Below are 72089 nucleotides of genomic sequence, written 5' to 3' on the forward strand. Positions count from 1 at the left end.
CTGCTCCATTTTTTTTGTCCCTATCCCCGGAGCAGTGGGGAACGATCCAACCAATTGCTTAGTAGAATACGAAGCCCCAACCACTAAGCTCTCGGGCGAGGGTTGTGCAGTAAGGAAAGCCAGATCACCCGACGCAGGCTTATATCATCTCATCACTGTCTTTGATACAGCAGGGGCAGGCAAAGGCTTCTGACACATTTTCAAAATTGGCTCTGTCAAAGCCTCATTGAAAAGCAATAAAGGCTCAACAACAGAAGAAGGGGAACAGTCAGGATATTTGACTTGACCTCAGCCGTGGAAAATTAAAGAGCCAATAGGTCAGCAGCCTTCCTGATGATGGAATGATATGAAGCAGCGTCCTGTGAAGGCACGGCTTTTGGAGAAGAAAGCTCCCACTCTGAGGAAGTGTCCAAGTCCCTGGCCTCCTGAAGGCCCTCAAAGTTATCCACGGAGTCAAAGATTTCACTCTCTTCAGCCTGATCTGGCTGGTACTCTTCCAGCAGACCCTGGGACTCCCTCCTGGAGCGCAACATTGAGATTGGCGTTGGCAGCGCCAGGCAAGGCGCCCGTGGGGCCGGAGTCTTAGGACCCTCAGAAGCGGGCAGCAGCGCTGCTCGAAGCCAGGAAGGCGTCGGCCAAACCCCAGATGGTGCCGGAGCCTGCGGTATCGGTATCGAGAAGCTCAGCACCTGGAGCTGCCATTACAGAGCCATCGGCATGAAGGACACAAAAGGTGCCTGGGCATGTTGCTGGGGGATGCCCAAATTATAAGCATATTTACAACAAGGGGTGGTGAGGGACAGAGTCTCTGAATTGAGCAGAAAACTCTCACCCATTCTTACACTGGGAAGGAAACAAGCTCCCGGGGACCGGTTTCTGGCATTACAGCCGTCTTCGGCCCGGTTTGCTTGAATCCTGATGGTGCAATGAGCAAGGGACTCATGTCTGAGTATACCCTTCCACGCTTAGGGTGGACAAAAATATTTACAACAAGGGGTGGTGAGGGACAGAGTCTCTGAATTAAGCAGAAAACTCTCACCCAGTCAAGAGATCAGGGCTAGATCCAACACCGTTTTTTAGATCACTGCACCATCCCAGTTTCAGAACCTGGCTGTATGCAAATTAGTCTGTTCCTGTCCCAGTGCATGATGGGAACAGGGCAAACCAAACTACAAAAGCCAATTCTTACACTGGGAAGGAAACAAGCTCCCGGGGACCGGTTTCTGGCATTACAGCCGTCTTCGGCCCGGTTTGCTTGAATCCTGATGGTGCAATGAGCAAGGGACTCATGTCTGAGTATACCCTTCCACGCTTAGGGTGGACATAAATATTTACAACAAGGGGTGGTGAGGGACAGAGTCTCTGAATTAAGCAGAAAACTCTCACCCAGTCAAGAGATCAGGGCTAGATCCAACACCGTTTTTTAGCTCACTGCACCATCCCAGTTTCAGAACCTGGCTGTATGCAAATTAGTCTGTTCCTGTCCCAGTGCATGATGGGAACAGGGCAAACCAAACTACAAAAGCCAATTCTTACACTGGGAAGGAAACAAGCTCCCGGGGACCGGTTTCTGGCATTACAGCCGTCTTCGGCCCGGTTTGCTTGAATCCTGATGGTGCAATGAGCAAGGGACTCATGTCTGAGTATACCCTTCCACGCTTAGGGTGGACAAAAATATTTACAACAAGGGGTGGTGAGGGACAGAGTCTCTGAATTAAGCAGAAAACTCTCACCCAGTCAAGAGATCAGGGCTAGATCCAACACCGTTTTTTAGCTCACTGCACCATCCCAGTTTCAGAACCTGGCTGTATGCAAATTAGTCTGTTCCTGTCCCAGTGCGTGATGGGAACAGGGCAAACCAAACTACAAAAGCCAATTCTTACACTGGGAAGGAAACAAGCTCCCGGGGACCGTTTTCTGGCATTACAGCCGTCTTCGGCCCGGTTTGCTTGAATCCTGATGGTGCAATGAGCAAGGGACTCATGTCTGAGTATACCCTTCCACGCTTAGGGTGGACAAAAATATTTACAACAAGGGGTGGTGAGGGACAGAGTCTCTGAATTAAGCAGAAAACTCTCACCCAGTCAAGAGATCAGGGCTAGATCTAACACCGTTTTTTAGCTCACTGCACCATCCCAGTTTCAGAACCTGGCTGTATGCAAATTAGTCTGTTCCTGTCCCAGTGCATGATGGGAACAGGGCAAACCAAACTACAAAAGCCAATTCTTACACTGGGAAGGAAACAAGCTCCCGGGGACCGGTTTCTGGCATTACAGCCGTCTTCGGCCCGGTTTGCTTGAATCCTGATGGTGCAATGAGCAAGGGACTCATGTCTGAGTATACCCTTCCACGCTTAGGGTGGACAAAAATATTTACAACAAGGGGTGGTGAGGGACAGAGTCTCTGAATTAAGCAGAAAACTCTCACCCAGTCAAGAGATCAGGGCTAGATCCAACACCGTTTTTTAGCTCACTGCACCATCCCAGTTTCAGAACCTGGCTGTATGCAAATTAGTCTGTTCCTGTCCCAGTGCATGATGGGAACAGGGCAAACCAAACTACAAAAGCCAATTCTTACACTGGGAAGGAAACAAGCTCCCGGGGACCGGTTTCTGGCATTACAGCCGTCTTCGGCCCGGTTTGCTTGAATCCTGATGGTGCAATGAGCAAGGGACTCATGTCTGAGTATACCCTTCCACGCTTAGGGTGGACAAAAATATTTACAACAAGGGGTGGTGAGGGACAGAGTCTCTGAATTAAGCAGAAAACTCTCACCCAGTCAAGAGATCAGGGCTAGATCCAACACCGTTTTTTAGCTCACTGCACCATCCCAGTTTCAGAACCTGGCTGTATGCAAATTAGTCTGTTCCTGTCCCAGTGCATGATGCGAACAGGGCAAACCAAACTACAAAAGCCAATTCTTACACTGGGAAGGAAACAAGCTCCCGGGGACCGGTTTCTGGCATTACAGCCGTCTTCGGCCCGGTTTACTTGAATCCTGATGGTGCAATGGGCAAGGGACTCATGTCTGAGTATACCCTTCCACGCTTAGGGTGGACAAAAATATTTACAACAAGGGGTGGTGAGGGACAGAGTCTCTGAATTAAGCAGAAAACTCTCACCCAGTCAAGAGATCAGGGCTAGATCCAACACCGTTTTTTAGCTCACTGCACCATCCCAGTTTCAGAACCTGGCTGTATGCAAATTAGTCTGTTCCTGTCCCAGTGCATGATGGGAACAGGGCAAACCAAACTACAAAAGCCAATTCTTACACTGGGAAGGAAACAAGCTCCCGGGGACCGGTTTCTGGCATTACAGCCGTCTTCGGCCCGGTTTGCTTGAATCCTGATGGTGCAATGAGCAAGGGACTCATGTCTGAGTATACCCTTCCACGCTTAGGGTGGACATAAATATTTACAACAAGGGGTGGTGAGGGACAGAGTCTCTGAATTAAGCAGAAAACTCTCACCCAGTCAAGAGATCAGGGCTAGATCCAACACCGTTTTTTAGCTCACTGCACCATCCCAGTTTCAGAACCTGGCTGTATGCAAATTAGTCTGTTCCTGTCCCAGTGCATGATGGGAACAGGGCAAACCAAACTACAAAAGCCAATTCTTACACTGGGAAGGAAACAAGCTCCCGGGGACCGGTTTCTGGCATTACAGCCGTCTTCGGCCCGGTTTGCTTGAATCCTGATGGTGCAATGAGCAAGGGACTCATGTCTGAGTATACCCTTCCACGCTTAGGGTGGACAAAAATATTTACAACAAGGGGTGGTGAGGGACAGAGTCTCTGAATTAAGCAGAAAACTCTCACCCAGTCAAGAGATCAGGGCTAGATCCAACACCGTTTTTTAGCTCACTGCACCATCCCAGTTTCAGAACCTGGCTGTATGCAAATTAGTCTGTTCCTGTCCCAGTGCGTGATGGGAACAGGGCAAACCAAACTACAAAAGCCAATTCTTACACTGGGAAGGAAACAAGCTCCCGGGGACCGTTTTCTGGCATTACAGCCGTCTTCGGCCCGGTTTGCTTGAATCCTGATGGTGCAATGAGCAAGGGACTCATGTCTGAGTATACCCTTCCACGCTTAGGGTGGACAAAAATATTTACAACAAGGGGTGGTGAGGGACAGAGTCTCTGAATTAAGCAGAAAACTCTCACCCAGTCAAGAGATCAGGGCTAGATCTAACACCGTTTTTTAGCTCACTGCACCATCCCAGTTTCAGAACCTGGCTGTATGCAAATTAGTCTGTTCCTGTCCCAGTGCATGATGGGAACAGGGCAAACCAAACTACAAAAGCCAATTCTTACACTGGGAAGGAAACAAGCTCCCGGGGACCGGTTTCTGGCATTACAGCCGTCTTCGGCCCGGTTTGCTTGAATCCTGATGGTGCAATGAGCAAGGGACTCATGTCTGAGTATACCCTTCCACGCTTAGGGTGGACAAAAATATTTACAACAAGGGGTGGTGAGGGACAGAGTCTCTGAATTAAGCAGAAAACTCTCACCCAGTCAAGAGATCAGGGCTAGATCCAACACCGTTTTTTAGCTCACTGCACCATCCCAGTTTCAGAACCTGGCTGTATGCAAATTAGTCTGTTCCTGTCCCAGTGCATGATGGGAACAGGGCAAACCAAACTACAAAAGCCAATTCTTACACTGGGAAGGAAACAAGCTCCCGGGGACCGGTTTCTGGCATTACAGCCGTCTTCGGCCCGGTTTGCTTGAATCCTGATGGTGCAATGAGCAAGGGACTCATGTCTGAGTATACCCTTCCACGCTTAGGGTGGACAAAAATATTTACAACAAGGGGTGGTGAGGGACAGAGTCTCTGAATTAAGCAGAAAACTCTCACCCAGTCAAGAGATCAGGGCTAGATCCAACACCGTTTTTTAGCTCACTGCACCATCCCAGTTTCAGAACCTGGCTGTATGCAAATTAGTCTGTTCCTGTCCCAGTGCATGATGCGAACAGGGCAAACCAAACTACAAAAGCCAATTCTTACACTGGGAAGGAAACAAGCTCCCGGGGACCGGTTTCTGGCATTACAGCCGTCTTCGGCCCGGTTTGCTTGAATCCTGATGGTGCAATGGGCAAGGGACTCATGTCTGAGTATACCCTTCCACGCTTAGGGTGGACAAAAATATTTACAACAAGGGGTGGTGAGGGACAGAGTCTCTGAATTAAGCAGAAAACTCTCACCCAGTCAAGAGATCAGGGCTAGATCCAACACCGTTTTTTAGCTCACTGCACCATCCCAGTTTCAGAACCTGGCTGTATGCAAATTAGTCTGTTCCTGTCCCAGTGCATGATGCGAACAGGGCAAACCAAACTACAAAAGCCAATTCTTACACTGGGAAGGAAACAAGCTCCCGGGGACCGGTTTCTGGCATTGCAGCCGTCTTCGGCCCGGTTTACTTGAATCCTGATGGTGCAATGAGCAAGGGACTCATGTCTGAGTATACCCTTCCACGCTTAGGGTGGACAAAAATATTTACAACAAGGGGTGGTGAGGGACAGAGTCTCTGAATTAAGCAGAAAACTCTCACCCAGTCAAGAGATCAGGGCTAGATCCAACACTGTTTTTTAGCTCACTGCACCATCCCAGTTTCAGAACCTGGCTGTATGCAAATTAGTCTGTTCCTGTCCCAGTGCATGATGCGAACAGGGCAAACCAAACTACAAAAGCCAATTCTTACACTGGGAAGGAAACAAGCTCCCGGGGACCGGTTTCTGGCATTACAGCCGTCTTCGGCCCGGTTTGCTTGAATCCTGATGGTGCAATGAGCAAGGGACTCATGTCTGAGTATACCCTTCCACGCTTAGGGTGGACAAAAATATTTACAACAAGGGGTGGTGAGGGACAGAGTCTCTGATTTAAGCAGAAAACTCTCACCCAGTCAAGAGATCAGGGCTAGATCCAACACCGTTTTTTAGCTCACTGCACCATCCCAGTTTCAGAACCTGGCTGTATGCAAATTAGTCTGTTCCTGTCCCAGTGCATGATGGGAACAGGGCAAATCAAACTACAAAAGCCAATTCTTGCCTGCGGAGAAAGCGAGGGCGACAGCCAGATGTAATCTTTAGCATGACGCCGGTGAACAGAAGCCAACCTCGAAGCCCTGCCCTTCGAAGATTGACACCGAGACCCATGTTGGCGCTTCTCCTGATGCTTTCTCGACCTCAAAGTGTGTGAGGTCAACAACTTTGATCTCTTGCGGCCCCTCTTCTCCTTTTTCACACGGGCTATGAAAAGCTTCACCTCACTCTTCTTCAGCGCCTTCGGATACACCCTCCGACAGGGTGAATATCCTTCGATGTTGTGATCCGACGACAGGTACCAAAGACAATCGTTATGTAGGGCCGTGATGGACATATGGACACCACACTCTTTGCAAGGCTTAAACCCTAATTTCTTCAGTGTAGCCCTCGCTCTTATACACCAAGCAAGAAAGTAGAAACAAAGTAATACAAAGAAAATGGAGAGTCCCACAAAAAACAACTATGCATCGACAGCGCTGAAAAAAGGTAACTAACAACAGCATGCCAAGAAGGTCTTTTGATGGCTCCGATTACATCATACTGAGTTGCGAGAGGAGCCATGCCATTGTGACGTCCTCGTCGACGTGAGAGAGAGGAAAACCTTTCTATGGAATGCTGCCACATTGGTAATTCACAAGGCGGGGAATCCACAGACAGATATATCCATAACAAAAATACAGTATATGAAATGTTTGCATAACTTGGGGTCTTTTCAATCATGGCACTACCTCATCCAGGGAGTATAGAGGGTGGAAATAAATCTGAAGAAAGATAAAATATTTACCAGAAACTTTGTTACAGAAGGTAAATTACTTTTTTTTCTAATGGATACATCTTTTCACAGGATCCTACCCTTTGAAGAAATCCAACAGCAATACCCACCAGGAGGTGAGACTAGGCAGTGCAGATGATGCAAGGAAGTCATGTAACACAGCTCTGGCAAAGTGGGGAGAAGAGTTGGCCTACCGGCTAGGACCGTCGACCTTGAATCCGGGGAACTGGGTTTGAATCTCAGCAATATTGCTGAACATCCTGTGATTCTGGGAAAATCACTTAATCTCCCTGTGCCTAACAAAAATTAATCTGTCCTCATGTAATGCAACTAGTGCTATGTAAAGCGCTCTGATACCCAATTCGGGTCAAGTTTGGCTCTATAAAACTCTGTTTTTAAAAAAGTATCGGTCACTGCACGCTTGTACCCTAATGCAATAACATTTAGCAAAAGTATGTAAAGATGACCATGTGATTGCATGGCAGAAGATAACCATCGGAATACCTTTTCTGAGAGATGTCAAAGTCACTAAGGTTCTGATGGAGTGGGCAAAATTCCAGATTGGTAAGGTCATAGCAGATTTTTATCAAGGGGTAATTCAACATAAAATGTTCTGCTTGTTTACAGATTTTACCTTCTTGGCTTTTGAGAGGATTACAAAGAACTGATTGTCCACTCAGTTCTGCCAGGTGCAGCTGATATAGTAAAGAACAAGTTACTTACCTTCGGGAGCGCATTATCTGGTAGAGACTCTATCTAGCTGTAGATTCCTTACCTTTGAATTTCCCAGGAGTCAGGCTGGATCCGGAAACTTTTTCTGAGGAATACCCCTTGCGCGCAACCTCAGGTTGCTCTATTCGGCTCCGCGTGACATTGATGACATTAGTAGCGTCAGTTATGATGTCGCAGTGCCTACATAGGCGCCAGCCAGGCACGCGGACATCAGTACATTTAGTTTTTCCATGCCAGAAACGCCGAGCCACGAAGTGACTGATGTAAACGTGTGCAAAACTAGGGCCCTGAAAGGGGAGAAACCCTAGTCCTACAACATCAGTCAGCAAAGCGGTGAGGCATGGGTAGGGCTATAAGGAATCTGCAGCTAGATAGTCTCTACCAGATAATGCGTTACCAAAGGTAAGTAACTTGTTTATCTGATAGAGACTTCTAGCTGCGGATTCCTTACCTTTGAATCAGATACCCAAGCCATACAATCCCGGCGGTGGGTTGCGGACTCATGACCTAGACTAAAAAGTCTTGCAGGACTGAGGGGGCAAAGAGCCTGTCCCTGCACACTTGACCATCAAGCAGTAATATTTTGTGAACGTGTGCAATGATGCCCACTTCACTGCCTGACAAATGTCTTGGACTGGGACACCCCGAGCCAAGTCGGTAGTCACAGCTTTTCCCCTGGTGGAATGGGCCCTTAATCCCGAAGAGGGCTGCTTCTACACCAAGGCATAACAGATTTTAATGCAGAGAACAACCCAGTGAGAAATTGTTATTTTCTGTACTGGCTTTCCCTTTTTTGCCCCCACATACCCCACAAAGAGTTGGTCATCCACCCGGAGCTCTCTTGTGCGGTCAAGGTAGAACGACAATGCTCTTTTTGGTTCCAGTCGGTGGAGACGCTCCTCTTCCTTAGAGGGATGTGGGGGAGCAAAGAAGGTGGGCAAAGTAATGGACTGACCCAGACGGAATGGAGCCAAAATATTGGGAAAAACTATGACCTGGTGCGAAGCACCACCTTGTCTGGAAAGGACATGCAATAAGGAGGTGAGCTGTATAATGCCTGCAACTCACTCACCCTCCAGGCCGATGTAATCGCCACTAAGTAGGCTGTTTTGACGGTAAACAGCTGGAGGAGACATTTGTGCAATGGTCGAATGGAGCACACATGAGATAAGTGAGGACCAAATTAAGATCCCATTGTGGCATCATGAAGGGCGTGGGTGGAAACAAGTGAACCAGCCCTTTAAGAAATCTATTTACAATAGGACATTTAAAGAGAGAAGGCTGGTCTGGCAGCCGCAAAAAAGTAGACAGAGCAGAAAGGTAACCCTTGAGAATTCCCAAAGCAGAGGCCTGCTGGGCCAGGGTCAGAATGAACAAAAGGACAGTAGAAAGAGGAACAGAAAGAGGGTTAATAGACCTTTCAGTAAAGGATAATACAAATTTCAGCGAAGGGCAGGCGTATACCGACTTAGTAGAGGGCCGCCTGGCCACCAGAATAACATTACAGACTACGGGAGGAAGGTCAAAAGCAATCAACTGCCTGCGCTCAATCTCCGAACAATGAGACGCAGAGTTGACAGGTTCGGGTGAAGAACCCTCCCCTGCTGCTGCGACAGAAGATCCTCCCGAAGGGGCAGCCTGATCGGAGGATCGACACTCATGCTCAGAAGCTCTGGATACAGAATCTCCTTGCCCAGTCCGGCGCCACAAGGATGACATGGGCCCGCTCGTTCCTGATCTTCTTCAGAACCCTGGGCAGGAGTGGTATGGGTGGAAAGGCGTACATCAGGCATGAGCTCCACTCGCCATGAAACGTGTTGCCGAGCGATAGCCACCTTGAAAACTCCAGCGAGTAGTACTGCTCACATCGCGCGTTCTCTTCGGAGGCAAACAAATCTAACCAAGTTTCTCCCCACTGCTGAAAGAGACCTTGAGCTACCTCCGACTGGAAACACTATTTGTGATACACTAGGCATCGACGGCTGAGATTGTCTGGCCTGGCGTTCAGAGAATCTGCCAGATGCTGAACCACCAGGGTTATGCCCTGCTGTTCCAGCCATGCCCAGAGACACAGGGCCTCTCAACAAAGGGTTCATGACCCCACCCCGCCTTGCCTGTTCCAGTACAACATGGCGGTGATGTTGTCCGTGAACACCTGCACCAACTTCCCCTTGACAGAGGGAAGAAATGCTTTTAATGCCAAGCGAATTGCTTGGCGCTCCAACAAGTTTATGTGGAGCCCTGTCTTCGCTGGAGACCAGTGACCCTGATCTACATCTCTCCCAAGTGGCTGCCCCATCCCAGAAGTGATGTATCCATCACAATTGTGAAATCCAGTTGGGGAAGGGAGAGAGGTCTGCCTTTGACCCAATCTCGGTTTGTTAACGACCACTGCAGATCCCTCACAGTTCCTTCTGAGATCTGAACCACGTCAGTGAGATTTCCCCGATACTGTGCCCATTGGAACTTCAAGTTCCAGTACAGAGCGCGCATACGCCATCTTCGGTGTCTTACCAACAGGTTGCAGGCGGCCATGAGGCCCAACATTCTCAGAGTCAACCTCCCCGAAATCCAGGATAGAGGCTGAAATATTGGAATCACAACCTGAATATCCTGGACTCGCTGCTCAGGAGGATAAGCCTGAAACTGCACTGTGTCCAGAACAGCTCCGATGAAAGGGAGCGTCTGAGAAGTAGTCAGGTGTAACTTCGGCACGTTGATAGAAAAACCCAGCGAATGCAGGAGATCTGCTATAGTCTGAAGGTGGGAGACGACTGCCTGGGGCGAGGACGCCTTAAACAACCAGTCATCGAGGTAGGGGAAGACTGAAACCCCTAACCTGCGCAGTTGAGCTGCAACCACTGCCATCACTTTGGTGAATACCCGAAGGGCACTGGAAAGGCCGAAGGGAAGCTCTGTAAACTGAATGTGCTTGTGGCCTACCTTGAACCACAGGTAACGCCTGTGGCTCGACAGGATGGGAATGTGAAAATACGCATCCTGCACGTCCATTGCCACCATCCAGTCTCCTTGGTCTAAGGCAGACAAGACCTGGGCCAAAGTGAGCATTTTGAATTTCTCCTTTTTGAGGAAAAGATTGACGGTCCGAAGATCTAAAATGGGCCTAAGCCCCTTGTTCTTCTTCGGTATCAGAAAGTAGCAGGAATAACAGCCACTGATTCCTTCCGAAACTGGAACCCTTTCTATAGCTAATTTGGCCAAAAGAGCTGTAACTTCCTCTTGGAGCAGTTTTAAGTGTTCCTCAACATGCCGTTCCTGACTCGGCAGAATAGGAGAAAAAGAAAGGAAAGGAAAAGAATAGCCCTCCTGGACTAAATGTAAGACCCATTTGTCTGGTGTTATAGATCGTCAGCAGGGGAGATAGTGATGAATTCTCCCACCCACTGGAGTACTGTGGCCCTGCAGAACCAGCCTAGGAGTGCTTGGAGGCTGCTGCTGCCGGGGGCAGTGTGGTAGACGACTTCTGGCTTCGATTCTGAGGACGGAATGTACCGCGTCCACGCACGGCCTGGGCAGTCTGTGCGGGACAGGGGATAGGATAGGGCTCACTCACTGTAGATCCCTTCCATTGCGATAAAAGGAGCTAAAGGAAGACTGACCACGAAGAGTGGAGGAGAGGCCCAAGGATCTGGCCGTATCTCCTGAGTCCTTGAACCTGGCCAGGGCCGAGTCTGCCTTTTCCCCAAAAAGGCGGGTTCCATCAAAGGGCATGTTCATCAAATTGGCCTGGACAGCCCCAGAGAAGCCAGTTGCGGGAAGCCAGGGGTGGCGCCTCACGGCACTGTTGTTGAAAAAGATCTGCCCAGAGAATCGGTCGTATCCACACCACACTGTATGGTGAATTTTGCTGCATCTCTCCGGTCCTTGACTACTTGGGAGAACACAGTCCGGGCCTCCTCTGGACTTGTGGCAGCACCTGCGCAACCGTTTCCCAAAGATAGTGGGAGAAATGGCCCAATAAGCATGCGGTATTCACCAACAGCAATGCCAAACTGTAGGAAGAAAACATCTTCTTCCCAAATGAGTCCATCTCTTGGATTCCCTATCCAGAGGGGCCGAAGGGAATGCACCCTGGGGTGTAAAGGCCTGCACCACCAAATATTCTGGTGTAGGCAGTTGGCTGAGGAACTTTGGGTCACCTGGTTGTGGGCATTGGCGTCGTGCAATTGTCTTATTCACAGGAGCTCCTGTGCTAGGCTTGGACCAAGCTCCTAGCAGGACGTCCGTAAGTGCCTCCTTAAAGGTCAAACGGGATTCAGAGGTGGAAGCCCCTGGTTAAAGCACTTCGGTCAGGAGATTAGTCCTGACCTGCACTGAGGGCAGTTCCAGTCCAAGGACCTCAGCTGCCCTCTAAACCTCCATAGCATAAGACGCCCCCTCCTCTGCAGCCACTGTAGGTGGAGAGAGCATGCCAGAGTCTGGGAAGTATCCAGACCACTGGCTTCCCCAAGTTCTCCTCAGAGACATCCTTGTTCTCTAAAGGTTCTCCAGACTCCTCCCATTCCTCTCCGGAGCCTAACACGTCCACAAAGTGCTCAGGCGACAACACAGAACCCCTGGGTTTTGTCAATGTCAGAATCGGCATCGTCTAACGCCGTTCTGGCTCTGTGTCGTCAGGGATGAGGATGAGGCTTGTGCCACCGACAGCGGCCAGTGAAGTCGCTGGCACGACTTTGGGTTTGACACCGGGGAAGATCACGTTAGCATGACGGGTGTCGAACTGACTCCGAGATCCGGTCCCCGAGGCCCCACCAGCTGTCAGAGAGTCTTACTTGAAGTATACAGAATACTCCACAGGAAAAGAATGAAGAACTTTCCCCAATACCCACTCGAGTCTCCCTCCACGCACCAATGTAAACTCTAGTTGCGTGAAAGAACCCCCGCGGGGGAAAGGGGATGAGACAGAGAAGAGACTGCTAGTCTTCAATCTGGTGTCTTCACAGCTACCATCAACTAGTCTTCTTGGGCGCTGTTCACACTAAAATACACAAATAGAATTAACAACTTCTACCCTATAACTACTTCTCTAGCACCATTCTCTCTCTCTCTAGAAAACTATTACCTACCTTTGTTAGACCAGACCTTAGCCTCTCCTCTATAGGATGCAGTTGCCTGGTGTAGAATTTCTTTTGTTGAATTGTTATTCAGTTCTACACCCTGTAATTCAATGCCACAATTACTATGGGGAGTAAATTGTTCTACTTTCTCTAATAACTTTCTCTTTTTTATATGCTGGTTTAAAGTTACAATACTGACCTTTTGTTTCTTTCTTTACTTTTCTCAATAGGAACAGAAATGCGTTGACTTATACAAAGAGGTAAGTATAGGTCTTGAGTTTTAAATATCTCTTCAACAAATAAATGTTTTCCCAGAATCGGAATTAACTAATCATGTCTTTTTTTTTTTTTTAAAGGAACAAACTAATACAGGCTTTTACGAGAAGGTAATTATTGTTCTTTATCATTACATTTGTTTGCATATAAAATTTCTGAGAGCTATAAAAAAATAAAAGTTTAACTAAACATTTTAATGGCTTCTATTTTGCCATCTAGGTACTTGCGTGACAGGAAATTGCGGAGAGACTGAAGCAGAGGAAACTGTGGAGTTCGGGAAGTCGACTTCGGAATGAGCTTTCACTGGAGTTTTCCTTCTGAGAACCGACGCTTAGGAGACCAAACTACCACCGGTAAGAATTCCACGAATATCGCCTGACTACTCTCAAAACTACACAAACGCCGGTAGAAACCTTGCGATTCCCACACCGGTCTTGGTGAAGTACGTGGTACTCAGAGCCAGCGCGAGCCTCAGCTGTGCTCTTGAGTCTTGCGCAAATCACCAGAAAGGCTGCAGTGCTAACTTAGCGCTGCACCACCATCTTGAGTATGTATTTCCTGACCAAGGCAGTCCAGCCCCCGTGCCTAGGAGACAGGGGGAAAACTGTGGCCCCAACAGATTGTCCTCTGGGGGAATTGGTTGTCCTGACAGTACCCCTCCGCAAGGGGGGTTCCCCAAGCCTTGCTTTGTGAGAATATTGAGCATGAAAGGTTTTAACCAGTCTGGGAGCATGGATATTAGAAAAGGGTTCCCACGATCTCTCTTCAGGACCATAACCCTTCGACTAAATAGTATAGTGTCTTGTTGTACAAGTTACTTACCTTCGGTAACGATATATCTGTAGGAAACAGTACTTAGTATTAGATTCCTTACCTTAGAATATCCCCAGGCGTCAGACTGGATCCGGAAACTTTTGCGTAGGAGTACCCTTGCGCGTTGGTAGGTGTCGTCTGCGGCTCCGCGTCCGTCATCGGCGTCGTTGGCGCCGGGATGACCTCGCCGGAGTACTTAGACGGCACCCTCGCGCGCTGACGTCAGTTGTTATACATAGCTTTTCCGCGCCAGAAACGCAGAGCCATGATAAAAACCAACACTGGTGCCATAAAACTAGGGCCCTGAAAGGGGGTGACCTTAACCCTAGATATCGGTTCACAGAACGGGGAGGATGAGTGGGGCGGTAAGGAATCTAATACTAACTACTGTTTCTTACAGATATATTGTTACCAAAGGTAAGTAACTTGTGCATCTGAAAGAAACAGGTTAGTATTAGATTCCTTACCTTAAAATAGATACCCCAGCAATACCAACCACGGTGGTGGGTCTGCGGACCAATGATCCCACCAGAAAGTCCTGGAGAACTGAAAGACGGGAAAAGCCATCTCTCAGGACTTTGCTGGCCAGGCAGTAGTGTCTAGCAAACTTGTGCAGAGAGGCCCACGTAGCTGCCTGACAGATGTCCTGCAAGGCGACTTCACGACCCAGGGCAGTAGTAGCAACCATGGCCCGAGTGGAATGGGCCCTTAGCCCAACAGGAGGCTTCTTTTTAGCAAGAGAGCAGCATACCTTGATACACAACACGACCCACCAAGAGATGTTCCGCTTGTGCACTACCAGACCTTTCTTAGCGCCCACGTAACCAACAAAGAGTTGGTCATCCACCCAGAACTGGCGTGTGCGATCCAAATAGAATGAGAGTGCACGTTTTGGGTCCAGACGGTGGAGCCTCTCTTCCTCTTTCGAGGGATGCGGAAGTGGAAAGAAGGTGGGCAAGGTGATGGACTGCCCGATGTGGAAGGCTGTGACTACCTGGGGCAGGAAAAAGGGTCTCGTCCGCAACACAACTTTGTCTGGATGGACAGAAAGGAAGGGAGGTTTAGAGGAAAGAGCCTGGAGCTCACTCACCCTCCTGGCAGAGGTGATGGCAACCAGGAATGCAGTCTTCAGAGTAAGGAGACGAAGAGGACAGTTATGAAGTGGCTTGAAAGGAGCGCATATCAGATAGGTCAGAACAAGGTTCAAGTCCCACTGAGGCAACACGAAAGGAACAGGAGGAAACATATGAGTGATGCCCTTCAAAAACCTATTTACAACTGGGGACTTGAACAAAGAGGGCTGATCAGGGAGCCTTAAGAAGGCGGAAATAGCAGAGAGATAGCCCTTGATAGAGCCCAGAGCAGAGCCCTGCTGGGCAAGAGAGAGAAGAAAGAGGAGAACCTCTGAAAGAGGGGCAGAAAGGGAATCCACAGCCTTTGCTGTGTACTGTTGGATTTGGCCCTTCTGGCAGGTTCACCCCTAAACTTTTTGCTTTGTGAATGTGAATTGGAGGTAGTGATTTTTGGTTTCTGCGCACTTTCACTGTGTCGCAGTGGAAAGTGCGTGCGCACTCTGAGTGCGTGGAAGTAAGGTTGGCCTGCTCTCCCATAGGAATGCATGGGGAATGTCTGTGTCCCTGGTAGTTCCTGATGCGTGGGGAGTACAGGCTTGAGTTTGGTATGTGCAGACTCGTGAGAGTGAATGCTTCGCAATGATGTATGTGGCATGATTATGTCTTGTGTAGAAGTGCCACTTCTAGGAGCTGGCATATTAGTGTAAAATATGCCTGGCGTGTGATTGGCTGGAGCTGGCTGGTGAGCCTGGCTCCAGGAAGTCTGGATGGGTCTGCCCGGTGGTGAGTGTGAGATTAGCATGCTGATGGCTGGGGAGGGCTGCACCTGGGTCCTGAATAGGGCTGACCTTTCACCACACAATGCTGGCTCTGCCCCCTGTGGTGAGACTGATGACCCAAGCACTGCCAGTGAATAGAGAGGGTGGTTGAGCACATCAACAGTGCTCACAGACCAGCTGCGACTGGTTCTGCCCCCACCCCGCCCAAAGACAAAGGATTGACCTGTATAAAAATGGTGTAAACAACCAAGGGGGGAGAAAGAGAGAGAAATAAATCAAAGTGAATTCGTTCTCCCTAAGCAAATGTAAATAAACCAACAGAATCAACAGAATCCACTCCTTGTGTTAGGGTTATATCCTCCACAGTTTGGGGAACACCCTTCTTGTTTTTAGGTCCCCTCACACACCAACAGGCCCCTTGGTGTCATGCTTCATCATCGGGGTCATCGTACCCCTCTACGGGGTACGGCGTGCTGTGACCTACGAATACGCGGGAGCACTTGGTAGACTTTGTGTGGTGCGGGTGAGGAGTTGTTTTTATGTAAGTGGATTCTGTCTGTATAAAAATGGGGTTGTTCTCTTCCAGGATCCTGCCTGAGGGGGCTACTGCTGTTGCTGGGCCAGAGGACCGCCACTTGGACTGCCTCCCTGCCTGGAGGCCCAGTGAGCTGGCTCTGGGCCCAGGCTTGCCCCCTGCCTACCTAAGAACTTTGCTGGACTCTGTGGCTCCTAGCGCCTGGGGAGCGCTTTTCCTGTTGTCCCTAGCGCTGGGAGCGCTTTATTGGTGCCTTTAGCGCTGTAAGCTCTTTCCTCTGCCCGCCTAGCGCTGAGAGTGCTTTACTTTTTCCCCTAGCGCTTCTTAGTGCTGTATTTCACTCCTAACCCCTGGGAGCGCGTTCTGTTGCTCTAGCGCTTGAGAGCACCTTTATTTTCCCCGAGCGGCTGCCACGTCGCATCCTTGCCTTGATTTATTTAATTAATTATAGCGGGTGCCTACCCCGCGTTTCGTCTGTGAAATCACTGCTGCGGCACCAGGGCCGACGAGAAGCCGCTGACGTCACCCGGGAGCAGCGCTGCCATTGGTTGAGGCTGCAGGAGGCTCGCCGGGTGACCTACGGGGTGATTGGCTGCCCAAAGGAAGTGCAGGAATCAGGAAGCGGTCGGGAGGCCACCCCGCGCTCCTGCGGAAAGAAGAAGGAAACACTGTCCCCCCTGTGAGGCTCCCCCGAGGAGGGAGCCCCACCGCCCAGGAGAGCAGAGCCCAGCCGCGAGAACCGCGAGGCCCCGCCACCCAAGAGAGAGAGGAGCCTCCGCCTGAGAGCCCGGTGAATGTACACGGGCAGGGGGGGAGCTCTGGTCGCATTGCATTGGTGTTCGAGCCCCGAGCGGCTCAAAGGGCATGGTTGTCTCGAGTCCACAGAGGACTCCAACGCTCTGGGCATTGTGTTTCTTGCCCACAAGGGCTCAGGGGGCATAAATATTTCTCGAGTCCCCCGAGAAGGATTCCAACGTTCTAAAGGGCATTAAGGGTGGTAGAGCGGCCCCAGTTGGCAGTGGGCCGCTCCCCCTGGTGTGGCGCATTTCTTCGAGCCCACGAAGCTCCCAGCCCCATTTGTTCTAGAGCCTAGGAGAGGCTCAGCGGCATTTCTGGAAAGCCCACAAGGGCAAAGGGGGCATTGCCTGATCACGAGTCCCCAGAGGGGGGACTCCAACAACGAGGCATCACCTTGTTGAAAGCTCAGAGAGGCTCACTGCCCACATTTGTTTACTAGGAGCCTGAGAGGCTCGTGAGGGCCTAGTCAATTGCGCAGAGCCCCGAGGCTCCCCCATCGTGTTGGCCCCATCATCACAGCTGCCCAGCACTTAGTAGGCAGCTGCTACGTGTAGGCCCTGACATTGGGACACAGGGCGTCCTAGCCCCAACAAGGCCAGGTGGCCTAGGGACAGTCACATTTAGTGACTATTGTGATTTATGCGCAATTGTGTTTTCCTTCCTTGCACCTCTGAATGTGTTGGTTTATGCATCATGTGTTTTCCTTCCCTACACCCCTACAGGTATTGTGATACTTAGGTGGTTGTTTTCCTGCTAGTACAGGTGTTGCTAGCGAAGCCCAGGTTCCCTGTATAATATTCTCCTAAGGTAGTTAGGATTCCGTAGGTGGTACTTACCGGTTACCAGTGATTACTGGTTGTGTGCTTTATGTTCTATTTTTTGCTACAATGATTTATATTCTATGTTCTAAGTGCTAATTCTACCCAGTGCTAAGTTCTAAAAGTGCCTATTCCTGACAGTGGTCCATGTGGCCCTGTCTTGTACATATCCCCTGTAAATTCTGCCCATGCCTGTTGGCACATTGTAAAGTGTGGGTTCTTATCTAAAGTGTTTTTCAATACAAAGGCTATTTTTACATATACCTTGTGGGGAGTTTCCTTTGTGGTGGGCCTTGGGTGTTGTTGCTGGGGTGCGTGCGCAAATACTTAACTCACATAGCCTCCAAGTTTAGCCTTGCTGCTCGCGCCACGTTACCTAGAGGGTGAGCAGGGGTTATCTTGGCGTGTAACTCCCTTGCCCTAACTTAGGAGTGGTGGTCTCTGACTGACTTTGGCGCAAGCCCTGGCCAGCCAGGGATCCCATTCCTAACATGTACCATGCCACAAATTTGTTCCACCTGCAGGCGTATACCAATTTTGTGGAGGGAAGCCTGGCTGCCAGAATCACATTACAGACTTCAGGAGGCAAGTCAAATGGCCTCAACTGCCGCCGCTCAATCTCCACGCATGTAAGTGGAGACTGGACAGGTTCGGGTGGAGGACCGTCCCCTGCTGCTGCGACAGAATGTCCTCCTGAAGAGGCAGACGAATCGGGGGATCGGCAGACATGCTGAGTAGCTCCGGATACCAGTATCTTCGTGCCCAGTCCGGAGCCACAAGGATAACTTGGGCCCGGTCGCGTCTGATCTTCTTCAGCACTCTGGGAAGAAGTGGTATAGGCGGAAAGGCGTACAACAGACCGCAGCTCCACTTGCGACGAAAAGCGTCTCCGAGCGAGTGCCGCCTTGGAAATTCCAACGTGCAGAACTGATAACATTGCATGTTCTCTTCTGTGGCGAATAGATGTAAACAAGGCTCTCCCCACTGCTGAAAGAGGCCTTGCGCCACGTCCGAGTTCAGACACCATTTGTGATCCATCATGCACTGACGGCTGAGTTCGTCCGCCCTGGTGTTCAGGGAACCTGCCAGGTGTTGAACCACCAGGGTCACGCCCTGATGTTCCAGCCACTGCCAGAGGCACAGAGCCTCCTGGCATAGGTTCCAAGACCCCACCCGCCCTGTTTGTTGGAGTACCACATGGTGGTGGTGTTGTCCGTGAACATCTGCACTACACTCCCCCGGACAGAGGGGAGGAATGCCTTCAGTGCAAGCCGGATCGACCGCAGCTCTAGAAGGTTGATGTGGAGCCGGGACTGCGCTGGAGACCAGAGGCCTCTGATTTCCTCCTCTCCTTTGTGGCCCCCCCAGCCCAGGAGGGACGCGTCCGTCACAACCACGTGCTCCGGTTGGGGTAAGGAGAGGGATCTGCCGCTGACCTATTCGCGGTCCGTAAGCCACCACTGTAACTGTCCTGCAGTGCCCTCTGAGATCAAGACATGGTCGGACAAGTTGCCCTGATGCTGGGCCCACTGAAACTTCAGGTCCCACTGCAGAGCTCGCATCCGCCACCTTGCGTGATGCACCAGAAGGATGCAGGAGGCCATCAGCCCCAGAAGCCACAGCGTCAACCTGACCGAGACTCGGGATAACGGCTGAAAGATCGGAATCAGAGCCTGAATATCCCAAACCTGCTGTTCGGGAGGATAAACGCGAAACTGCGCTGAGACTAGAACCACTCCGATGAAGGAGAGCTTCTTAGAGGGACACAGGTGTGACTTTGGCACATTGATGGAGAACTCCAGCAGATGCAGGAGGTCGGCCGTAGTCTGGAGGTGGCTGACGACTGTCTGGGGTGAGTCCGCCTTCAACAACCAGTCGTCGAGGTAGGGGTAGACTGAAACCCCTAACCTGCGAAGATGAGCTGCGACCACTGCCATCACTTTCGTGAACACCCGTGGCCGTTGGTAAGGCCGAAGGGGAGCACAGTAAACTGAAAGTGCTCATGGCCTACTGTGAACCGCAGGTAACGCCGGATGGACGGCAGGACGGGGATGTGAAAATAAGCGTCCTGCAAGTCCAACGCTACCATCCAGTCTCCCGGGTCTAGGGCAGCTAAGACCTGAGCCAAAGCCAGCATCATGAACTTCTCCTTCCGGAGGAAGCCGTTGACGTTCCGCAGGTCCAAGATAGGGCGTGGGCCCCCTTTGCCCTTCTTGGGAACCAGAAAGTAGTGGGAGTAACAACCACACCCTACTTCTGGCCCATGAACGCGCTCGATGCTGCCTTGGCCAAGAGGGCCGTAACTTCCTCTTGCAGAAGACTCAAGTGATCCTCGACACGCTGCGGTACTGCAATGGCAAGGCTGGAGGGGTCGCCTTGAAGGGGAGGGAGTAGCCCCTTCAGACGATTTGCAGCACCCACCTGTCCGATGTGACAGTGCACGAGTGGAGGAGGTGATGGCAAACCCTGCCCCCCACTGGCGTCACATGGGCCTGAAAGCTCGGACTAGGAGGGTTTTGAAGCGGATGCTGCAGGGGTAGGTGTAGACTGACCTCGCCGTTGTCCACGACCGCCGCCACGGCGGTTACCACATCCGCCACCGCGCTGGATGTTAGTCTGCAGGCCGTGGCTGGCAGGACGTGTGGGGGTGCCCCTTCCTTGGCCATGAAAGGAGCGAAAGGCAACAGTTTGCTGGCGCAGGGCCGAGAGGGCCAAGGACTGGGCCGTAGCCCTGGAGTCCTTAAAGCGCTCAAGCGCACTGTCTGCCTTATCACCAAAGAGGCGACGGCCATCACACGGCATGTCCATAAGGGTGTTGTGGACATCAGCCGAAAAGTTGGCGGACTTCAGCCAGGCTTGGCAACGAATCGCCACCGTCGTTGCCATCGCTCTGCCCAGCGATTCCATGGTATCCAGCCCACACCGGATGGAATACCGTGCCGCATCTCGACACCCCACAAGGGCTTGGGTGAGTTTAGTCCGGACCCCCTCCGGACATTGTGGCAGCACGTCCGTGACCGTGTCCCACAGAGAGTGGGTGTAACGGCCCAAGAGGCACGCGGTGTTGACTGACCGCAACCCCAAACTAAGTGAGGGGAACATCTTTTTACCATATTGTTCGTACCTCTTGGATTCCCGATCGGGGGGAGCCGTCAGGAATGCGGTATGGGAGTTAGAGGCCTGGATGACCAGGCTCTCGTGGGTGGGGTGGGTGGACAGGAAGCAAGGGTTGCCCGGAACCGGGCGGTGGTGCCTGGCCACGTTCCTATCTACAGGCGGACCTGTAGCGGGCTTGGACCAAGTGCCCAGAAGAACGTCTGACAAGGCCTCATTAAAATGGCAGCAGAGGCTCAGCCGAGCTGCCTGCGGTTTAAGGACCTCAGTGAGGAGGTTAGTCCTCATGGCCGCGACGGGGAGCACAAGGCCCAAGGCCTTGGCAGCCCGCGTCAGCACCACACTTAAGGCAGCCCCTCCTCCGTTGCCCTGGTAGGAGGGGAGACAAAACCAGTGTCTGGCGAAGTGTCCAGACCACTGGCCTTCCCTAGCTCACCTGCCCAGTCCTGAGAAGACTGGCACTCACGTGCCAGAGGGCCCTTGGACCCCTCCCAGTCCTCCTCGCCACCCATCTCCTGATACTCAGAGTCAAAGGATGGGGCCGGGTCGTAGAAGTAAAAATCTCCTAGCGGCGCCGAATACGGCGCCGAGCGGTGCCGCTCCGGTGCTGGACCCGAATCGAGGGTAGGATGGGGACGATGTCGTCCTGGGACGGCACCGGAGGCAACACCCTGGGGGCTGGCACCGCCGTGGTCGTAAGGTCGACCGGCGACGACCCGTATCCGGATCCAACGGGGCCCTGCGGCGTCGGGACTGAAGTCGCCGACGGCGCTGGGGCCGAAGCACCCGACGGCGCCAGGGCCAAGCACCCGGCCCGCTTGGGGACCCAGTCGGGGCCGCTTAGCCCAAAGGTGCCGCGGAACCCGACGGAGGAGTGAGCGACCTCATGGCCATGGGGAAGGCTTCAATCTCCTCCGGCGTCATGTTCTGCCCAGGGACCGGCTCGTATGGAGCAGGCCGCGACGCCTGCAGGTCCGGCGGAGCCGTGTGGGCGGTGTCGCCCGAATCCCCGGCCGCTTTGCGCGAGCGTCAGGGGGAGTCAGAAGAGCGATGTCGCCTCTTCGACTTCTTGTGCCTCTCACCTGAGGACTTCGAGCCCGAAGACTGATGACGACTACCGGAACTGTGGTGACAACGGCCCGCGACCAGTCCCTCGACCTCCTTTCTGGACCGGGAACTCGAGCGGCGCGGGGCCAACTGCCGGAGCTCGAGTCGCTTGAGGGACCGCTCCCATCTAGCTTTGGACGTCAGGGCCCGGCAGTCGGAGCAAGACTTGTCGTCATGGTCGTGCCCAGACAGTGAAGGCACCGGCGATGGGGGTCGGTAACCGACATCAGTTGGCTACAATCAACACAGGATTTGAACCTGGGCATCCCTACCGGCACCGTCGAAGTCGAGTGACTTCGAAAGATGATCAAAAAGATGCAAAAAGTTTAGTCAAAAATTGACTAACGGGTACCACTTTCTCTGGACCTAAGCTTGCTGACCTGGAAAAAAGAAGAACTGACGTCAGCGCGCGAGGGCGGCATCTAAGTACTCCGGGGACATCATCCCGGTGCCAACGATGCCGACGACGGACGAGGAGCCGCAGATGACGCCTACCGACGTGCAAGGGTACTGCTACGCAAAAGTTTCCAGATCCAGTCTGACGCCTGGGGATATTCTAAGGTAAGGAATCTAATACTAACCTGTTTCTTTCAGATTTTCCATTTAGAATCTAGGATTCTTTTGACTTCAAATTCTTCTCCATCTACTGTTTGGATTGGTTTTGGAATGATTCGGGGTCTAAGATGAGGAGAAGAACCCTTCAATAGGGAAACTTTAAAGACTGGATAGACTCGCAAGTGCGCTGGGAGTTTCAACCTATAGGTCACTGGGTTTATTTTATTTTCTACTTCAAATGGACCTATAAAACGAGGCTGAAACTTCCTATTCCCTTTTAGTCTCAAATTTCTGGTGTTGAGCCAAACCTTGCTACCAATTGAATAATTTTCTTCTTGCCTACTTTTTTTATCTGAATAACTCTTATAAAGGTCTTTGGACTTCTCTAATTTTTCTTTAGCTATTTCTTGAGTGTCTTTTAAAGATTTTACAAATTCTTTGGCTGCTGGAACCGAAACCTCACTAGCATGTATAATTAGATTTGGAGGTCGACCATAATTTAAATAAAATGGTGAATGACCAGTAGAACTGTTTTGGGAATTATGTGCGAACTCTGCTGCCCAAAGAAGGTCTGACCAATCTCCTTCTTGATCTAGTAAATACAACCAAAGGTATTGTTCTAGCTCTTGATTCGCCCTTCCGGTCTGTCCATCAGTCTCGGGGTGATAATTGGTGGAGAATCTGGTCTCGATGTGCATCCCTGTGGTGAAAGCCTTCCAAAAAAGGGACACAAATTGAGTACCACGATCTAAGACTATGATCTTAGGAATTCCATGTAACCTTACCACATGCCAACCAAACTGTGTAGCCAATTCCCTAGCACTAGGTGTGTCTTTTAAAGGGACGAAATGAGCCATCTTGGTCAATGCATCTACAACTACCAGAATAACACTATAGCCCTTATTAACAGGTAGATCGACAATCAGATCCATGGTCACAGTATGCCACAGGTAGGGAGGTGTAGGCATGGGTTGTAACAACCCTTGAGGTGATTGTCGTGCCGATTTTCCCTGAGCACAGATTCCGCACCATAGCACTTAATCCTTGATGTCTTTAGTCATATTGAGCCACCAAAAATGTCTTTTGATTGGTTCCTCTGTCTTATGTATTCCTTTGTGACCTGCTAAGTGGTGATCATGGCAATCGTGTAGAACTTGTTTTTGTAGTTCTAAAGTGGGTAAGAACAAGGCTCCATCATGATAGGGCAACCCTTTTCGATTTGCTCGAGATGGATCCATCAACATCCACTGCTGAAGTTCCTCTTGCGTGAAGCATTCTCGCACCTTCTCATCTAGAGTTTCACTTAACACTGCACCCACTATTTTTGATTCTGGAATAATCTTCTGGTTGTCTATTACCAATCTTTGATCATCTGTATCCAAACTGGACAAAGCGTCAGGCTTGCCATTCTTGCTTCCTGGACGATAGGTAATCACAAAGTTGTAATCCGCAAAGTATAGAGATCATCTGAGTTGACGCGGAGTTAAGGTTCTGGCAGACTTCAAGAATGGCAGATTCTTATGATCTGTAAATACTGTAACAGCATGTTGCACTCCCATCAGATAGTGTCTCCATTCTTTGAAAGCATCTTTTATAGCCAGAAGCTCTTTTTCGGTGATGGTTTAATTAATTTCAGCAGGAAGGAGTTTGTGAGAGTGATAGGCAACTGGATGTAATTGCCCTGTTTCCTTGTGCCTCTGGGAAAGAACTCCACCAATGGCTTGGTCCAAATCATCAGTTTCCACATAGAACGGCTCTGTGGGATCTGCATGAAGGAGGATAGGCGCTAAAGTAAAACTCTCTTTTAAGGAGTGGAAGGCCACTTCTGCTTCTTATGACAAGGAAAAGGGAATACCTTTCCTTAACAGACAAGTTATTGGAATAACCCTCTGGGAAAAACCTTGAATAAACCTTCTGTAGAAATTTGCGAATCCAAGGAATCGTTGAATCTCTTACACTGTGGTAGGAGATGGCCAATCCAGAACTGCCCTAATCTTCTTGTTTCCATGGTAATTCCCTCCGGAGACAGAATGAAGCCTTGGAAATCCACAGAGCAAACATGGAATGCGCATTTTTCAAGTTTGACTTAGAGACTGTTTTCTTGTAACCTTTCAAAGATACCTTTGACATGCTCTTGGTGTTCTCCCTCTGATGCTGAGTAAATCAAATATCGTCTATATATACAATGGCACATTTGTCTATATAGGATCTCAACACATCATTTATAAAATACTGGAAGGCTGCTGGTGGATTGCATAGGCCATAAGGCATAACCTGATATTCATATAGGCCAAACTTAGTCCGGAAAGCAGTTTTCCATTCAATGCCTTCCCGGACTCGGAGTAGATGGTAAACTCCCCGGAGATCGAGTTTGGTTTAAATCTGAGCCCCTTTAACCTGATCCAGGAACACCGAAATCAAAGGTAGTGGGTACCTGTTCTTGACCGTGATCTTGTTCAGGGCGCGATAGTCTATGCAAGTTCGAAGATCGCCTTCTTCCTTCTTCGGGACAAAAAATAACGGTGAGGAGACCAGAGACTGGGATGGTTGGATGAAACCCTTTCTCAAATAGGTCTGTATATATTCTTTTAAATGAGCATCCCCCTTTTCGGTCAAGGCGTAGATTCTACTGCATGAAAGACTTGCGCCTGGGTCCAGCTCAATCTTACAATCATATGGTCTATGAGGTGGTAACTTCTCTGCATTTGCTTCACTGAACACATCTTCATAGTTCTGATATATTTCTGGAATTTCTTCAGTACGAATTACGCACACCGTTGCTCCATTTTCACACAAACTGGCAGCTCAGTTGGACTCCTTCACTTGTCCTTTAACGACTGACGCGTAGGAGACTAATCTACCATCGGTAAGAATTCCACGAATATCGCCTGACTACTCTCAAAACTACACGAACGCAGGTAGAAATCTTCCAATTCCCACAGCGGTCTTGGTGAAGTGCGGGGTACTTAGAGCCAGCGCAAGCCTCAGCTGTGCTCTCGAGTCTCGCGCAAATCACCTGGAAGGCTGCAGTGCTAACTTAGCGCTGCGCCACCATCTTGAGTATGTATTTCCTGACCAAGGCAGTTCAGCCCCCAAGGCCTAGGAGACAGGGGGAAAACTGTAGCCCCAACAGATTGTCCTCTGGGGGAATTGGTTTTCCTGACACTAGCACTGTGGCAGAAGCTGACGGCCTAGAAACCGAGGGCTCACCAACGGGGTTGATCCGCTCTAATACGCAGTGCATGGCCTCGTAAAAAAAGCTCCAGCTCCCAGAAATGGAGGGAGGCGCAAAGTCAACTCTGGATCTGCAGAATCGTGCCTAGAGCGTCGGAACTCCTTACCTCTTTCGACGACGGATGCCAGTTGAGGTGAAGTTAAAGTCCACTTGAACTTCTTCTTCTTCTTGAGACTCTTCCCCAAGTGTTCAGGTGGCCTTGAATGGGAGGAAGAGGACTTAGGGCTCTGCGAGCGGTCCTGCAACCTCCTCTTCTTCGAACGGGACTGTGACCTCTACAGAGTCTCGCTAGACGGTGTTCACTGCCGGGCCACAAGCAACTTCATGCCCACTCCCTCAAGGTCTTCGGAGCCATTGCTTGTTATTTTGAACACGACTTCGAATCGTGGTCAGTTCAAGACACCACAGACATACGCGGTGGGGATCGGTAACCAACATCATGCAGGAACAAGTCCCGCACGCTTTAAAACCTGTCTTCCAACACTACATCCCTTGCACACAAAGTCATCAAAAATATTGACAAAAGTCGAGAAAAAGCCTGCCAAAAAGTGGCAGAGTGGTAGCTCTTCCCGGATCGGTGCTTAACTGGCACGGAAAGAAAAGAACTGAGGTCCGCATGCCTGGGTGGTGCCTATCTAGGCACCGCAATGTCATAACCAACGCTAACGATATCATCGATGACACACGGAGTAAATAGAGCCACCCGACGTTGCGCGCAAGGGCTATTGCTCTGCAAAAATGTCCAGATCCAGCCTGAAGCCTGGTAATTTCAAAGGTAAGGAATCTACAGCTAGAAGTCTCTATCAGATACAATGCACGCCTGGTGTCCAGTTAATTAGACTACTTCTTTTTGGGGGTATGAAGAGGAAGGAAGATGGAAGAGTGATGGATTGGTCCAAGTGAAAAGCAGATAACCCTTTTGTTAAGGAAGGGATTGGGCAAAAGGATTTGGCCACCCTCTCGCGAAAGTAGGCTCGCCCTATGTGGGAGAGAAAGAGGTTTAATTGATAAGCATACCAAATTCTCCTTCCCCTGTCTTAGGCAATCAGAATCAAATGTGCTGGATGCTGCTGTACGTCCTGCAGGACTTTTAACAGTAGTTGAATGAGCAGGAATGCGAAAATCAGATCAGGTGACTAGTTAAAGTACGACTTACTATGTATCTGGTAGAGACGATTCTAGCCGCAGATTCCTTACTGTAGAATTATCCCCAGGCGTGAGACTGGATCCAGAAAGCGTTTTGCCAAAGCATCCCTGCGCGCCGGGTGGACGGCACCACGTGACTCTGTCTTGATGATACCTAAGTCCCACCCCGGCACGACTACGTCAGTTTTCTTCTGAGAACTTTTCCGTGCCACAACGTGGAGCCATCACTAACCAAAAACTGTGAGAATACCGGAACAGTGTGCGAAAACGCCCTGCTAAACAGAAGGGAAAGAAACAATGGTGAGGAACAGAACCATCCAGAATAGAGCCAGGTACTGAGGCACCAAGATCTAGAATGAAAGAACAGGGTACTGCTACTGGAAAGCAATCCTGCAAACAAATACAACAGCCTCCCCGGGGAAGAAGCATGTGAAAATACACAGCAGACCAAGAAGTCTGCAGCCACTGCCCGGAACAGAAAGGGACACCAAGGTCAGAGCGTAGACCCTGACCATTCAACCTCAGACAACACCAGCAGGGAGAAAGTCTCCCAAACACCAAGCCAAGGCACCTCAACCCCATGGACTTCCAAAGGCATAAATGCAAGCAACAAAGGAAAGAAGAAGCACAAGCGAAACCCACACAGGAGAACAGGGTTCAGGGGCGCAGAGGTGGCTATAAAGTCAAGAATAGAACAAGAACAAGGAAAGCATCCCCCGAAGGAGGGAGTAAGAGAGACACTCGCAAAAAGCAACTACCCGGAGGCAGGCGAGTGCAGAAGACGCAGAGGACTCTCGCAGAACAGGGAGGAAGGCTGGGTCGTGAAGGAATCTGCAGCTAGTATCGTCTCTACCAGATACATCGTTACCGAAGGTAAGTAACTCGTAAATCTGATAGAGACTACTAGCCGCAGATTCCTTAACGTAGAATAGATATCCTAGCCATACCCAAAGGGGAGAGGGGTCTGCAAGAGAACCTCTACAGCTCAGAAGAGCACAAATTCCCCAGCAGGGGACCAGTCACGGGGAAAGGTGAAAAAATAGCCTCTTCCACGCAACAGGGGATGAGTCACAGGCCCTAAGCCGAAGAGAACCTAAGGATCGTGGTGGAACACCTGCCCCACCGTGGCGTATTAGAACAACAAAAAGGGCAACCCAGCCTTCACCTTCAGGAGAAGCAAGTGTAATACGAAGGAGGCCAAAAAACACCTCAAGCCCAGTCAACGTGCCAGGGACCTCCACCGGAAGCCCCAAGCTACCGACAACACAGAGGAAGAAAAGCCACCTACAGACTCCAAGGAGAAGAGGCAGAAGCACGTCAAAGCCTTCCACCGGGAAACCTACCCAGTGACGAGGGCAGCCGTTCCCATCACAGCCTGAAGACAAGACAGAACGGCACCTCGGCAATAAGGCAGGCAAAAGTATAAGAATGTAATCTCAAAATGGCCTCGTAGGACAGAGCAGGAGCGCCAAAGCCCATGCAAAGGCCTCCGGCCACAGATCAGAAGGGCAGGCGGCAGCCCGCCACTGACCACGCTTGAACAAGCGGTACAGAAGGGGGTGGTAATGGACGGAGCATCTGAACCAATCAAACACTCACACCCAGTCAAAAGATCTGGGTTTAATCCGTCACCGTTCTTTAGCCCACTCTGCCACCCCAGTTCAGACATGGCTATATGCAAATCAGTGTGACCCTGTGCCTCATGGGAACAGTCCAGCCCGAACTGCTAAGCCATGCCTTCCCTGGACAGGAAACAAGCTTCCGAGGGTCGGTTTCTGGCATTCCAGTCGTCTTCAGCCCGGCTTGCTTGAATCCAGTGGCAAAGTGAGCAAGGGACTCACGTCTGAGCAGACCCTGCCACACTTATGGTGGCCAAAAGCGGTACAAAAGGGGGTGGTAATGGACGGAGCATCTGAACCAATCAAACACTCACACCCAGTCAAAAGATCTGGGTTTAATCAGTCACCGTTCTTTAGCCCACTCTGCCACCCCAGTTCAGACATGGCTATATGCAAATCAGTCTGACCCTGTGCCTCATGGGAACAGTCCAGCCCGAACTGCCAAGCCATGCCTTCCCTGGACCGGAAACAAGCTTCTGAGGACCGGTTTCTGGCATTCCAGCCGTCTTCAGCCTGGCTTTCTTGAATCCAGTGGCAAAGTGAGCAAGGGACTCACGTCTGAGCATACCCTGCCACACTTATAGTGGCCAAAAGCGGTACAAAAGGGGGTGGTAATGGACGGAGCATCTGAACCAATCAAACACTCACACCCAGTCAAAAGATCTGGGTTTAATCTGCCACCGTTCTTTAGCCCACTCTGCCACCCCAGTTCAGACATGGCTATATGCAAATCAGTCTGACCCTGGGCCTCATGGGAACAGTCCAGCCCGAACTGCCAAGCCATGCCTTCCCTGGACCGGAAACAAGCTTCCGAGGACCAGTTTCTGGCATTCCAGCCGTCTTCAGCCCGGCTTGCTTGAATCCAGTGGCAAAGTGAGCAAGGGACTCACGTCTGAGCATACCCTGCCACACTTATGGTGGCTAAAAGCGGTACAAAAGGGGGTGGTAATGGACGGAGCATCTGAACCAATCAAACACTCACACACAGTCAAAAGATCTGGGTTTAATCCGTCACCGTTCTTTAGCCCACTCTGCCACCCCAGTTCAGACATGGCTATATGCAAATCAGTCTGACCCTGTGCCTCATGGGAACAGTCCAGCCCGAACTGCCAAGCCATGCCTTCCCTGGACCGGAAACAAGCTTCCGAGGACCGGTTTCTGGCATTCCAGCCGTCTTCAGCCCGGCTTGCTTGAATCCAGTGGCAAAGTGAGCAAGGGACTCACGTCTGAGCATATCCTGCCAGACTTATGGTGGCCAAAAGCGGTACAAAAGGGGGTGGTAATGGACGGAGCATCTGAACCAATCAAACACTCACACCCAGTCAAAAGATCTGGGTTTAATCCGTCACCGTTCTTTAGCCCACTCTGCCACCCCAGTTCAGAAATGGTTATATGCAAATCAGTCTGACCATGTGCCTCATGGAAACAGTCCAGCCCGAACTGCCAAGCCATGCCTTCCCTGGACCGGAAACAAGCTTCCGAGGACCGGTTTCTGGCCTTCCAGCCATCTTCAGCCCGGCTTGCTTGAATCCAGTGGCAAAGTGAGCAAGGGACTCACGTCTGAGCAAACTCTGCCACACTAATGGTGGCCAAAAGCGGTACAAAAGGGGGTCGTAATGGACGGAGCATCTAAACCAATCAAACACTCACACCCAGTCAAAAGATCTGGGTTTAATTCGTCACTGTTCTTTAGCCCACTCTGCCACCCCAGTTCAGACATGGCTATATGCAAATCAGTCTGAGCCTGTGCCTCATGGGAACAGCCCAGCCCGCCATATGTGTGGCAGGGTATGCTCAGACGTGAGTGGTGCGGCCGAGCCCCTTCGAAATGTCCAGAGCGGAACAAAGAATAAATGTGGCCAGCTCCAGGCCATCCAAGTCGAGGTGCCTCAGATCAACACAGGCACCCTCCTGAGAAACAGCTGACAGAAGGGACTCTGCCGAATCCCACAAACAAGAAGTGGCCCTGGCCAAAACACAAAGAGTTTTGTGCCCCCAGGAATCCAGGCATCGGGCCTCCCGCAACGGGGAGACATCGACGGCAGGGAGGGAAAAGCGGTCTGCAACAGAGGGCCCCCGGTAAAGGGGTGGAAGGAAAGACACACAGGAACACCCACGCAGGATGGTGGCGGTGCAGAGGGTGTTGGGGGACCGGGTCCCCCGTGGTGAGATGGCCCCAAGCGCCCAAAAGAGAAGAATAAAGCAAAGCCTCGAAGGGAAGCAACAGCTCCCTCCCACCAGAGCCCTGATGAAGGACTTCCAGAAGGTGATCCGGGGGGAAATGGGCAGCAGGATTACCCATGCACAAAATTCCTGCAGCCGCGGAAACAGCACAAACAAAGGCAGCACCCGCCTCTTTTGGGCCCCGCGGTGGAAAAAACAGCTCCTTTGTGGGCGACGGCTGCAAGCTAAGGCGGCTGTCCCCCAGACCAACTGGAGGAAGGAAAGGCCAAGTCCAGAAAGGAAGAAGGGGGGCTGAGGAGTTTGGAACCTGAGGTGTCTCCGGCGAAGAATGCTGCCACAGTGACAGCGAAGAGCCGCCCTTGGACGACGTCGGGGAAAAAGCCACGACGCCGTGGCCCATCTCCGGAGAGGATGAAACCAGCAAACGCCAGCCTCTGGAGAAGAGGAGGCATCCAAAGACGAGTCAATGACCCAACGCCGTAGAGTCCACAACCGAAGTCAGGTCAATGTCTACCGGCGCCGAAGAAGATGCCGGAACGACCTCCGCCGCATCACGCGGCGCAGGAGACCAAAGCAGAGGCAAAGCCGGGGCTGCTAAAGAAAACGGCACCAAAAAGGCGTCGACTCGACCTCCGACGAGGGCGCCCCGAGGACATGCCCCAACTCCCTGCCAGCCCCTGCGGCGCCGCCAGAAGGCGCCGGCGCACAAGCAACACCACCTCGGCCTCGGCCAATGCCGCCGCCTTCCCCGAGGAGAACTCGGGGACACGCCACGAGCCCCAGCAACCTCCTGTGGTACCACAGGGCCCCCTAGGGGGATTGTGGTGAGGCCGAGGTGCTGTGGTCCGAAGGGGGAACCCCGCAGGGCCACACCCCAATGGCACCACATCCTCCAAACCTGGATCCGTACCAGCTGGCACTGGGGCCGAAGCCACCGGTGACGCCGCAGAAGGTCCCGCGCATGGCAAGGGAACCGCAGACGTCCCAGGAGGGGAAGGAGGAGAAGGAGAAGCCAATGAGGCCTGCAAGGCCGCCGCATAGGCCTCCATCTGAGCTCTAGTGGTCCCTGCGCCGGGGAACGGCGGATAGGGTGACGACACGCGGGCCGCACCACCCGCGGAGAGCCAACACCCCTAACAGGCCGGGAACTAGCCCTCGGGGACAAGCTGCGACATTTACCAACAGGTGTGCGGCGTTCTTACGACCTGGGAGGAGGACAATGCTGAAGACGGAGGCGGCGGTTCTTGGACCCATCCGCGAGGGACTGACGCGGTGACGATGCCGACCTAGACATGCGCTTTGGTACTGAAAATTTTGGACCCTGCTCTTGTGTGGTACCGACGCTCTGCACTCGTGTCATAAATATCATCGTATCATGACGATTTTGGTATTGGCAGACCGGTAATGATTGGGATACTATACATAAGCATTTGCGTCATGATCGAGTGACGAAATCACCCTGAAATCGTAGTTTTCGTCTTGAACCCTCGGGTTCCATTTTGTGAGCGGCAGCCATTTTGTGATTGCCCTTACATAGTCAAATGACTAAGGCTGAATTTGATCTGAAAGGACACGTACATCTCTGCTGAATGCTCTGTGACCTGGGCGAGCTGACTCCACTGCCTCAAGCCAAACCTGTTCGGGCAGTTCCTTTCCCAGTGGCCAAACGAGATTGGTATCAAGGCACAACATGTCATAAACTGTTCATCGCATACAAGCTATGTTTAATCTCACACACACCTGTCCCTGTTTCTTCTTTATGACCTGTTTTACAAGGAGGAGGTGCCCGATTTTATTGGGGGGTCTGTCGATATCTGATGAAAGTTCTGGGCCTTGCCGGGTAATCTATCATGAACTGGACAAACTGAAATGTGGGCTTGTCATCATGACTCTGCTTTTTCTTTGTAGTAGAAATATTTGTATGACCCACTGTAAAAACAAGGAATTCTTGCCTGAAGCTTATTATTTAGTATACAAAGAGAAGGCTGGTTCCGTAAAAACGAGCAGTCTCCTGAGAACATACATGCTGTTGTACTTCTAGGATATCTGTTACTGGTTGCAGCCAATAAATACGATCTTTGACTTCACCTAGAAGACTCTGTGTTTCTGTAGTCTGAAACAGGAAGGACTCAAGGTCTTTGGGTGTTCTCCCTGGCACTGCCGGGTCCATAAAAACCCGGTACCTCAGTTGGCGCCCACGTGGGGCGGTATCAGCGGTACCGGTCCAAGCCAGAGGTTCGTGAGGAGCTTCGTGTGAAAATTCCGGAGGACGGCCAGCCACTTCAGCGACCCCTGCATGTCGACGTGGTTCCGAAGGTCTTTGCTGCGAGGTTCCCCGCGTCCCGACGGCTGCGAAGGACTGCTGCCCTGACTATCGCCCTGTTTTGGACCCTTGATGATTGGTAGAGCGAAACGATAGACGAGTCTTCTGGTGATCATCGATACTTCAGTTAAGTATAAGTGGAGCGTCTCCCAGTCCTTAGTTTGATTCTTAGTTTGGTATCCCTTTGGGATCGCTTTGATTTGGAACTTGCAAGCGCCAAAGCCGAAGAACTTGTGTATTCACAAGACTATCGTATTCGATAATCCTTTGAAGTTTGAAGCTAGACTAGAGAGCGAAGATGCCTGGTCTTAGCAGACTTGGGAATTTGTTTTGTCTTGGTTGTAAGAGGGACTCCCGATTGGAGGACTCGTGTCCGGTTCCTCCGATTGGAACTCCAACATATGAGCTCTATGTGAAGCATGGCGTAGGCCCTATCACATATAACGAAGTATGGATCCAATACATCACAAACGATGGTGTTTTAAAATGGCCCCAATATGGTAGCTTTGACACGGAAATTCTGGATAATTTAGAGGTTAAACTTTTTAAGAAGAAAGCCCGGCCGGCGATGTTTGACTCCTTTCGCCTATGGCGCAAAGAAGCCAAACAAAAAGAAATGAAATTAGCAATGAAAAATAAACGAGGTATGTCAATGGTACAAGCTGCCGTTGCGTTCAGGGATCATGAGGAAGAGCAGGAGAATGAACAAACGCTTAGAAGTAGGAAGTTAGCGGTAGATAAGTGCTACCCAGTTTTGCCACGTAAAGGACAAGGATCAAAGGAAAAACTTGATAAAGATCCTTTAATGTCTCACTTACTGAGTTCACCACCTCCTTTTGCGCAGAGTGCTACAGCACCCCAGCAACTTTTGGTTGTGCAACCTCCTATTGTTGGACCACAGGTTCTACCACAATCCCCAGCTCCTCTTCAGCTGGTTCCTACTCCTCCGGCGCAGCCCTCTCAAGGGCCGCCGCCTTTGCTACCTACTCCATCTGTGTTCCCTACGACTTTGCCTACTGCTCAGACTGTTCACCCTGGTACACCTTCTGTGTCTGTCTCCGCTTCTGCATCACCTCACCCTGTCTTTTCTCCTGTCCTTCCGTCAGGCTCTCCTTCTGTTCGACAGAGAGTGGCCAACACTGTTGCTGGTCTGTTCTCACCTTTCTTTGGGTCGCCTAATACGACCCCTAGCACGGAACGAAGGCAGTTGCGGAGTCAGCTGCCTGACTATCGAGAGAGAGAATTACTGAATAGGTTAGCACGTAAATGGGTTGTCGATACTGCAAGATATGATGAAGAGTCTATCATAGAAGTCTTCCGTCAATGGGAAGCATCGAAGCAGAGATATGTTTTTGAGCAAATGTGTGTACTTCTCAATGAAGACCTGGAGGGAAATGACTCAGAACACGATCTGTCTGAATTGTGCCGTGTGCGGTTCAAGTTCGCGGAGGGCATGATTGTGGGCACCGATGTTGAAAGAGCGGTTGCAACATTGTTGTCGTATCGGAGTAAAGGGGGCACTTCTCGATCACTATCTGAGTGTGACACATCCAGCAGGAAAAAGGCGCGACAGTATCCCATGAGAGAGGTTCCACCGGTTTGGAGGGAAGGCGCGCAAATGCAAATCCGGCCATTCCTCCACATTTTCAGCGTGTATGGGTACATGTTCCTTGGAAAAGGTCTGAAGTCTTGGCTCTCAAACAGACATTGCCTGAACCCCGTAAAAATCCTGAAGGGTATTATAAGGAATTGTCACAGACTGCAAGCTCTTGTACCATGAATTTAGCCAACGTAGACATGTTGTTTGGAAATGTTGTTCCCCAGCCTTTATGGGGAAAGATTCATCATACGGATCATGATCAAGAGTTAGGCGACACATGGGTGAATATTGCCGCTGCTGATGCTAGACAAGTTGGTGGTGCTAAACCTGAGCCCTTGGTAGCAGAACTCCCTGGTAGGATTATCACGTATATGAAGACTTTAATGCCCGAATTGCGTGTTAACTGGGACAAGTTGTCTGCATGCAAACAAAAGAAAGATGAGACTGTGTCTGACTTCTTTACGAGATTCGAGGAGACATTTGTAGATCATAGTGGTCAGGATATGTCTACGGAGGGTGGCCAGAGATTATTTGTTGACAAATTTGCACATAATTTACTTCCTGAATTATGTAATAAGTTGAAGGATTCTGAGAGTGCTTGGGCTGTTTCTACGTCAGCACAGATTTTAGCTACGGCCCAATACTATGAAAATAGGCGCAAAGATGAGTTAGAGAAAGCGGATAAAAAGACTAAGGAATTGAAAACTAAAGTCCTTCTACAGCAAGCTTATCCACCTCGTAATAATAGTCAGCGCGATTATCAGCAACCCCAGCAATATTCAAGGAACTCGCAAAGAAACACGTTTTCTCAGCAGCGTTTACCGTATGGGCCCAATCAGTGTGCGTATTGCAAGGAAGAGGGTCATTTCAAGAATATTTGTCCTGTTTTGTTACAGCGTACAAATGGTGTTTCTAGTGCGAGGGGTCGAGGTGTTCAACAAGCTCCTAGAGGTAGAGGACGTGGAAATTTCCCCTAGAACGCTTGTTCCTTCCAGTCTCATAATTCCATGAATAGTTTCGACCAGCAGAATAACGCATATGCTAGGACGGCTCAGTACTATGCTGATGACTACTATGCAGAAGATGAGAATATGGAAGGTGATGATTGCTAGGAAAGCCATGGACAAAGAGAGGGAGTTGTTTCAGTTCCAGTAGATCAGAGTGGGCCTTATGTTGAGGTGATTACATCAGGTGTGCCAGAGCCTTTTCTGTTAGATACTGGTGCTACAAAGAGTTCTATTATGCACTCAAAACTCCCTGGCGCACCTTTGTCTGGCGAAATGAATGTTTCAGTAGGTTTTTCCGGCGCCCCGGTTAGGAACCCGATCTCTAGTCCTATGTCCCTTTCTGTTGGACCATGCAAATTAGAAGCACCCCTCATTCTTACAACAGGTTGTGGTGAAAACTTGTTGGGATTGGATTTGTTGAAAAGACTATGGCCCACATGCATCAAGCATTTTTGGAGTCGCAAATGGTGCGATTCCTTAAAATCGGCCGTTTGCGATTCCAAAAATGCTTTTTGGAATGCATCAAGCATTTTTAGAAATCGCAACATTTTTGCGATTTCTAAAAATGCGATTGCTTTTAAGAAATTGCAAATTTGCGATTTCTTAAAAGCAATGCATGATTACTTTTATAATTGCGAATTCGCAATTAGGGTGTCAAATTTACCGAGTGGTTGAACCGCTCGGTAAATTTGCAAAAAGTGTTAAAAACGTGCAAAAGCATTTTTTACACATTCATGTTACGGACACACATGTCCTTAGGACATGTGTGTGTGCAACATGATGCGAAAACAACATTTCATGGGTGCAGGGGGGGGGTCATTTGAACCCCCCTCTCCACCCTTGAAATGCAATCAGGATTTGCGATATTCTTAGTGCGAATTCGCAATTCCCATTCATTCCTATGGGCATGTTAGCCCATAGGAATGCATGGGAATTGCGAATTCGCACTTTGCTAATCGCATAATATTTGAGAATCGGTAAAAATTGCGATTTTTACCGATTCTCAAATATTTTGAGAAAATGTACATGCATCCCATTTTGCATTTCCTACTTTGCGATTCCCTAAAAATCGCAAATTAGGAAGTGCAAAATGAAACAATGATGCATGTGGGCCTATATGCGACTTTGTACTGTTCTCCTTCGGGAGTACAACTTACACTGGGTAAGAAAGTGGTTTTTCCAATGTATTTGGTGAAGGATAAACTTCCGACAGAATTGTCTTCTCTTCCGGATATTCTTTGGGCTACTGGATCCAATGATGTGGGTCTTTTGGAAATAGCGCCATATGTTGTAACGCTGAAAACAAATGTTAGAATGCCACGCATTCCCCAATACAAGATTTCTAGTGAAGGTGAAAAGGCGTTGTTAGCGATCATTTATGATATGATTGAGAAAGATGTAATTGAAGAGACAAGAGGCAACATTTGTAATAGTTTCGTTCTGCCGGTTCTGAAGCGTACTGATCCTTCCCAGCCATCTGTGTACAGATTTGTGATTGATCTTAGAGAGGTCAATAACATTGTTGTGCCACAGTTTCCCGTTGTCCCTGATATCACTGCCTTATTGACTATGATTCCAGCTTCAGCCACTTGGTTCTCAGTGATCGACTTGAAGAATGCTTTCTTCAGCATTCCGATTGCTGAGGAGAGCAGGGATATTTTTGGCTTCAATTTAGGAGGCCGAAGTTTCCGCTTCAAACGCGCTCCTCAGGGCTACTGTGAGAGTCCATCAATATTCAGTCAGGCTCTAAAATCACAGCTTGACATGATTGTTTTACTTGACGGCGCTACCCTTATTCAGTACGTCGATGATTTGCTAATAGCGGCAGATACTGAGGATATTTGTAAAGAAGCCACATTGTCGTTGTTGCGTCATTTGTGTGATTTGCGCCACAAAGTCTCTCTTTCAAAATTGCCGAATTTTTCTTTACTGGCCAAACCTTTGGTGGCATTAACTTGTAAAGATACACTGAATCTCATTCCATGGTCTGAAGAGTGTCAGAAAGGTTTTTCCGAATTGCGGGATGCATTGTGTTCGGCTCCTGTATTGGGTACCCCCGACTACAGTAAGCCCTTTACATTGTACGTCCATGAGAAAGAAGGTTGCGCATTGTCAGTTCTGACACAGTCTTTTGGGGACAAACAGCGTCCATGCGCGTATTTTTCGGCGAATCTAGACCCAGTAGCTAAGGCGTTGCCAAGTTGTTTGAGAGCCACTGCGGCAGCAGCTGTCTCTATCCGACAGTCTGCTGGGTTAGTAATGAATAACATGTTAATTGTGATGGTCCCGCATGCAGTGGACATTTTGTTAAACAGGACAAAATTACAGCACTTAACTAGTGCTCGATTGTCAGGGTATGAGCTGACACTGTTGGCAAGTCATGTGCACATAAAGAGGTGGAATACATTAAACCCAGCCACATTGTTGCCGATTTTAGCTGAGACAGACGATGATAGTGAAGATCAGCATGACTGTTTTCTGAGAACAGAGGAAGAGACGAAAGGGAGGATAGACCTTGGAGACACTCCTCTTCCAGAGTGTGATGGTACTTTGTGGGTTGATGATTCGTGTTTCAAATTGCCGAATGGTGATACTACTGCAGCATATGCTGTGATGACTTTGCATACTATTGTTGAAGCTGCACGGATCCCACACAATTCAGCGCAAGCAGCAGAGTTGATTGCACTTACAAGAGCATGTGTGTTGGCGAAAGGAAAACGAGTGAATGTGTACACGGACAGCCAGTACGCATTTGGTGTGGCTCACAGTTTTGGACGATTGTGGAAAGAACGTGGGTTCCTGACTTTGCATGGTGCTAAGATCCAGCATGGTCAGTTGGTGAATGAGCTTCTCGAGTCACTGACCTTGCCTTTAAGGTTGCAATCGTAAAATGCAGCGCGCACAAAAAGGTTACGGATGATGTTGGTCGTGGAAATGGTTTGCAGATGAAGTTGCGAAAGAAACTGCTAGGAATGTAATGAGTCGAATGTATGTTGCAGGCCCTGCGAGATGGATTGGTGATGTTGGTAGGTGCGAAGATACAATTGAGAGTGAGAAGTCTATTCAGGCTGAAGCCACAGAGAAAGAATTGAAAGAATGGAGAGAAAGTAAGGGTAAATTGGATGCAAATGGTTGTTGGATTGAATTGTCAGAGCATCAACGATGGTTGTTACCCGATGCGTATGTGCTTGCAGTGGTGACAATGGCTTATGGAATGGCTCATATCATCGTGAAAGGTATTTGTAAGTTGTTGGCTCCGGTATGGCAAAATGGTGGAATCCCTAAGTGTGCAGAGAATGTGGTCAAGAATTGTATGGTATGTCTGAAATACAATCCTGGTAGGGGAACTCCAACTCCAGCTGGTCATTTTGCGCCTCCAACGTATCCGTTTGAGGTTTTGCAGCTAGATTTCATCCACATGGAAAGGTGCAACAATTTAAAATATGTACTCGTTGTTGTTTGTGCCTTCTCAAGATGGGTCGAAGCATACCCCCTGAAGGACAATACTGCTTTGTCCACGGCCAAAGCCCTTGTCAAAGAATTCTTCCCTAGATTCAGAATGCCTAGAATGGTTTGGAGTGATAATGGGAGTAAATTTGTGGGTCAAGTGATGAAGAGAGTGTGTGAAGGGCTAGGCATTCAGCAAAAGTTCCACGCTGCAAATCACCCCCAATCAGCTGGACTAGTAGAGTGTTATAATGGCACGTTAAAACTGAAACTGGCCAAGATTCAAGCAAACACAGGTCTTAAATGGCCTGACGCTCTGCCCTTGGCACTCCTATCAACGAGAATGACCGTTCACTCTAGAGTGGGACTTAGTCCCTATGAAATTGTGTTCGGCCGCCCGGCCAACATATGGGGAGTGCCAAGGCCCACCAGGTTTAGTGAAATAGAACACCCTGTATTGCTTGACTACCTGTATGAATTGACGGCTAAATTGCGTGTTTTACACCAACAGGTCCACGACACTCTACCTCAAGCCTCTGAAGCTCCAGGGCATCCTATCGATCCTGGATCCTGGGTGCTGGTTAAAAACTTCCAGCGAACAAAGAATGACCAGCCCCTGTGGACCAGCCCTCATCTAGTTCTCCTCTCGACAAGATCTGCCGTCCGAGTAGAAGGAAAGAAACATTGGGTCCACTGCAATCATTGTAAGAGGGTCCCACTGCCTCTTCCGTACGACTGGTGGGTCCAGGAGGGAATCGCTGACTCTAAAGCTGAGACAGTGCCTCGTTTCCTACCTTTTAGCGATGCACGTATAAAAGGAACAACTTCTGAAAAAGAAAGCGACAACATTTTGCAGGAAGCTGTGCCTCCGTCAATTTGATTAAACACTAGCGAGCCTGAACTCTTATTCCAAGACCACACAGCACCTGGAAGAAACCGTTACAATTTGAGTCCGAGACCTATGACTATGGACAAATAAAAATAAAATAAAATTTACTTTTTACTTTTGTGCAGCTCTCTCATCCAAGAAACTTGCTCATTTTTCTTTTTCGAACCGCCATCCGGTTCTGCTGCTAGGGTCGCGGTTGCTCAAAGTCTTTGGGATGCAGCTGGAGACGGTTAGGTCGACTTTTCTGGTTGGTCTAAGGGAGTTGCCCTGGACTGACAGAAGCACTCTTCAGCAGAAACAACCTACCACCGCGGGCAGCAAATTAGAGGATGGAGTTTTCTGAGATGGAGAGACCTGCCAAACTAATGAACTTTAAAGACAAAATGTGTATTTCAATGTCAAAGAAGAGATCGTTAATATGTTGTATCTTTATGTTGCTTGGTGTCATGATATTTTTAATAGGATATGTTTTATATAACTTTCAAGTTTCATTTGTACCCACTACACAGCCCATACCTCCTCCTACTGTTTCCTCGCACTCTTTTCACCTCCTGCCTGAACATGAGTCTTCAAGAAGATTAGAGTTTATTAATAACTCTTTCATTCAGCTCTTACACCAACACCAATTAGTAGTAAACACAACTAACTTTTGGGTGTGTGGTCTTATGCCGCATACGACAGACAAGGGTATCCCATACCTGGTCTTACCATTTAGCTACAATGGTTCGTTATGGGCGTTCCAAGCAATGTTCATATTTGCCATTGAACCATATCCCCCACGTTCTACGGGAAGGAACTCAAGCAACAAAGCGTTAGTAGTAGGAATTGCAAATATGAGCAGAACAATTGACTCGTACAGAACGATTCCTAAAGATGAGTTGCAAGCTTACGTTAGATGGAATATGACCAAATATGGAATTGCTTTGAGTGAGAACCAGTGAGCGAGGAGATCCTCCTCTATTTGGATTGTACCCCATCAGGGTCACCTATGTCTGCAAAGTAATGGCAAGAATCCCAAAGCTCAGTTGGGGAAGAGCATCTGCACGGAAACATATGTGTTTGCATCTCGAAATTCCCCTTCGTTCTTAGCAACTAAGGGTACTTGTTTCATCTGCCATGATAGAGCCTATACATGGTTGCCCCCTGACTTCTCTGGCACATGCTTTATCTCGTTCCTGTTGCCACCTACCTACACAGCCGCGGAAGATTACCTCAGGACAAGGACAGTTAAGGGTGTTGTGAGTAAAGACGACACTGCGGAACAAGAATTTGGGGATTTCGCAAAAGGTTTTCTGCCGTTTCGGGGGCCTATGGTGAACAGCAGGAACATTCGCCAATTGTCAACGGTGGTTGAATCCACTGTTTTTGATACTGCCGGTGCCCTTAGTAATTTGACTGCTGAGCTCCAGTCGGATCGCCTTATGACTCTTCAAAACAGGGTCGCGTTAGATGTCATACTTGCAGACCGTGGTGGGGTATGTAAAGTGATCCAATCGAGTTGCTGCATTTTCATCCCCGATAACGCTCCGACAGTATACCAGGCCATCTCCAAACTGCATAAGATCTCTGAATCCATTCACGTGGATGAAGGAGACTGGTCCTTGATGGGGTGGTTCTGGAAACTGATATCTGCCTGGGGATGGAAGATTCTGATAGTCATTGGGATGATCTTAGCCGTCCTTTTCCTGTTCTGTCTTTGCGTACAGTGTGCTCCTGCAATATGTGGCCTCTGTGCTACATCATGTGTAAGGAAACCTGTATCAAGAGACGAACTAAGTAATAGGATGATGCTACAGCAACATCTCAATGACTTCATGAATACAGACCTGGACTCAGATTAGCATGAGTATAGGTTATTGCCTATATAAGGGCAAAAGGAGGGTCTGTGGTACTGAAAGTTTTGGACCCTGCTCTTGTGTGGTACCGACGCTCTGCACTCGTGTCATAAATATCATTGTATCATGACGATTTTGGTATTGGCGGACCGGTAATGATTGGGATACTATACATAAGCATTTGCATCATGATCAAGTGACGAAATCACCCTGAAATCGTAGTTTTTGTCTTGAACCCTCGGGTTCCATTTTGTGAGCGGCAGCCATTTTGTGATTGCCCTTACATAGTCAAATGACTAAGGCCGAATTCGATCCGAAAGGACACGTACATCTCTGCTGAATGCTCTGTGACCTGGGCGAGCTGACTCCACTGCTATGTTTAATCTCACACACACCTGTCCCTGTTTCTTCTTTATGACCTGTTTTACAAAGAGGAGGTGCCCGATTTTATTGGGGGTCTGTCGATATCTGATGAAAGTTCTGGGCCTTGCCGGGTAATCTATCATGAACTGGACAAACTGAAATGTGGGCTTGTCATCATGACTCTGCTTTTTCTTTGTAGTAGAAATATTTGTATGACCAACTGTAAAAACAAGGAATTCTTGCCTGAAGCTTATTATTTAGTATAAAAAGAGAAGGCTGGTTCTGTAAAAACGAGCAGTCCCCTGAGAACATACATGCTGTTGTACTTCTAGGATATCTGTTACTGGTTGCAGCCAATAAATACGATCTTTGACTTCACCTAGAAGACTCTGTGTTTCTGTAGTCTGAAACAGGAAGGACTCGAGGTCTTTGGGTGTTCTCCCTGGCACCGCCGGGTCCATAAAAACCCGGTACCTCAGTGCGCCGAAAGGGGTTTCATCCGGCGCTCCCGCCGGCACTTCGGTTTCATCTGTTTACAAGCATCACAATCTGTAGAATCGTGGTGCTCCCCCAAACACCACATGCAAATGGGGTGAGAATCCGTCACATCCGGCGTGTGTGAGAAGTTCGCCTGGCATGTGATGTCCACTATTCTAGTGGGCACCTTGCACCAGTCCAAACGACCCTTATTGATGGTAGGTTTAAGACAACCTTTATAGAAAGCTATCCTAGTGGTAGCTGTGGAGCACAACCTTCAGGCTAAGTATTGAAGGAATGCAAAGCAGCTTGTTTGACCAGTCTATAATCTCTTGATGATCAAATGAAAGTACAACACACAAGGTATATATATAAAATATATGTATTTATTCTAAATACAACCCCTCTAGTCTCTTTATGAGGCTAGAGGCCAAAGAACAATATAAGTACTTTAAATAGCACACAGTAAATAGCACAGTATACGTTTTGTCCTAGGGGACTCACAAACCATATACTGAAATAGTGGTATAGGAACCACGTGAGGGATAGAAGTCAGGCCTAAGGCCTGTAGAACCGCTGGGGCAACCAGGAAATACCCAAGGTAGGGATGCAGGAGACCCACGGGGTCTAAACACTGCCGCAAATCACCATTGACTTCTATGAAGAAAGTTTAAGTTGCAAAGTTAAATATTTAGGACACTTAGCAGTGGAATGCGAGGGAACCCCTTCAGTACTGGACATTTGAATTCAGTGAGGAATCCACAGGCAGATACTGTATCTACCAGAAAAAGCGTTACCGAAGGTAAGTAACTTGTTCTTCTGATAGATACATCTGCCAGTGGATTCCTCACCTTGTGAATATCCCCCCTGCGTCAGCAACGTTTGGAATGGACACTTACTGGACACTTCGAGAGTCAAGACCCACAGGAGCACCAAAGTACTTGTGTTACCTCACCCAGGGAAGCTGGGTGCATAGGTGTCTTTTCCTGTCAGGTCTTATGGAGAGCTGCAAACAAGTGCTGCAGGTGACCAGGAGCAAAGTGTCCGGATGGATCCAAGGGTGGATCGGAGATCAGAATAACATGAAAGCAGAGGGGACAGAGTCTGGGTCACTAGCCAGTGACCAGGGTGGCGACAAGAAGATGCCAGCCAATGTCAGGTGCTTTGATGTGAAGAAGGCAAAGCTTGACTCTTCAGCCACAAGGTCCAGGAGGCATCGACGGCAACCAGGAGCTGGATGCGAGCTGTCCCACGTCGCATGTCAAGTGCTGCAGCGTTGGTATCCAGATTGGACCTAACAAGCCTTGGCAACAGCAACCCACGCAAGATGACAAGATTGGCTTCGGTGCAGACCAGCAAGGTCTGAGGGACTCACCCTTTGAAGGGAAGTCAGGGCACGTCTGGAGCAAACAGAAAAGCCCAAGAAACAAAGGATTGTCCTTCGTGGGGACCTACTAGCCAACAGACTAGAGATCGCGAAGGAGCCTCCAGCTGCAGTGAAGAAAGCGGGCCCACGGAACACTCGTGGAGTGCAGGCCTCTCAGCCTTGGTGCAAAAGGTGCTCGGGCAAGGGCAACAAATAGCCCAATGCACAACTTCGGGAAACTTCGGGAAGTAGGTGCAGTTGCAAAATTGCAGGATGTCCAGGAGTTCAGGGTCCACGTCTCTCGTGTCGGCTGCGGGTCTCAGCTTTGCTGGGATCTCGTGTTGGCCTCAGAGATGTCTGGAAGTCCAGGTCTCCCCTGCCGGAGTTTCGTCCATCAGCAGAAGGTCAGACTCGTGCCTGTGGCAGCAGCATCCATTTTGTGCTGAGGCTCTTTTAAACTTCTACCGGGTATACCAGTGTGTACATGTCTTCTCCCACTAGAAGGGTGGACGGCTACCCCCGCCGCCATGGGAGGGTAGTATTCCAAAGCGTTTGACACCAAACACGACATGTTTTGATAAAGCCAAACCAAAGTTAGCATTAACTGTGAGGATTATAATGCACTTAAGAGTATATTGTATGGCTATATCATAGAACAGCTATAAGGAAGGGATTCCGAAAGCTGCAGAGGGCTCAGCTCATGCTAGGGCACCCTCTCACACAAAACCTAGCACTCTCCCTTCAGGATTGTCAAGGCCTGCCATAGGAGTGTCTTATAAGTTAATATGTGTCTATATATATAGGTAGATATTGGTATACTATATCTAAGTGAGGGGTGCCTACACCACCTTACCCAGGCCGCAAGTGCAGACCTGGGGTGTCTTTTTGGAAGGTTTCCCAGGGGTAGCATAATACATGCTTCAGCCCCTGGTAGGTCTCCGGGGTACCTATGCCCTTGGTACCTAAGGTACCATATACTAGGGACTCATAAGGGTGACCCAGTAACCAATCTGGTATGTACCTAAAGTACATGCAATCAATTTAGAGAGAGAACAGCTAGGCTGTGGTCCTGATTAGCAGGGCCACAGCCAGACTATAGTCGAAAAACCAGTGAAACACAGCAAAAAGTGGGGGTAACCATAGGAAGCAGATCCTACTCTCCTACAGCGTGCACAAGACGAGCACGTCTTAAAGCCCGAAGGCATTCACACACTGTTCCCAGAAATATGCTTCAGAAACGAAAAGGGAAGGCCCGAAACAGGCCAGGAACACAAAACCGGATCCGCGTTGCATGCGTAAAAGGAGAAAACTGACGTAGGCGGGCCGGGGTGTATCCTCGCTGACGTCACAGACGCGGAGGACGTCAGGGCAGAGTTACATGGTGCCGCCCCCCTGGTGCGCAGGGATGCTGTGCCAAAAAGTTTTCCGGATCTAGTCTCACACCTTGGGATAATTCTACATTCAGGAATTTGCGGCTAGTAGTCTCTATCAGATTCTGAACACATCTCCAGGGAACAAATCAGTGGTTCCACACGTGCAGAGTGGTCCAGAGGGAACAAGAACAGATATGCATCATGATCTGATGGAAAGGGCTAAACCTCTGCAAGGTCAGCAAACAGAGTTCAGAACTCCAGATGAACAAATTACTTACCTTCAGTAATGATGTATCTGTAAGAGACATATATTAGTTATGGATTCCTTACCTTAGATTTCTTACCTTAGAATTACCCCTAGGGGTCAGACTTGATCGAGAGAATTTTTCTCTTAGCGGTAGCCCTGCGCGTTGGTAGGTTGTATTGTTTGACCCCGCGTCCGTCATTGGTGTCGTGGTCAACAGGATGACGTAGCGATATCTACTTAGACGCCGCCTCTGCGCGCTGACTTAATTTCTGACACAACATTCCACACAAGAAGCGCAGAGACATGCAAGACACTGACCCTGGTGCACATAATAGGGTCCTGTAAGGAGTCCCTATCCCTAGAAGTCAGTTCGCAGAACGGGGAGGATGGGTGGGGTGGGAAGGAATCTATAACTAATATATGTCTCTTAACGATAATCGTTACCGAAGGTAAGTAAATTGTTCATCTGAAAGAGACCATTAGTTATAGATTCCTCACCTTAGAATAGATAATCCAGCAATGCCAACTCTGGAGGTGGGTCTGCGAACCAAGTTCAAGCCAAAACGTCCTGGGGAAAAGAACAGACAAAATAGCTGACTCTCCGGACTTGACTGTCCGGGCAATAATGTTTGGTGAACGTGTGCAAGGATGCCCTTGTGGCTGCCTGCCAGATGTCAATGAGTGGAACTCTAGGTCCCAAAGCAGTAGAGGTTACCATCTCCCTGGTAGAATGGGCATGCAGTCCCACTGGAGGCTCCTTTTTCACCAATGAATAGCAGATTTTATTGTATAGAACAACCCATCAAGAGAAAGTGCATTTTCGTATGGCCCGACCTTTCTTGTCACCCACATACCCAACGAAGAGTTGATCCTCCACCCGGAAATCTTTAGTGCAGTCAAGGTAGAAGGATAGCGCATGTTTTGGATCCAGAGGGTGGAGTCTCTCCTCCGCTTTGGAAGGGTGCAGAGGCAGGAAGAAGGTGGGGAAAATGATGGTCTTACCTATGTGGAAAGAGGTAACCACTTTGGGTAGAAAGGAAGGTCTAGTACAAAGGACCACTTTCTCCGGATAGACTGCAATAAAAGGAGGCTTTGAGGATAGAGACTGAAGCTCACTCACCCTGAGAGCAGAGGTGATGATCAGTAGGAAGGCAGTGTTCAAAGTAGGAAGCCTAAGAGGGCAGTTATGTAGTGGCTCGAAGGGAGAACACATAAGCTAAGTAAGGACAAGATTCAAGTCCCATTGGGGCATTACAAAAGGAGAAGGAGGAGAGAGATGACTAATGCCCTTTAGGAACCCATTTACAATAGGGGACTTAAAATAGAAGGCTGAACAGGAAGGCGAAGAAAGGCAGATATGGCCGAGAGGTAGCCTTTAAGAGTGCCCAAAGCAGAGCTCTTCTGGGCTAAAGAAAGGATGAACAAGAGGACATTAGAAAGAGGGGCAGAGAGGGGATTTACAAATTTTGCTGTGCACCATGCCACAAATGTGTTATATCTATAGGCGTATACTGTTTTAGTGGAGGAATGCCTGGCTGCCAAGATGATATTACAAACTTCGAGTGGAATGGTCAAAAGCTGTCAACTGTCACCGCTCAATCTCCATGCAAGGAGGTTGAGGCTGGACAGGTTCGGGTGTAGGACCGTCCCCTGCTGCTGCGACAGAAGATCCTCCCGAAGAGGCAGTCTAAACAGAGGATCAATGGCCATGCTCAAAAGTTTGGGTACCAGACTCTTCGTGCCCAGTCAGGAGCCACAAGAATGACTTGGGCCCGGTCACGCTTGATTTTCATCAGTACTCTGGGCAGAAGTGCTACAGGCAGAAACGCGTACAGGCAGCCGCAATTCCACTTGCAACGAAAAGCATTGCAGAGCTAGTGCCACCTTGGAAATTCTAATGTTCTCTTCGGTGGCAAACAGATCTAACCAAGGCTCTTCCCACAGCTTAAAGCGACCTTTCACCACCTCCGAGTGAAGACGCCATTCGTGAGCCATCATACACCGACGGCTGAGTTTGTCAGCCCGGGCATTCAGAAAACCTGCCAGGTTTTGAACCACCAGGGATATGCCCTGATGTTCCAGCCATGTCCAAAGGCGAAGAGCCTCCTGACATAGGGCCCACGACCCCACTCTGCCCTGTTTGCTGCAATACCACATGGTGGTGGTGTTATCTGTGAACACCTGCACTACTCTTCCCTTGACAGAAGGAAGGAATGCCTCCAGTGCAAGACAGATCGCACAGAGCTCCAAAAGTTTGATGTGGAGACCGGAGTCTGCTGGAGACCAGAGCCAACTGATCTCCGCCTCTCCCAGATGACCGCCCCATCCTAGGAGTGAAGCATCCTTCACTACTGTCAACTTCGGTTGGGGAAGGGAGAGGGATCTGCCTCTGAACCGATCCTGGTTCCTGAGCTGCCACTGCAATTGACGAGCAGTCATCTCCGAGATCTTGACGACGTCGGAAAGATTCCCCATATGCTACGCCCACTGGAACTTCAGGTCCCACTGCAGAACCCGCATATGCCACCTTACATGATCCACCAGCAGGATTCAGGAGGACATGGATACATCAGTATCCTAGCCCGAATATCCCAGACTCGCTGCTCGGGAGGATAATCCTGAAATTACCCTGTATTCAGAACTGCTCTGATGAAAAGGAGCTTCTGACAAGGAATTGGTGTGACTTCCGCATGTTGACATTAACTCCCAGCTAGTGCAGGAGGTCCGCCGTAGTCTGGAGGTGGAGAAGGCAACCCGGGGTGATAGGGGAATACTGGAGTCCTTGATCTGCGCAGAAGATCTGCGACCAACGCCATCACTTTCGTCAACACCAGAGAGGCACTGGTAAGGCCAAAGTGGAACACAGTAATCTGAAAATACTCGTGGTGTTCCGTAAACCGTGGGTAACGCCTGTGAGCTGGCAGGACGGGGATATGGAAATATACGTCCTGCAAGTCCATCGCTACTATCCAGTCTACCGGGTCGAGGGCAGACAGGATCTGAGCCAAAGTGAATGATCTTGAACTTCTCCTTCCGGAGGAAGAGGTTGAGGGCCCTGGGGTTTCAGATAGGACGCAGGCCTTTGTCCTTCTTGGGAACCAGAAAGTAGTGGGAATAGGAACCACAACCTACTTTTGGGACAGGGACCCTTTCGATACCACCCTTGGGCAAGAGAGCTGCAACTTCCTGGTGTAAAAGGGCTAATTAATCTTCCAACATGTGATGGGAGGATGGTGGCATGGAGGGAGGGGTAGTCTCGAAGGGGAGGGAGTAGCTCCTTCGGACTATCTGCAAAACCCACCTGTCTGACGTGATGTTTTGCCAGTGGGCGAGGTAATGGTGAATCCTGGCATCCACTGGCCTCTGGTGGCCCTGAAAGGTTGGACTAGGAGGGTTTGTAGGCTGCTGAAGAGGGGTTATGGGTGGACTGGCCCTCCAGCTGGCCCCCAGACCCACGTCTCTGGGTCCCACATCGGCGGTCACGCTGGGCAGCTTGCGTGAACCAGTGGCTAGCCTGGGTCGAACGTGATAGGGAACCCCTTCCATAGCCACGAAAGGGATAAAACGTAGACTGCAGGGGAGAGGTTGCCGCGAGGCGCTCAAGTGATGAGTCTGCCTTCCCACCGAAAAGGCGACGGCCGTCAAAGGGCATGTCCAGTAAGGTGGATTGGACATCCCCAGAAAAAACAGACGTCCTCAACCAGGTGTAGCACCTCAGGGTTTCTGATGTGTAAACCATTCTGCCCAGTGAGTCGGCAGTATCCAGCCCACATCTGATGGTGAATTTAGCCGCGTCTCCACCCTCTACCACTGCGCGGGTGATAACGACCCAGGTCTCCCCTGGGCACTGTGGCAGCACTTGCGCAACCGTATCGCACACTGTATCGGTATAACGGCCCACGAGGCATTCACCGATTGCAACGCTAACCTGGTAGAAGAAAACAACTTCTTCCCAAGGTGGTCCAGCTTCTTGGATTCCCTATCAGGGGGAGCAGTAGGAATGCACCCTTAGAGGACGAGGCTTGACCACCAAGCTCTCGGGGGTTGGGTGTTGGGAGAGGAAAAGTAGGTAGTCCGGGGCAGGGCAGTGGCATTGGGCAATCATCCAGTTCACAGGAGCCCCTGTGCTTGGCGTGGAGCAAGTGCCCGGAAGGACGTTGGTGAGGGCTTCATTGAAAAGCACAAGGAACTCTGAAGAGGCTGCTGCCGGTTCAAGCCCCTCTATCAGGAGGTTAGTCCTGACTGCCACCTAAGGAAGCTCCAGGCCCGAGGCCTTAGTCCCCCTATGCAACACCACTTTGTATGAGGCTACCTCCTTTGTAGTCACGGTAGGGGGGAAAGCATGCTAAGGTTTGGGGAGGCATCCAAACCACTAGTGTCACCCAGGTCCTCTCAGTAGTCCAGTTCTTTAAGTTGATCAGCCAAAGGGTCCACAGACCCCTCCCAGTCCTCCTCAACCTCCTCTGGTTGCCATTCAGGACTGAAAGGCACACCAGGAATTAACAGAGGCACAAACGTACCTTCCGGTGCCGGTACCGATGTAGAGCATTGTCAGTCCGGTCCCGTGTCCAAGTCAGGGGAGGCTTGGGTTGGCGCCGGTTTGGGGCACGTCTGGTGCCGGGGGCATCATCACTGGGATCGGCGCCGGGGAAGATACTATGAGGTCGACCGGCATTGATCGGAGTCCAGGCCTGGATCCTTGGAGGCCCTATTGTGCCAGTGCCGGAGCCACCAGAATCGAAGGTCCAGGGCTGGATGCCGAGACCGAGGGGCCTCAAGGCGCGCAGGTGGGGTCGGGCTGCCCAGAAACTGGGCAAGAGACGCGCCGGCACCGGGAAAAGTAGAGAAACATAGAGCTATCCCTGGAGTAGCTCCAAAGATGGAGCTCTGGGTCCCATGTCGCATCAGCTGACAGGCAGGGAGAAGGTGAAAGGTGACGCTGCTTCTTCGCCTTCTTCTTGTACTGCAACTTACCCGAGGATCTCGAAGTCTTGGATGACGAGTAGTGATGGTGGCTCCTTGACCAGTCGCAAGTCCTTCCTCTCGATGGGGACCTCGAGCGACACAGAGCTGACTGCCGGGTTTCCAAGGCCGCTTTTGGGACAGCTCCTGCAAAGACTTTGGATTCATGGGCCGGCAGTCAGAGCACATCTTTGGGTCATGGTCTCGCTCCAGGCACCAAATGCCCATGAGGTGGGGGGTCCGTAACCAGCATCAGGCCGTTACTGGCCAAGCACGGTTTGAATCCGGTCCGACAATGGGAACCCTCGTACACCAGGAGTCGAAGCCTCAAAATGAAGTTGACAAAAAGTTAGTCAAAAAGTGACTAAGGGGTAGCTCTCTCCGGATCTGCACTAAGGCTGGTTGGAAAAAGGAAGAAATTACATTAGTGCTCCTGGGCGGCATCCAAGTAGACATTGCACCGTCATCCCGGTAACCAGGACGCCGATGACGGACGCAGACTTGACGAAAAAGTTACTTACCTTCGGTAACGCTTTTTCTGGTGGATACAGTATCTGCCTGTGGATTCCTCACCTTATGAATATCCCCTGCGCCACCATTCCGCAGAAATTTTTCCTAGCTCTCCGCGCCGACTGGGTCGTTATAGCGTCATGGCTCCGCACGCGGCTCTGCATGATGTCACCGGAGCCATAAGAAGACAACATCGGAGTGATGACGTCAGTTCCACCCAATTTTCCAAGCCACCGAGGCAAAACGGGCGGACCGACCATAGAATAAATATATACATAGTACACAGAATTCAGATAAATGCACTCAGTGTATAAAGAAATAAGAACGCCTACATTTCAAACAAGCCAACAATAAACAAATAGAGGAAATAAAGTCTTGAGTACATAAAAATACATCAATTAACCAATACCTAATCTTTTAAGGTATAAAATGGTGGACAACGGGGAGGAGGATGGGTCAGTGCGGAATTCACTGGCAGATACTGTATCCACCAGAAAAAGCGTTACCAAAGGTAAGTAACTTGTTCTTCTGATGGATAGATCTGCCTGTGGATTCCTCACCTTATGAATAGAATCCCACAGCAGTCCAACCCCCAGAGGAGGGTGTCCACCCTTTTAACAAATCTCCATATCCTGCTTGAATCTATTTTTTCAAGTAAGGATTTCACCATTCTTGGAGATTTCAATTTCCATTTGGAAAACACAGATAATAGAGAGACTGCTATGCTTTAAGATACCCTAGGAGCGGTAGGACTTGCCCAATTAGTGGTATCACCCACGCACGAGGCCGGTCACATGTTGGATGGTGTCATCTCATCGGCCCATAACATTTTTCCTCTGTCATGGTTTGACCATTCACTTATCAAGTTTAGTCTTCCATGCAGCACAGTCGGACAGGCTAGCATTATGAAGCGGCTTGTCTCTTCCTGCAAAGCATGGAGTAAAGTGGATAAAACAGTCCTTCGTACCCATTTGGAAGCCTCATGCCCTCAATTTCAGGACCATGTGGACTTAGCTGTTACTAAATACACTATTTGGATTTCTGAGGCAGTGAGTGCCACGGTTCCTACAAAAAAGCTGTCCGGTAATAGGACTATTCCGTCAGCCCCCTGGCTTTCTGACTCACTTTGGAAGGAAAAACAGAATTGTCGCCGTATGGAACGTCGCTGACGAACACATTTTTATTTATTGCCATTTATAGAGCGCAGCGTATACCCGAAGGCGTCTTGGCGCTGTTTAATTTGCAAGCTTCAGATGGTTATTAAGTTAAATGCTCTAACAGGGTGCCCACTTATTTAAAAATTATTTGGTAAACAACCACGTTTTAAGTCTTTTGTGAAATTGGAGGAGTGTGGAACTATGATTCAGATAGGCAAGCGTACAAGACGGCCTTAATGAACTACAAAAAAATACTTATAGTAGAAAAGAGAAATTATTTTACTCAACAGATTGAGTCAGCTAACAATTCCTCTAAGGAACTTTTTTCGGTCATCAATAAACTTACACTGCCCAATAATACTGGAAATAAGGGTAATCAAATATTTTGTAACTATATTGCGGCAAATTTCAAATTAAAAGTTCTGGATATTTTCAAAGCTTTTAAGGATGGATCAGGGCCTTGCGTCTCGCCCCAGGGGCATGGTCCAGACCACGACAAAAGTACTTGTTGAATTTTTCCCCCATGTGTTTTCGGAAGTAGTGGGAAAGTATATAATTGAATCCAGGTCAGTATCTCCTCTGGACCCATGTCCACCAGCTCTTCTCAAAGAATTAGTAGATCTGGTGAGGCCCGGGCTTGCGGAAATTTTCAACCTGATGTTTGATTCGGGCAGCTTTCTCATCAGCTGGAAGGAGACGTCCATCCTTCCTTTATTAAAAAAGCCGACATTAGAAGCCACTAATCCTTTGAACTATCAACCCATTGCCTGACTACCCATACCAGCTAAGATAGTAGACAAAATTATGAACACTCAATTGTCACAATTCATTCAGTTTGCTGGATCATTCCCAGTTTGGTTTCCGTAAGGAACATAGTACAGAAACGGCGCTCATTAAAGCGACCGAAGAAATCAGAGCGGTGATGGATGGAGGAGGCACAGCTGCTCTTGTGCTCCTCGATCTATCTGCCGCTTTTGATACGGTTGATCATGCTCTCTTACAAAATCGGCTGAAAAAGTTGGGAGTGGATAGAATGGCTCTGGCTCAGCTGTCCTTCTTCCTAAAGGATCGGGGATCAACGGTGTCACTTGATGGCTTCAATTCAGCCCCCTACGTTCTACCATGTGGAGTTCCTCAGGGCAGTTCGTTGAGCCCCTCTTTGTTCAACATTTACCTCTCCAAACTAGCCCCACTGATTCAGGAGTTTGGATTTAGTTTGACGTCATATGCCAATGACACCCAGATTGTGGTAGCTGCATATAAACATCAAATCTCTCCTTTTCAGCAGTTCTAAAACTGCATGAGTGCAATTAACAAATGAATGAGCACGCACTGCCTCAAACTTAATTCCGACAAAACAGAAGTTTTGATTTTTGGCAATATGCAGCCTACCTGGAGCAATCTGTTGTGGCCGGCAGAGATGGGTGCTCCTCCTAAACCTGTGGCTAAAGTAAAGAACCTGGAGGTACTGATCGACAATAGATTAACTCTCTGTCAACAGACTAATGCCATTGTATCAGCCTCATATTTTCTTATAAAGAAAATAAGGAAGATACTTCTTTATATCCCCGCGGATACCAGGAGAACAGTAGTCACATCTCTTATTCAATCCAAATTGGACTACTTCAATGGGCTGTATTTGAATGCCCAGAAGCAGTGTCTAAAGAAGGTCCAGATGGTGCAAAACTCTGCGGCATGTCTATGGCTTAATCTTCCCAGGCATCAACCTGTATCCAATGAAATCAGCAATCTGCATTGGCTGCCAGTACTTCAGCGCATAAAATTCAAGGCGCTGTGTCTTGTTTACAAGGCCTTGAATCATTCAGGTCCGGCATTTCTTCAGAATCTTTTTGTGTGGTACCAAACAACTAGACTTCTTCGGTCGACGGGTGCTAGACTTCTGTCAGTGCCTAGAATCCAGACTTCACATTGGGGTGGCTGTGGTTTTCACTACGGAACATCTAAACGTTGGAATTCTCTTTCGCTTGAGCTTAAGAAAGCCAGCTCCCTAACTGGCTTTAGGAGAAACTTGAAAACCGGGCTGTTCCAGGGCTAGGCGCAAAGCAGGTTTATTGTTGTCCTCAGCGCCAAGACACCATTAGGTATTCGTGCGCTTTTATACATCTCATTAACATTAACATTAACATTAAACCAAAAGAACAAGTTACTTACCTTGGGTAACGCTTTTTCTGGTGGATACAATATCTGCCTGTGGATTCCTCACCTTATGAATATCCCCTCTGCGCCAGCATTCTAGAAATTTTTTGTAGCTCTCTGCGCCGACGAGGTCGTCACAGCATCATAGCTCCGCACGCGGCTCCACATGACGTCACCGGAGCCATAAGAAGACCACGTCGGCGTGATGACGTCAGTTCCACCCATTTTTTCCGTGCCACAGAGGCAAAACGGGCGGACCGACCATAGAAACAACGTATACATAGTATACAGAATTTACATAAATACACTCAGTGTTTAAAGCAAGAAGAAAGCTTGCATTTCAACAAGACAGTAGTAAATAAACAGAGGTAACAAAGTCTTGAGTACACATAATTCATTAAAAACGAAAACCTCAGCTTTTATGGTATTAAAGGGTGTACAAACGGGGAGGTGGTTGGGTCTGGAGGAATCCACAGGCAGATACTGCATCCACCAGAAAAAGCGTTACCGAAGGTAAGTAACTAGTTCTTCTGATGGATACATCTGCCTGTAGATTCCTAACCTTATGAATAGAATCACACAGCGGTACCTCTCACGGAGGAGGGTGTCCACCCTTCTATACCAAAAAGTCCTACAAAACAGCGCGCGCAAAATGGCCATCCCTCCTCACTTTGGAATCTAAGCAGTAATGCTTTGCGAAAGTGTGGAGGGAGGCCCAAGTTGCGGCCTTACAGATGTCCAAAACAGGAACACCTCTAGACAATGCAGAAGTAGCAGAAGTAGAGGATTTAGACTTGGTGGAATGAGCACAAATGCCTACAGGAGGCTCCTTACCAGCCAGGGAGTAGCATATCTTGATGCACAAGATGATCCATTGTGACAAAGTGCGCTTGTGCACCGCCTTTCCCTTCATACGACCAGCATATCCAACAAAGAGCTGGTCATGCTGACGGAAGTCCTTTGTCCTGTCCATATAGAAGCTAATCGCCCTCTTTGGATCTAATCGATGGAGTCTCCTCCTCTTTGGATGGGTGAGGGGGAGGATAGAAAGTAGGAAGGGTAATGGATTGACCTAGGTGGAAGGGAGTCACCACCTTAGGCAGAAAAGCAGCCCTGGTCCTGAGCAAAATCCTTTCAGCATATATGGTCAGAAAAGGCTGCTTTGAACTCAAAGCCTGGAGTGCGCTCGCCCTCCTGGTCGAGGGGAAAGACTCCAGGAAGACCGTTTTAAAAGTTAAAAGTCTTAAAGGACAACTATGCATCGGTTCAAAAGACGAACGTATTCAACAAGTTAACACCAAATTCGAATCCCACTGAGGCATAATGAAAGGAGTGAGAGGAAACATGTTTGTCGGCCCCTAATAAATCTTAAGACTATAGGAGACTTAAATAAAGAAGGCTGATCGGGTAAACACAAAAATGCAGACAAAGCCAACAAATACCCTTTTACAGTGGCCACAGCAAAACCCTGCTGGGCCAAATGAAGAGAAAAACATAGAATATCATACAGATGAGCTTTTAACGGATCAATAGATTTCTCTCCGCACCACTTAACAAACTTAGACCACCTGTACGAATAGGTAGACTTGGTGGAGTGTCGCCTGGCCGATAACGTAACATCCACCATGTCAGGTGGGAGAGAAAAAAAATTCAAATTGCCCCGTTCAATCGCCAGGCATGAAGGTGCAGGCTCTGGAGGTGGGGGAGTAGAACTTGCCCCTTCATCTGAGAGAGGAGGTCTGCCCTGAATGGGAGATGGAGTGGAGGGTGCGACGAAAGGTGAAGAAGATCTGTGTACCACACCCTTTTTGGCCAATCCGTGGCGATCAATAAAACTTGGGCCTGGTCTTGGCGAATCTTCCTCAGAACCTGAGTAATCAAGGGTATGGGAGGAAACGTGTAAAGGAGTTGTGAGCTCCAACTCAACTGAAACGCGTCCCCCAACGCTCCCTGCCTGGGAAACTGGAGGCTGCAGAATGACAGGCAGTGCGCATTCTCGAGAGTGGCAAACAGGTCCACCCGACGAGTTCCCCACGTCTGAAAGATGTGACGAACTACCCCCGGATGAAGCCTCCACTCATGGTCGGCAGAGAACTGGGGACTGAGACTGTCCGCACGCACGTTCAGCACCCTGGCCAGATAATTTGGCATCAAGCAAATCCGATGGTCCCGAACCCAGGACCAGAGCTGCAACACCTCCCTGCAGAGACGGTACGACCCTACTGATCTCTGCTTGTTGACGTACCACATTGTGGCAGTGTTATCCATCAGGACTTGAACCGACTGACCACGAAAGTAAGGGAGAAAGGCCTTGAGTGCCATACGTATCGCCCGCAATTCCAAAAGATTATTATGAAACAACCTTTCCTCTGGAGACCAAAGACCCTTGATCTCCAGATCCCTCAGATAAGCTCCCCACCCTAGGGTGGAGGCATCCATTATCACTGTGGCCACTGATGGAGGAAGATGGAAGGGCTTTCCTTGAGACAGATTGCCATCCACACTCCACCAAGACAGATCCGCTGCAGCTTCTCTGGAGATCCTCACAGACTCTGTGAGATCTCATGTCTGCTGATACCACTGCCTGCTGGAGACACCACTAGAGCGCCCTCATGTGCCAGCGTGCATGGTTGACCAACAGAATGCAGGAAGCAAACAGACCTAGTAGGGGAAGGACTTTCAGAACTGGAACAACCGCTCCATTGTAAAACAGGAATCATTTCCTGTATGTCGAGAATCCTTTGAAGTGGAGGGAATGCTCGACACACAGTGGTATCCAGTACTGCTCCTATGAATAGGTTGCGCTGTGAGGGCACCAGGTGAGACTTGGGTAAATTTATTGAAAAACCCAATTTGTACAACAGCTGGGTTGTTACTTGCAGATGACGACACACCACCTCTGGGGACTCTGCCTTCAGAAGCCAGTCGTCCAGGTATGGGAAAACCGGAATCCCCAACCTTCGGAGATGGGCTGCCACCACTGCCAACACCTTGGTGAAGACTCGAGGTGCAGTAGTAAGACCAAATGGAAGGACCCCAAACTGGGTGCTGCTCGCAGTCGGACTTTGAGGACACTGCTGTTGCCCTGAAGCTTGCCTAATTGTGCCCTTCCCGTGACTTGGGAGCCCGTGTGCTCAGTCACCACTCGGACCAAGGGAATCAAGACCAGAGACCCGGAGCGGGACTGCGAGGACCAGGAGCACTTGCGGCAACATCATTCCGCGCACCTGGTGCCTCTTCCTGCCCCCTCCTCCCAGCGAGCTCTTAACGACTCGTGGCCCCGCTTCGCGGGAGCCGCTCGCAGTCGGACTTTGAGGACGCTGCTGTTGCCCTGAAGCTTGCCTAATTGTGCCCTTCCCGTGACTTGGGAGCCCGTGTGCTCAGTCACCACTCGGACCAAGGGAATCAAGACCAGAGACCCGGAGCGGGACTGCGAGGACCAGGAGCGCTTGCGGCAACATCATTCCGCGCACCTGGTGCCTCTTCCCGCCCCCTCCTCCCAGCGAGCTCTTAACGACTCGCGGCCCCCGCTTCGCGGGAGCCGCTCGCAGTCGGACTTTGAGGACACTGCAGTTGCCCTGAAGCTTACCTAATTGTGCCCTTCCCGTGACTTGGGAGCCCGTGTGCTCAGTCACCACTCGGACCAAGGGAATCAAGACCAGAGACCCGGAGCGGGACTGCGAGGACCAGGAGCGCTTGCGGCAACATCATTCCGCGCACCTGGTGCCTCTTCCCGCCACCTCCTCCTATAAAGCCCAGCCCCCGTACGCGAACGCGGGACGCGTGCGGACGGAGGCGCGGGCGAAGACCGGGCAAAGAGCGGGCCGTTTGAGGCCGTTCGAGTACGTGAGAGTCCGGTCCGGGCCCCGTCTCTTTTTTCACCACACCAAGGACGTCAAACACCTGTGAAATGAGCACTAGGGAAACCAGAAGTAAAACATCCTCCCTAGCGCGGCTGGAGCAGTCAAAGGTCCCATTGACACTTACTTTGCTAAAGCTGGTTCTCTCCTGATTGAGGAAATTGAGGTCCTGGCGCGAAGAATCTCCCAAGAAATAGACTGGGTAAGGAGATCTTCAATGGGCCCAATGGCCCAAGCTAGAACCCCAGAAGATAGACCCGGTCTGCCAACTAGCGGTAGTACTGACCAAGCAATATGTTTACTCCCCGGCACTTCAACTAATAATCCAGAGTTTACCATTGAGGTCCCGAGTGACTTTGAGGATATGAGCCTTATGGCTCTACCCAATACCCAAATTCCCCAACCAACATCAACAGAGAATACTGAGGCAGCTAAAGTCATAGAACCTAATACAGATAGTAATAGGGGGGCTAGAGAAGGGGCTATACAAAAAAAGAAGCGGGGACCCCAAAACAAAGAAGATAACAGGATTAAATCTCCCAAAGCCAAACAACCTAGAGGTAAAGGGGGGAAAGGATCTACCTCTGCTACCATGCTAGAGAAGTCGGGAATGACAACTCCCCCAGAACTACCAACATAACCTCACTACCACAGCCTACCAACACCGCGCCAGTAGATATTACCTCCGATGACATCACACTGGAGGATATAGGTACACTCTTTAGGTCCCTATTGAGTCCCCTCAAGGCTAGATTGATTAAGATCGAAGCCAGATTAGTTAATATCGAAAAAGCTACTGTGCAACTCGCTGACTCGAGGAAACTCGATAATAGTGGAACTAAAACAGTAAAGGAGGGACTGGGACCAAAGCCTACTAAGGGCAACGGACCACCTACAGCCATAAACAACAAGCTTCCACCCACAAACCCCAAAACTTCACAATCCATACCAAATAATCCTCCGCAGCCCCCAAACACCAACAAGGCCCCAATCCCAAACCAGCAAACAGCAACTACCACTCCTAAAATAATCCCCCCTCCGAAAGACAATGCTCTGCCTTCGACTAATGCAAAGGGTGACTCTCCACTTATTGGAGAGAAATTAAACCCCAACCGCAGACAAAAGCCTATAAACCTCCCCCCTGAAGCAGCACCTTACACCTTAGTGCTGGCGGGGGTCCCGGAATTAAAATCTTCCACATTTGAATCCACTACCTCACTTAGGAACAAAGTCATTAACTGGCTCTCAGTAAATAGACCACTCCCGAGAGGAACAACCAGTGACATCTCCATGGCCAGGAGGGCAACGTGGGTGGGTTACACCAGGAAATCCATTAGGGGAGACTGTATATTGGTCACCTTCAGAGACCCGAATACAGCCGCATACATTTGTACCTGGGCTTCCGATGAGGATTTTAGTAGTAACATCCAACCACTTCCTCTTTCATTCTTTTACCCCTCAAGCCTTTACAATTTAGAGGATCACAGATGGGGGCACCACCAAGAGCTGCTGGAGGACTGGGAAAACTGCCCTAGGGAGAGCAACGTCTACCCACAACACAGGGGAAGATAAACAGAGCAGTTTCCTTTGTATGGGGATGAGGCTGGCTGGGAAACTGTCACAAGGAGGAGGGGGGGGTTATAGGAGAGGAATCCCTGGCCCACATAGAACACACTACCCAGCCTATCTATCCACCCACAATAGATATAGTAGTCTAGAAATGGTAGACTGACAGGCGGTTGAAGAGGGGAGTGTTCTACAAGTATCTCCCACCATTGAGAGCAATACCCTCCCAGGACCAGATACATATACTATGGCAACCAATACAGTTGAATCTTGTCCGGCTCCAAGTACGAGGGACTCTACTTTGACTCCTATTAATATAACATCTGACAGGAATCACTCTCCCACAAGCCAACTGGCGCCCATAGAGCTCATTCCCAATAACCCTGTTTCTATAGGCCCAGCCACTACCCAACTGTCTAATATAACAGTGATCTCTTGGAACGTGGCAGGCCTAGCTAATAAAATAGACTCTATAGAGTGGGGTTCTTATATCAGCTCTAAAAACATACTCCTTTTTCAAGAGACTTGGGCGCGCGAGGAAATACTATTCCCGGGCTTCGCCTCTTTTTCCAAACCCGCGAAGTGGGGGGGAAGGGGTAGGCCGTCAGGAGGACTCACGACCTGGGTGGCAACGGACCTAGGTTGTCATGCTACCTGCCTAGAGACCGCCTCAGATGACATACTGGCTGTTTTACTTGAGTGGCCAGACTCTACGAAGTTGTTAGTTATCAACATTTATTCAAGGCCGGTACCTATGCATAAAGAATCTGGCACCATAGATGAATTAGCTGGGCTCCTAGAAGGTATCCCATGTGAACTCGCCTGCCTGGTGGGAGGTGATCTCAACTCACATTACAAACCACTGCCTGGACTACGTGATGGCCCCTCTTATGAGGAAGACTCATGTTGGTTTGTCCCTGAGACGGAGGCACCACCCCCAAGGGCTTGGACTCCTTTGGCCTTGCAGATAACTGCCCTTACTCTTAATCAAGGTCTAAGGGCGTGCAATGGCCGTTGCAAATCAGACATCCCTAGCATCCATACATACAACAAAACAGGCAGCGAATCTAGACTGGACTATATTATGGTTAAACTGTTCATGTGGCCATCAATAGTCGATTTCAAAGTCACTGAAAGAATGGACAGTGACCATAATGCCTTGGAATTGATCTACTCCCTGCCAGGGGGTGAGGTTACATCTCACGGATCGGACAAAGATAAGGCGGGGCTCCTACTCGAAAATAATCGGAGGAAAGTCAAGTGGGAGAAATTGGCCAATAGTCTAGATAGAATACCGCAGTTATATGCAAGGATCTTTCCATTTCTGCAATGCGCCTTCCAGATAGGAAATGAGGTGCAAGACGATGCTAACAGAGGAAAGCTTGCACAAATACACGCAGACATCATTAACACCTTAGAGCAGGATCTGTTCTCATCCTCAGGGAAAAGGAAAGGCCCTCTGCCCAAGACGTCCTGGTATAACGCCGCTTGCAGGGAAGCCAAGGCCCATTTGCTTCTTGCCATAAAAGGACGCCTTAGCAAGGAAGAAATTCGAGCAAGGAGAAGATCTTATAAAAACCTCCTGGAGAATGCGCGGGCGGAATGGGACCATGATTATTGGGAAAACCTCGTTAGAGCACTAACCAATAGAGATTCCCGCAAATTTTGGAGCGTAGTCGCTAATGGCACGGAGGACTTATCCTCTGCAATAGAGCCCAACATAGCCCCTACGGTATGGCAGAGTCACTTTGAGGCGTTGTATGCGGAGGGAGGGGGGGACCAAAACAGAGCTGGTAGCACAAAGACATCTAGTCCCACGGGGGTTCCTTTTACTGAAAAAGAGGCGAGGGAGGCCATTAAAGGTCTAGCTGCGGGAAAAGCCCCGGGACTTGATGGGGTGCCCGGGGACTTGTTCAAGCAGGAACCAGAGATATGGGCACCTTATCTTACATTGATATTCAATGCCATTCTGGGGGGAATGGAGGTACCCGATACTTGGTTGGGAGCAGAGGTGGTCCCAATTTATAAAAAGGGATCCCCTCTGCTTCCTGCCAACTATCGTCCTATCAGTCTTATCGACATATCCCAAAAACTCTTCGGAAGACTGATTCTGAACCGGCTTCAGGCCTGGATAGAAGAGATGGACATCCTGTCCCCCTATCAGGCAGGATTCAGGCAGGGTGTATCGACAATAGATCAAATTTTCAGGTTGAATCTCCTCTATTGGAGAACAGCTGTAATCGAAGGCGGCACTCTGTATACTATTTTTGTAGACTTACGTGCCGCCTTCGATTTGGTACCCAGAGCGAGGCTGTGGAGAGTTATGGAAGAGCTTAACGTCCCTGGTGATATCTTGGCAATCCTGATGAGATTACACCACAACAACTACGCCCGCGTAAGGTGTGGCAAAGGTGGCAAGCTAACAGAAAGGTTCCCCGTTCGCAGAGGAGTGAGACAGGGTTGTGTGCTTGCACCGACCCTGTTTTGCCTCTTTGTGAACGGGGTTGTTGCCCACCTGAACAGGATTGCCAACACTGATGCCCCAAAGTTGACAGGCAGCAGGGTGCCACCCTGCTGTTGTCTAAATCCCCTATGGGGATTCAACGCATCTTGGATGGTTTCTTAGAGTTCTGCTCTGAACGAGGATTGGAAATCAACCCACAGAAAACTAAATTCATGATTTTTAATCCCAACCCCCAAAACCGAGCCCCACCTAGGCTAGGCACAGTTCAACTAGAACGTGTGCACAATATTGAATACTTGGGGATTACTCTTAACGAACATCTAATGTGGACGTCCCACCAGACTAAAGTGACCATCAAACTGGCTCAGTTGGCGGGTGGCACTATGCACCTGGCGAATAAATCTTCCTATCGCCCACTAACCCCAATCATTCACATTTACAAAACTCAAGCCCGTGCGGGTGTCACATATGGGGGTGAGCTGTGGGGACACTCTCAACTGTCTAAATTACAGTCAACCGAAAATAAATTTCTGAGACAGGTCGTTGCCCTCCCCCAGACACCTGTCCAAAGACCCCAAAAAAAGGTACTTGTGAGAGCATATCAAGAACTGATGCTCACTAAAGCCATTGACGCCACTCGAGAACGAGACCTCGACGACTTCTCCTTTCCAGCTTTCACCTTCGCAACCAGAAGTTTGGCTTCTCTCTCCCTCAGGGCCTTCGGATTCATCTTCCGACATGAAGAACAATCCTCCACATCATGGTCGGAACTTAAGCACCAGATGCAGTCTTCATGGGGGTCGGTAATGGACATCATTTTACCGCACTCCCTGCAGGGCTTGAAGCCGGTCTTCTTCGATGACATCTTCGAAGAAACAGGATACAGAGAAGCAGAATTAACCAACAAAATGGCAACAATGTACCAGTAGGCTACAGAGATTCCCGATAACCGTTAGCGTCAACGACGCGGAAAAAAGGGAACTGATGTCATCACGCCGGCGTGGGCCTGTTATAGGCGTCGGTGACGTCAGCGGAGTCGCGAGCGGAGCCGTGTCTCTGTGACGTCCTATCCACGTCGGCGCGAGGCTACGAAAAAGAATTTCCGAATGTTGCTGGCGCAAGGGGGATATTCACAAGGTGAGGAATCCACACGGCAGATGTATCTATCAGAAACATTTGTTCCTAAAAGCAAAAGACTCCTATTGTCTCGAAAGTACTCTAGACGCTATGTCTCCCGTATTAACGAGGAAAATATTTTTACAATGGAGATACGGAACCCTCCCCCTAGCATCATTTACAGCGTCCTGGTCATGCCGCTCCCCCGTAGTAACTTGCCCAGTGTGTGCTTATCCGAAGGAGGATGACGTTCACGTCGTCTTCTTTTGCAAGGGCTATGAGAGGGCCAGGAAATACTGGTTAGTCCCTCTACTCAGGAACTTGGGTTTTAGATCTTTTCAACCTGCCTACAGAGTCTTAAAGACAGACCTCTCTCCCACTGTAGTCTTTGCCCTCTCGAAATTTGTAACTTCCATGTGGTACACTCGAAGCCGATGGGTCAAAAGACTTGTATAAATGACTCCTCGGAAGTTATAGACTGTTTTTCAGCACCCTTTTTTAACATGTTTTAATCATTGGATCACACTGTGTTTAATTCGTCTTTTAAATTGTATATAATGTTATGTATCTTTTATGATCTGTGATCGAAATAAAGATTTTTGGAATGGAATGGTAGTGTTGTGACCCAACCGTGAAACGGAGATACTTCTTGTGCGACTTCAGGATTGGGATGGGAAAATATGCATCCTGCAAGTCGATGGACACCATCCAGCGGCTGAAGAACCTGCACTAGAGTGAGCATCTTGAATCTCAGATTCAAGATTCTGAGGTCCAGGATGGTATGTAACCTGCCATCCTTCTTTGGGATCAGGAAATACCGGGAGCACCATGAAGTGAAAAACAAAAAACATCCAAAATATGCACTTTCAGAGGATCAATAGATTTCTCTCCACCCCATTTAACAAATTTTGACCACCTGTAAATGTAAATGTAAATGTAAATGTAATGGGCATTTATAGAGCGCTGCTACCACTCCAAGGAGTATCTTGGCGCTTACACAACCCAGGTGGAAGGGTTGGATAGGGAAAGAAGTCCAGTTTCTTAAACACAGCCACTACACTAGGGTTCTACACATTGAGTCAGGCATGGAGAAAATCCAGGTTTTCAGTGCCTTCCTGAAAGGGGCCTCTTGGGAGAAAGAACGCAAGGGAAGGGGAAGTTTATTCCAGGCCTTGGTTCCCAGTACAAAGATGGATTTGCCACCCTTTGTAGCCAGTTTAAAACGGGGAATAGTAAGTAAATTCTGACTGGCAGATCTTAGGCAGCGTGCTGGGTAGTATCTTTTGAACCTCCTTCGTAAATAGGTCGGGCCACGTTGATGGAAGGCTCTAAAAGTAATCAGGAGAAGTTTAAATAAAATTCTCTTTCCTATTGGCAGCCAGTGTAAGGTGTTTAGAGCTGCAGAGGCAGATGATCTGCGGGGCAGACGCAGTACGAGGCGGGCAGCCGCGTTTTGGATCATCTGCAATTTGTGGAGCACGATTTTGTTTGCTCCAGCATAGAGTCCATTGCAGTAATCTAGCCTAGAATTTATTAAGGCCACTGCGACTGTTTTCCTCGCCGAAAGGGGAAGGAGGTCAAAAAATTTCCTAAGTGCTTTGATAATTTGAAAGCACATACCTGCCACTGCTACAGCCTGAGGTTTGAAGGATAGGCAGTTGTCAAACTTTATGCCTAGGTTACGGGCGGATGCAATTGTGTTAGGTGGAGCTTCTGCATCCGATGGCCAGCATGCTGAAGGGGAAAAAAGATTATTGATCCCTATGGGTAAAATTTCCGTTTTTCCGGCGTTGCACTTTAGATGGTTGTTATTCATCCACTTGAATGTCGCTGCAAGACAGTTCCTAAGGTCTTCCTCGGCACCTGGTTGTTCCTTATCCAGCACCAGAATCAGTTGGGTGTCGTCAGCGTATGAGATAGAACTGATCTTGAATGACTCGATCAAGTTCATCAGGGGTGTCATATATAGATTGAAAAGGACCGGGCTCAAGCTAGAGCCCTGTGGCACCCCTGAGCTGACGTTTTTAGCCTCAGACTGATATGGGCCAAGCACTGTTATTTGGCGTGTAGGAGTAGATAGACTTGGTGGAGTGTCGCCTGGTCGATAAAATAATGTCCACCACGTCAGGTGGGAGAGAAAAAGAATTCAGATTGCCCCGTTTAATCTCCAGGCATGAAGGTGCATGCTCTGGAGGTGGGGGTTGTAGGAGAGTAGGGTCTGCTTCCTATGGTCACCCCCACTTTTTGCTCTGATATACTGGTTTCTCGACTTTAGTGTGGCTGTGGGCCTGCTAATCAGACCCACAGCCCAGCTGTTCTCTCTCTAAATTCATACCTTGTACTTTAGGTGCATACCTAATTGGGTATTGGGTCACCTTTGTGAGCCCCTGTATAGAATACCATAGGTACCCAGGGCATAGGTGCATACAAGGTCTACCAGGGGCTGCAGCATGTATTATGCCGCCCCTGGCTGGCCATCCACATTGACACTACTGGCTGATCACTCAGCTGGGGCAAGGTCGTGTAATCACCCCTTGCTTAGGTATAGTATCGCTATACCTACCATTACATACAGACATATATATACCTATAAATCACTCCTATGGCAGGCCTTGACAAATCTGAAAGCAGAGTGAGATGGTGCTCTAGCATGAGCTGAGCCTGTCTACAGCTTCCGCAACCATGTCCTTATAGCTGTTCTATTATATAGCCATACCATATACTCTTAAGTGCATTATAATCCTCGCAGTTAATGCTAACTTTGGTTTGGCTTTATCAAAACATATCGTGCAAGGTGTCATATGCTTTGGAATACTACCCCCCCCCCCCCTCCCCCCCCCACCAGTCCTGGCGGCGGGGGAAGCATTCCCCCTTTCTAGAGGGAGAAGACATGTAGTTGTAGCTTTACCCGGTTAAAGTTAAACAGAGCCTCAGCATCACAAAATGGATGCTGCTGCCACAGACACAAGTCTGACCTCCTGCAGCTGGGAGCCCTTCCAGCGAGGGAGGCCTGGACAATAGATTTCTTGCTAGCACCTCCCCAGACAGGCTATAGTGTATTGGGGCAGGGTGTTTGAATGAAATGAGACACTGCCTGGGGCACACAAGGTGCTCCATGCATAGCCCGGTTCAAACCAGTTGCTGGGGCACTCCAGCCCCAGCTCTGGCGCGAAACTGGACAAAGGGAAAGGGGTGTAACCACCCCCTTCCCAGGTTCCACCAATAGGAAGGACCTAGCAGGTAATCCAGCCCCTTAGATTAGTATAAAGCTAGGAGCTGAGTCTAGAGACTTTAGATGATCCTGAACTGAAACTCTGAAATGAAACTCTGGACCTTCAACATTCTACTGCAGCTAGAAGACTGAAGAATCTCCCTTGTGGTCAATAGTGACCACCCTGTGCAAACAGGTACCATCAGTGACTTGCCGGTTTGCTCTGTTAACACTCCCGCTGGAGCCCGAAGACTTAGTGACACAGCCTCTGGACTTCCAGACTTCTCTGACCAGACCCACATCCACAGCAAAGCTGAGACCCATGGCGGACACGAGAGACATGGGACCGGACTACCTGCAGTACCTGCTTTTTGCTAACTGTGCAGCTTCTGAGGCATCCTTGAAGTTGTGCATTGGGACTTGAGAAGCCCCAACCCTGAGCCGTAAGTGCACCGAAGCTCAGCCCTCCACACTCCACGAGTGCCGCGTGGGGCCTGCTCTTGCATTTCTCTTCGACACGTCTTCGCGGTTGCTAGCCCGCTGGCTAGTGGCCCTCCTGAAAACATCTTTATGAAACAACACCACTTGCCTGGTTGCTTCGGGCTTGCTCCTGCTTTCCTGTAAAGGGGAAGCTCCCCAGACCTTGCTGGTCTGAACAGAAGCTGATCTTCCCTTCCTGCGTGGGTTGCCTTTGCCAAGGCCTGTTGATGCCAATCCGGAAGCCGACACCGCCAACAGCGAGATCCTTTGAGGGACAGTCCGTATCCAGCTCCTGGTCATCGTCGACGCCTCCTGGTCCACGTGGCTTCAGAGACAAGCTTCACTTCTTCACCTGTTTGAAGCTCGACATCGCCTGGTTCCTTACTGGTCACTGGCTAGTGACGCACACTCGGTCCCCTCTGCTTTCAGGTTCTTCACTGCTTCGATCTACCCTTGGATCCAACCGGACATCTTCCTCCTGGTCGCCTGCAGCATCTTTGTGCAGTTCTCCATAGGATTCGACGACGAAACCCGACACGAAAGAACACCTATGCACCCGGCTTCCCTGGGTGAGGTAACTCGAGAGCTCCGGTGCTCCCTTGGGTAATAACTATCCAAGTGTCCTACTTTAAGTGGGTTTTCCCGTAGTCCACCCGGAAGTGTCCGAAATCAACTATTTTGTTAACTTTAAGTTCCTATTGAAAGTCTATGAGAACCTGCGTGTGTGTTTAGACACTGCACACGCATCCTGTACGACTCCTGCTTCCTAACCTTTGGTTACTCAGTGTAGTCCCAGCGATTCCCTAGGCCCTAGGCCTATTCACTTTTCCTGAAGTGGTTCTTATACCACTTACTTAGTATATGGTTCGTGAGACCCCTACAGCAGAATTGTATTTGTGCAACTTATAGTATGCTTATTGAGTCACATGTGCTGTATCTCAAACTCTGACCTCATAAAGAGTGCAGAGGGGTTGTGTTAGTAATAAATACATATATATTTGATATATACCTTGTGTGGTGTCCTTTCATTTGGTATTCAAGGGGTTATTATTGGTAAAACAATTGGCTTCACATGCTCTCTGAAGTATTAGCCCAAGACTGCTTTGTCCATGCTACCACTAGGATAGCTGGTCTATAAGGTTGACTTTACAACCATCACCATAAAGGTTGTTTGGACTGATACAGGGTGCCCAGTAGAATAGTGGACATAGCATACCAGGCCAACTTCTCACATTGGTGTGCAGCTGTTGGGATAAGAGCTTGCTGCTTTTTTTACCATAATATCTTGAGATATCAATGGAAAGAATACATTAAGGTACCTTGAGGCACATATAATACAAGTCTTAAAATACTTAAGTTCTACTGAACTTAGTTGTTGTAGAGCAAAGAGCCTAGCACACCCTGACTACAACTCCTAGAGAGGTTCTAGTAGGTAACACTTAGTGTAGGTAGGTGCACACACCACACCTCACTAGATAATGTCTCTGAGAGCAGAACCCAGTAGTTCTCTCCCAGTGGAGGTAGATCCTTTAAGGATACCTTCCAGATATGATACCCTAACCTTCCATGATTTGAGGCACTTGTGCACACCAAGAAAGGTAAAACAGGGTCCCAACCCTACCCTCAAACACCTGATTGAGCTCATGGAAGAATATGATGCTCAGAAAGCCTCTAATATAGGTCTGTCAGGTAGTGCAGAAGATGGACAGCCCTCAGCAGAAGATTCCCCTGATCAGAATCTAATAGACGAAGATAAAGTAGAAGAGGAGGACTCTGAGGATGATGCTAATAGCCAGGTCCAAGTAGGAGTACTTAGCCAGGCAAACGTAAGCCTACATAGAACTGGAGAGGGCCTAGTACCTTCCAGACCCCCAAGCAGGCTTAACACTGAGCACAGCAGGAAGAGATCCCTATCCAGAAAATCTCAGCACTCTTGTGCCTCATTAGGGTCAGATGTTGTTAGGAGAATGTCTTCCCCTGAGAGAAGGGAACATCAGGCCAGAATGAGAGAAGTCAATCTGAGGATTGAGAGGCAAGAACTTGCCCTAGCCAAAGAGAGACTTTGTCTTGCAAGAGAGCAAAAGTTAAGTGGGTTAGAACCCACTGGTGGCAGCAATTTCCCTAAGGATAAAGATAGGTCCCATGATAATAGAAACCTAAGCAAGATTGTCCCACCCTACAAAGTTGGGGATGACATACACAAATGGATAACTGCTTTGGAGAGGGCTTGCAAATTACAGCAGGTACCCCAAAGTCAGTGGGTAGCAATCTTATGGCTCTCCTTTTCAGAAAAAGGTAGAGATAAGCTCCTCACAGTCAGTGATGAGGATGCTAACAACTACACAGTCCTGGAGAGTGCTCTGATTGATGGGTTTGGCCTAACCACTGAACAGTACAGGTTGCTGTTCAGAGATACCCAGAAGAGACAGACTCAGGACTGGACTGATTTTGTAGATTGTGCCACTAAGGCTCTGGAAGGCTGGTTGCTGGGCAGTAAAGTTAAGGACTATACAGGATTGTATAATTTGATCATGAGAGAACAAATACTTAATAATTGTCAGAGCCAGTTACTACATCAGCACCTGATTGACTCTGATCTGACCTCTCCCCAAGAATTGGGAAAGAAGGCAGACAAATGGGTCAGAACCAGGGTGAAGCAGAAAAACCAGAACCAAGGTGGTGATCAGAAGAAGCCAGACCAAAGGGGTGAGGATCAGAAAGTAAAAGACTAGAAGTCTTCAACAGGTCCCCAAAAAGCTTCTACTGAGGGGGATTTTAAGAAATCCAAAAAGAAAGATGGCCAAAGAAAACCCTGGTGCAATATCTGTAAAAGTAATACTCACTGGTCCAGTGATTGCACCAAAAAGGAGACAGCTCCAATCACCATTGCCCCTAAGGCAACTGTTCCCTCTAGTGCAGCTAATAGTGATGTTTCTCAACAGAAGGGTGTAGTATCTTTAACCCTTGGAACTAAGATGGACTCTGGCCTAGTCAGAGTACCAACTCAAGCTGTTCTTGTCTGTGATGTAGACATGTCCTTTACTGTGAGTCTCAATAACTTGGGCAAGTACAGACAGACACCTTTAATTAACAATAAAGTGGCTCAGGCCTACAGGGACACATGTGCCAGTGTCACCATGGTGACGCCTAACTTTGTGGACCCTGGACAGATCATACTAGGTGAAAATTACCTAGTGACCAATGCTAGCAATGCCACTACCACCCATTGTATGGCAATTGTTAACTTTTCCTGGGGAGGGTAACTGGCCTCAAAAGAGTTGTTGTAAGTTCAGACCTCCCAGTAGAATGTTTGTTGGGCAATGATTTAGAGACTTCAGTCTGGTCTGAAGTGGAGTATAGGACTCATGCAGAGATGCTGGGCATATCAGCACATGTCCTTGCTGTGACCAGGTCCTATGACGTCGTCCACGCCGGCGTGCTACGAAGAATTTTCCGAACGTTGCTGGCGCAAGGGGGATATTCACAAGGTGAGGAATCCACACGGCAGATGTATCTATCAGAAAGTGCCAAACTGAATAGGCACTGGATCCTGAAACTATGGACCAGTTGCCTTCCAAGAGAAAGAGCAAAAGGGTTAAGGCAGTTTCTTCCCCTTTACCTCAGGATGAGAATCAGACTTCACACGAAGCTGAGTGTGAGACCCAAGAGGAAACTGTCCTAGAAGAACTTGAGACTGATCAGGTTGAGTTTCTTGGGACAGGGGGACCCTCAAGGGCAGACCTGGGGCAGGTGCAATTGGATTGCTCCTCTCTTGAACCCCTCAGACAGCAAACTGCTGCTGAGGCTGCTTGGAATGCTACAAGTACCCACAGAGTGTATTGGGATGAAGGACTCCTTTATTCAGAAGCTAGAGACCCCAAGCCTCGTGCTTTCAGGAGGCTGGTCATACCTTTGGCATTCAGGGGCTTCCTTCTTACCTTAGCCCATGATATTCCCTTAGCAGGACATCTTGGCCAGAACAAGACTTTAGGACAGCCTTGTCCTTCATTTTCACTGGCCCCATATGTCAGAAGATACCAAGGAGTTTTGTCGCTCCTGTGAAACCTGCCAAGCCAGTGGCAAATCAGGTCGAACAACAAAGGCCCCCCTTATACCACTACCTGTGGTGGGGGTTCCCTTTTGAGAGAGTTGGGATAAACATTGTTGGACCAATGGATCCCCAAACAGCCTCTGGGCACAGATTTATTCTGGTGGTACTGGATCTTGCCACCAGATACCCAGAAGCTATTCCCCTAAGGACCACAACAGCACCTGTTGTGGCAAGCGCCCTCCTGGGAGTTTTCTCAAGAGTGGGCTTTCCGAAGGAGGTTGTCTCAGACAGAGGTGCAAACTTCATGTCTGGGTACCTAACTGCTATGTGGAAGGAATGTGGTGTGAACTACAAGTTCACCACTCCCTATCATCCACAGTACAATGGTCTTGTGGAAAGATTCAACAAGACCTTGAAGGGCATGATCAAGGGTTTACATGAAAAGCTTAGGTGAAGATGGGACATCCTTCTGCCCTGCCTTCTGTTTGCTTACAGAGAGGTCCCACAAAAGGGGGTTGGCTACAGCCCTTTTGAACTTTTGTTTGGGCATCCTGTAAGGGGACCCCTATGTCTGGTGAAGGAAGGATGGGAGTTACCTCTCAAAAAGCCTAAACAAGACATAGTGGACTATGTACTTGGTCTCCGCTCCAGGAGAACAAGTTATTTACCTTCGGTAACGCTTTTTTTGGTAGATACAGTATCTGCCTGTGGATTCCTCACCTTGTGAATATCCCCTTGCGTCAGCAACATTCGGAAATTCTTTCGTAGCTTCGCGCCGACGTGGGCGACGTCATAGAGGCATGGCATCGCGCGCGACTCCGCTGACGTCACCAACACCATATTAGGCCCACGCCGGCGTGATGACATCAGTTCCACCCTTTTTTCCGTGCCTTCCAGGCACACGGACGGACCGATGACAGTAGATATATACATAGTATACACAGTACACAA

Source organism: Lissotriton vulgaris, chromosome 7, assembly GCF_964263255.1.
Source record: "Lissotriton vulgaris chromosome 7, aLisVul1.2, whole genome shotgun sequence".
Taxonomy (NCBI): Eukaryota; Metazoa; Chordata; class Amphibia; order Caudata; family Salamandridae; genus Lissotriton; species Lissotriton vulgaris.